The following is a 72,089-nucleotide window of genomic DNA, read 5'->3' on the forward strand; positions in this document are numbered from 1 at the left end:
CTGAAAACCCCTTAATTTTACAGAGATAGCCTGTCTGTTTTGCAGGGATATTTGGATATAGTAACAGTGCTATGAAAATTTTTTATCGCTGTGACAACTCTGCTTCATCAGATAGATCAACCCTTAATGTAACCTGTGGTCATCAAAATAATTTTTTTAATCAAGGCATTTTTAGTAATAAAGATATTTATCCCATTGCGATGCGAATAGCAGATATGTTAATAATTTTTCTAAAGAAGAGTAAAATTCATTTCTATTGCATCATATTCTTTTTATAAAATGCAACCTCTGGTGATATGACCTTAAAACAACAGTACCAGAGACAGAAAACTAGTAGGGCAGTGTATTCTTCAGAATTATTGTCATGATTTTATTTCTCCAGTTTTTTTCTTTTATTTTCCTTAATTTTTGCTCTACTCTTGACAAAAAATTCCATGAAGATTGTGTCACAATTATCCAACCATCAACAGAAGTCAGAAAGCACCTGTCAGCCCATGAGAGCTGTGCTTCAGAAAACAGTGCGACCACCATCACTTTATTTACATTTGCAGCCTACACTAGGAAGCCAAAGTTCTGCTGGTGACTGGTGTGAATTTCAAAGGAGACTTCAGGTTTTTCTAGTTGAAGTTCAATTGCATACGTAAACACGTTGAGAACAGTAAGATCGTGTTGGAATTCATTTTCTGTGAATGAGTTGAATGGTCTGATACTTAATCACTTCCAAAACGTCAGGAATTAAATAATTTATGCTTGTAGGAATATTTCTCCCTTGATTCAAAGTGCTGGTGGATTACTCGATGAAAACACATTAAACTATGTCACAGATACATCTGAAAGACACTCTAAGTAACCTGTGTAGTTGTTTTAATAGACTGGGTTTATCTCTCAGTTTATGCAATTTTTTTTACAGATAAGCAAAGAGATAATTATATGTATTTGCTAATATTGCACATAGCACGAGTCTTCCAATGTTCAATTAAAATTAATTAATTACTATACTGAGTCACTTTAATGAACTCTGCTTGTCCTATGCCTGAGTGCTGGAAGATAATGTAATAATTGCTCTCATTTTCTTTCAGAAATTCTCAAGTGCTTAGATTTCAAAAACAAAGTTTGTCACCTTTGAACTTATATGCATGCAACTAAAAACAGTGAATACCACATAGTCTTTCACTGTAACAATCTTTAATTTGTCATCCTTTGAAGCCAAGGGATATAGAAAATAATTGTTATATTTTAAAAGCAAAGAAGAAAAATGTTGAGCTCTTTTGAGATAAGTTGTTTGGGACATTTTAATTATTAATTTTTAAAATTTGACAAATGGCAACAAAATCAGATTAATGTCCATGTTCAAATGCAAAGCTGAACAGTATAATTTTTATTACAAACAGAAACCCACAAACAACTGGACTCTGTTGGAGAGAGAGAGGGTGTCAGAGTCAGATGTTGTCTTTGGTGATTTGAATGCCCCATACACACTATTAGATTCAAGGAAATTTATGTTTCAACTTATACTGTTGCTTTGGTTTGCTTAAGAACCATGTTATTTTGGTGCAATTTTATGCATTTTTTAATGTTATGTAGTAGGCCTGGTTTTTGCTGTCTGTGATCAGCCTTTTACACATTTCAGTGGCATTTCCTAGGTTTAGTTTGAAATGAGTAAGGGAATTACACAGTGAATAACTCACATATTGTATTTGAGAATATATTTATTCTAGGTGCTTACACCTATTGTTCATGCTGGAGTTCTTGAAGGCAGACACCCCATTTATAAGCATCAAGGAGAATTTAATGTAGTTTTGGGTTTTATTTCTATTATTGCTATTTTGCTCTGGTCCATAAATAGAACAGTTTACTGTTTATTTTCTGATTCTGCTTTTCAATTTGCAAAGTATTTCAGGTTTTGAGGAATCATTTGTAGATTTTTTACAGGAAGACATTATGAATAAGCTTACCTTTGTAACATCAGTGCTTAAATTAAAAAAAAAAAATTACAGGGAAGACTATGTCTAAAATTCTACCTAAAATAATTTTCTGATTATGAAAATTTTTGGATTCTTTTTGTCCTTGATAGACTTTTAAAAATTTATTAAAATTTTATTTTCCAGTGATGTGCTCTGTGTATGTGAGAAAGGGAGTGTTAGCGTTTTCCTATTACAAAATAATTGAAGTTATTTCTATGAGGCTTTATTTAAATGGTTAAAGCTCTTTTTTTTTTGTTTGCTCCCCCTGCTTGTGCCAAAGCATATTTAAATATTAATGAGAGAAACTCACAACTCAGTGGTAAGGTGAAAATTTGTGAGCAGGAATGATCAGAATTCCTTTTGGTCAGAAAAACATCTGTATCATGCAGCTAGGGAAAGCTGAGAACCAAAACCTTTCTCAAAATCTATGAGTTTAACAGAGTTTAACAGTCAACATTATATTTGCTGTAGATAGGTAATGGAAATGGCTATAGGACATATATTATACTATTATATATATATGTACATAACAGTTTTCAGAAAGCAAATAACCAGGCTATTAGATATAATTGCCAGGTAGAGCTTTCTCCCTTCTTGACCTCAGTTTACATCTCCCTGAACTCCCAGTTAAAGTTAGTATTATAATACCAATACTATATGAGTTTTACATGAGACAAATTAAAAAAAAAAAAAAAAATGTGCACAAGGGCAAAAAATGTTTATGAGCGATGTATGGGAGTTCTAAGAGTTATGGTTTAGCACAAAACTGCAACCACGCCAAAAGCAGTATTGTGACGGGTTGCATAATTTGATTTTTGTATATCTTCCACCTAATATGTTTACTGAAATCCTAGTTTGCCTCCCTGAATTTGAAGGCTGAAGCCAATGAAATCTGGCATGACAGCCGCTTGTGAAGGAATCTGGGCTATACTTGGCATCTGAAATATGAAAAGGTCCCCTTGGTTTCCCTTGTCACTCCAGGATGGCTGCGAAGAAACTGAAATCCTCCAGATCCCTGGATGTCTTCTTATAGGGACATTTATGGAACTGAAATTCACTTCTCTGTCATTCAGCATTTTCTGGGCCGTGAAGTTTTACAGTTGTGTCAAGGAGCTAATCCAACTCCCTGCATTGCTCCAGGACCCCCTGAGGCTAGATTAGCTGCTGGGGATGAAATGTTGGGTGTATATGTCTGGAGTCTCCTCAGCTATGAGTGCATCACTGTGGTAGTGATGTATGTCTTGCACCACAGACTTTCGTTCCTAGCACAGACAAAATGCAGCAGCTTTTAGACATCTGGTAGCTCTCCAATCTAAGAAATTATCAGCTGAGCAGGCTCATTTTCTCCTTGATATCTTTAAAGATTCTTGGTGTGTTTAGTGCAATAGCCTGTGGATGGAAGAGATTTTGCTCCTGGGAGGATTTTTTTTCCACCCGCTTCTTGCCGTTACTATTATTACCATTAGTATTACTACTATTATTATTATTTTGTTTATAAATTCCTGTATTTAGGTCAAATTCCTGTGCTTAGTTCTCTTTATCAAAATAAAGATGTAGTATTTTCTGTTAATACATTTATGCATGTACATGTCTCTCCATTTTTAATAACTATAACTAAGCAAAATAAAATTCTAAAGAGCTAAATAAATGAATTCCAAATAATATGTCTTGATTCTAAAAAACCACCAATTTTCAAATCTCCCTGGAAACAGTATTGGCAAGTATTTTCTGAGTTCCAATAGCGTGCATTTCCTTTTCATCCTTCAGTTTCAGACTGATAACAATTAAGGTTAGCTAGTCACCGCTATCAGCTTCGTATTGGTTTCTTTCCAGCAGGAATCCAACCTAGTCGCTGGGGAGTATGTGAAATTTCTTCTACTGTGTTTGTGAAAGCAGAAGATGGTGAGCATTTTAAAACCAGAAGTAATATTCTGCTTGCTACAAGATAGAAAACAGCAACATAAATTTGCATACTTTGGTATCTAACTTTTGGTCTCATGCTAAATGCACTGGAGAAAATATAACATGATTTTTATGCATAGGATTCAAAACAGTGGGAAAATAAGTGTTAGACAGAAAGGGTACCTGGACACAACTTTTTCCTCATATACATGTTATGTTAAACAGTTGACAATCTGACATTTTAGATGTACATGTTTAGTGGAAAGGAACAAAAAGAAATAGGGCAAACTTGTATGATTATTTCCATACTTACGTTACTGTTTCATTTTAATCAAAATAAGACAGAATTTACACTATTTTCTTGGTGGCAGTATGGAGTCTGTTGATATTTGGGTATATTCTGTTAGGATGAATTCCCACACTTTCAAGAATCCATAGATTCCATGGGGGAAAGTTCTCTCCCATGATCATTTTATCAAGGCAGTCGAGCTTCTGTTCATTCTACTGGCAAAACCATGAGGCAGTATCTACAGGAACAGGATGCTAACTAAGTAAGGATCCTGAGCCATCTTAATTTTTTTTTTTTTTTTTTTCTTTTTTGCACATTAAAATTACTATTGATTCTGAGTCACAGGGATGTGACTCATCCTGAAAGTTAGATATGTCCCCAAGATGTTGCTGCATCAGAGGCTCATATTGAAATTAGTATTAGGGTTGCTTGGTTTTCTGGGGGGGAGAGTCGGGTGGGCTAGGTAGATGGTAGGAGCAGTGTTGGTTTTGCTCTTGCTTTTTTACTTTTTTTGCTAACACACAGGGAGCGGACAAGTGAGAGACCAATATTTAGTAGAGAGTATTGTTTTTCTTCAGCTATTTGAATACTTAAACTGACACTTCGGTTAATAAACTAGATGTTCTCTGGTGTGATACTGTGGTTACTAATAATGACTTCCTGGCTCCACCTTGGAGAGCCTTGGGTAATTCCTGCTGGGAATAATTACAAATGTTTCTCTGAAAAATTATCTCAATATTCATCACTGGTAAAAAATCAAATAGAATACTAGTTATTATTAGCAGAAGAATCTAAAGCAAATTAGGAACTTAATTTGTCATGCTGGATAAATCTATTCATAAAGTTGTGTAATTTTGTAAATTTTGAATACATTGTGTGATTTTTCTTGATTAATTTTAGAAGAGAATCTAGTGAAACTAGAAAGTTCTTGACAGATCAAAAACGTGGAATATCTTTCATATGGATTGTGATGTGAATTGAATTATTTTTTTGAAGCTTGGAAAAGACAAAATAGAGGGATATGCCAACATACAAATTTACATACTGAAAAAAATGTTTAGCTTGTAAATAAATTTATAGGTAACGAAAGAAATTGATTTTTTGCACAATTTATACTTGTAGAACACATTACCACAGGGTGTTGTGGAGAACAAATATATGACGGGATTAAGCAAATTAATGGACTCTGTTTTCTGAATTACCTACTAAACCTGATGGTCCAGGCAAAACTTACAGATTCCTGTAAGCTTCTAGATTCTTAAAGCAAAATACAGAGTCAATTATTGTATACACACTGTGATCTTCAATTCCTTAGGAAAGTACATTGTAATAAGGCAAGCCTAGACTTAGTAAATTTGTTCATATATTCTGACCAGAAGATGATATAGTATTCCAAATATTTTGGATTTATAGTCTCTGGCAAAGTTAATATACATCACAGGCTTCTATGCATGGTTCAAAATGACTGGAAAAGGAGGCAGAAAAAAGATGCAGAAAAAAGATATTTTGGGATGTATCTATTTAAGTAAATATAGTGTTAGTATTGAGATGTAACTATTTTTTAAATAGCTAATGTTTCTTTACAATATTTTTTCCTTTCCTCTTTTTTTTTTTATTTTTTTATTTTTAACATGGTGTTATTTTGTATTTCTGAATGCTTGCAAGTATTTAGGAAGATGCTACATAAACACAGAGGGTATAAACAATGTCAACCTCTCTATTCCCATTCACACTCTTCATGTTAATTTTATTAGAGTCATCTACGATTTGTTGATACCACTTCAACATTTCATTTCTTAAGAGAAGCATAGTTTTAGAGCTAGAAGCCTCTAGAGCCTGTAAGCAGGCGGCGGAAGTGAGTGGGCTCATATTGAGAAAAGCACTGTTGATTGACATGATATATTGGTATAGAGTATATTAACTTATCTCACACTTTAAAGAGTCAAAATTAACTCAGGAACATGTTTAGAATCCTAACACCTCAACAGATGGAAAGCTCCCTTCCTTCCTCCTTCTCTGAAATCACCTGGCAAAGAGTGAGCCAAGGCTAAAAAGGTGGTTTAGAGAATTTTAGTTCATTCTGCAAATTATTTTTTTTACACTTCTCAGAATAGTGTGCAGCTTTCCACAAACCAGAATGAATCTTCATAGCTTTTCTTGTTTCCTCATAAGAAAAAAATAAAGATCAGGAGTAGAGTTTATTTTAATTGCAGTGCGTACAGTATGTCACGGTCTAGTGCGTCAAGCATTGCTATTTTGTGTCTGTGCTTAATTCCAACTTTAGACGGACATACATCATAACTGTAAACACCTGCCTCGCGTCATTAGATAGTAAAAATATCCCATTGTGGGAGGACCATAAGCTGTGTTTTAGGCAGTTTGTGTGTGATCTCTGACAAGAACATACCGTGCTACATCTTTCTCACTGTCTGTATTCTCCTTTGGATGGGAAATACGCAATTCTGTCTCTGTCCTTGGCCCCACTGTTCCCATGCGTACACGCGCGTGCACAGTCTTCCAGCAGTACTTGTAGTAATTTAAAATAATTTTACGACAGTCATACTTTTAATAGAAAAATGAAACTAAATTTAAAGCACAACATTAGCTTAAGGCCTTAATAGACACAGAGAGTTTAGAGGTCATTTACAAGAATTCCATTGCTTCCATATGTTTAAGGAAGATTAATTAAAGGAAATAAAACTAGAATAGTTTTGCTTTCATTAAAAAAAAAAAAAAAAAAAAAAAAGAGGTTAGTGCTTAAAAAAAAAAAAGATAGAAATTTTCACACAGGGATCCAAACATGAGTAAGTTGCAAGCAGTCCTATCATCTGTCAAACCAACTACCATATCAAATTCATAAATAGCAGCGTGTAAAAAGGGAACTAGGAAAGCCAAACTCCGCTTTAAAGGCACAGAGAAATAGGAGTTTTTTTATAAAAAAGCTGAGCAGTCCTAGTTGATATTATTAAAACTCTTCACATGCCATGGGTTTAATTCCTGTTTTGTAATAATTTCCAGAACAATTCCCTATGTATTGCAAACATTTGCAAACAGAAAAACTGAGGGAAAACTCCTGACTTCTCATGGTTTTAGGAATGCGAGCATGTGTCCCATACTGTGATGCAGGAACTTAAATACTAGTACCACTGCCTCTCACCCATGCTTTTCTCTCCTTAAAACTCAAAGAAATGTGTAATACTTGATTTTAGTATCATTACAGTTAGTCCACCAGGAAACAGCTGTCTAGAGGAGTAATCCAAACACTTCTTTAATTACCAAACTATTGAACTACTGAAGTTTTAATTTAAAAAATTAATAAGCAAATTGACCCAGTATGAAATCCATCGTTTAAATTTTTATATTTTTCTGTCACTTGCAGCACTGATGGGCATAAATCCAGCTTGTCCTTGAGCTCCTGTTTACAGCTGCTCATCCGCCTTTGTGTGATCTTAGTCATGTAGGTCTTTTTTTCTAGCTCACACCTTTTCCTACTCCAGTTTTCTACTCAGGACACCAGTTTTGCTGCTAGAAAAGTCATAGCCCCTACTGTTTTGCACAGAAAAACACCAAACCTTTGAGACAAAATGACGCTGATGCTGAAAGAAATGTATTGGCGTAGCAGATGTGATAATTGGGATATGCTGACTCTCAGCATCTCTATCTTCCACCTGGTCCTTTCTAGATGGGCATTTCTTGGGAAGTCTCATCTACAAAGTGGTTGCTTCCCCACAAAACAGGGAATGCAGTAGTGGGTAATTTCATTCCCCGGATTGTCTGTCTCATGTAATCTAAACCTTAAATGGCTTTGCAGTGTGGTCAGTGTCTTGCATTTACTGTGAATAGTATGGTAAATACTTTCAAAGATAGTAATCTCTCTTTTCTAATCTGCTGTATTGCTGTGTTATCATGCAGCCCTTGGAATTTTGCCTTTGATTATATTAACTCTAGCATTGGATATATATATTTTTTGGCAGAGGTTTCCTGGTATACACCCAAGAGAAAGATAGCTTTGAGTAGGGTGTAGGGGTTTTTGGGTTTATTTGGCTTATATGTCTTTCTGTGTATATGTGCATGCATGTCAAAAGTTTTATGTAAAAGTTTATATAGAGAGAGATATTAATATATAATGAAACCAAGTTAAAGAACTTTCACCTGAAATATAACACTGGCAGATGGAATATAAGAAAGCAGGACCGGTGAGATGACTTATTCCACCAGTGCACTGGTTGGGTCACCTCTCTTGATCCCAAGACTTACAATGTTTCCTGTCCAGAAAGCTGACGCCTGTCCTTCTGACCTGTATGTTCCTGATACATTCAAACCTTAGTGTAGGTGAGTTTCTTGCAGGTATTTCAGCTATTCTGGGATGTCTGAAGCAACTAATATGTTCCCATAAAACCAGCTTCTAAGGTATCCATTTTTCTCCAGAATTATCTCCTGAATATTAATGCTACCATCTCCAATTGCAATTACACCTACAACTAAACTGAAGATGCTGTTCAATCCTTGCTGTATTTATTTAGAGATGAATCAGCAGAATGTGGTACATGAGCAAAGACTGAGACATGTCATAAATGAACATGCACTTTCCCTAAAAAACTGCTTTCCCTTAAAAAAAAAAAAAGAGAAGGCTGAATTGAAATCTGTGACTGGATAATCATGACAGTTATATTTTGTTTTCATAAATGAAGTTCCATGAGAGAGGACGAAGGCATTAGCCTCATATATGAATAGGAAATGAACACAGACAATTGAGAAAATTCACTGGTGAAGAAATCTGCTAGTAATGGCTGCTCTAGCTGTCTATCATGAGGTAATGCATTTGTATCTTTAGAATTATGATACTAGGATAGTGGCTTCATAGGTCAAATGTGAGACTTGATTGTTCTTAAATGATAATTTCTCCAGAGGAAGGAAGAACTCTGTAAAACATGGTAGGCCCTCCAAGTCTCAAAAAATACAAAAAAAGATCAAGAAGATCAAGAAGATCTTCTCCAAAAGAAGATGGTCCAGTGGCCCATTTGACACAGACAGCAGTTATACTGGAGGATTTGACTTGGCTGATTTTTCAGTGAACGATATACAAGTATCAGTCAACAGGGAATTATGTCAAGTGAATTTACACCAAGAAAAATCCCTGTTCTTTGAAAAAGGTCCTGAAGATTTTCTGAGACCTTTCAAGTTTACTCATAAATACTCAAAGGCTTTTTTTTGGCCATTACGTGTAAAGATGCCCGGAGGCTGACGAATAGCAGCAATTTGCAGTATATTCTTAATCTTAAATTATTTTGATAGATCTATCCTGTGGTGTTTGTTTGGGTGGGCTTGTTGTTTTTTGTTTTTTTTAAACAAGACAGCTTTTGTGGAGAATTATTTTCTTGCTTTTCCTTACTCTGTTTTGACCTTTTTTAGGGTACTGCTTTGTTCTCTAGGTCCTAAAGACAGCTGAGATACTATTCTAGGGCCTAAACCCCCTCAGTTCTTGTTGACGCTAACAAGAAATGAGAGCAGTCACATTTTTATAGAACCTGGGTTTGCTTAATGTTCTTTGCTCAACCTCATTCACTTTATGTTGTGAGTTACACCATTTAGAGTATTCTTATAACAGCTTTAGTTCCTACCCCAACTCCCCTTTCCAGACTATCAGTTAAAACCTAGAAGATAAATAAATTTTGACTTCACCATCAAGACAGTAAATCCAAAAGTCAAAAAAATAGGAAGCAGTTCTAGGAAGATATTTTGTTTTCTAGATATGTAATCTTGTTTTTTCCTTGAGGACTAAAAGCATGAAAGTCCTATCAAAATGTGTGCATTTTCTTGCCTTTGTACACTGTTAAAAGTCTTCTTGGGGCCACAAAAACCTGAGAAATGGTGGTGTCTATCATGTTTGATTTAGTTTGAGATTAGTGTCTTAGAGGGCGTGACGAGTTACAGTAGCAGGGAACATGTTTCTCAAGACCTAGTTTTATTTATTTATTTTAAAATATAGATATCTCTCTTAAAAAAATAAGATGAAATTATAATAATATGTTTAATAACCTTCTAATCAACTTTTTTTGTACAAACACATAGTCTAGAGAGTGAATAGGGCCTGCGAAGAAAGCTAGTGGAAGTAGGAATGCTAACAAACTTATATTTGGTCTTATTGAAATGCACACTTTATAAGTTATGCTTAGGAAAGAATAAATCTATCAAGTGCAGAATAATAAAAAAGTAATTATAGAAGAGAACCTAAAGAACCAGTTAACTTTTCAGCTCAGAGGCAGAATTTACAAAAGAGTAGAATTCAACTAAATGAGTTACCGCTAAAGTTAGAAAAATAGGAGGAAAGCTGTGTGCCGTATTTGCATTAATTGAGATTTATATTAGAGATAAGATGATGAAAGAGGCTCCTCCCAAAGACAGCACGCACGTGCTCTTAATCCTGTGCTCATGTGAGGTTCATGCTCACTTACTGCAAGATTTTTGTTTCTTTCTAATTTAGTATCTAGATTTTGTATTTATCCCATGTAATCTGGCTACCTGTAAATCCGGAGATGTTAAGCAGAACTAATAAAATGTCAGTATTAAGATTCCTTTCTTAAGGCTATTAAAGTTGTACGCAAGTTCATTGTTTTTCTAGTGGATTATTTAATTCTTGTACTACACAACTTAGTATTTTAACACTTGTCCTTCGAGACAATTGATCTAAAGCAAATTGATTTAATTTTTATTTTCCAGTTCATAAAATGAAGGCAGCTATATAGAAATCCACCGTAAGAATGTAATCTTGCTTCTGTTTTCTCTTTTTACATAATGGTAATTTGTTTCATCAAATAGTCACTTTTTTTTTTTTTTTTTAAGTCCTCTCTCTGTGTTTAGAGCCTGAAAACAAGCATTTAAGGTACAAGGGCAACCTTGAGAAAAGAGGTGAGAACAAGCCTATTCATATTTCATAATACTTATTATTACTAATATTGTTCTGCATTTAAAAATTTGAATACTATATGTATATGAAAAAATCTCACCAAAAAAGAACATTATAATCATAAGTGCATTTTTCAATGCCAACGGGGAAGCTAAAGTAGAGTGGGAAATTTCACTAGATTGAGGCTGAAGAAAAGTGGTCTCAAGCCATTATTTCACTTAAAGTGAGCAGACAATTCTACTGTTCTGTCCAGTCTCAGGTGACTTTTTTCCTTTATCAAAGAATTTACTCTTCACCAATGCTAATGCTACTGAGAAGTGTCCCTTGCTTTGGGAAGTGTTTATATTAGTCATAAGAGTTAGAAATGTTTTGTCAGTCATTTGGTGAAAGTGGTTTACCTTTGTTTTTGGTTGCAGTAAAACACATTTGACCCACGAGGATTAAACCGCATCTTTTTAGAGAAAATAATAAATTAATTAAGATTGACCCTGAATTATGTTTTGTGGCCCACCCCTTTCCAGGTGCAAACACCTGTGCTGCTCCCCAGGCAATGGATACCCAGCTCTCACCTTTGTTGGGATTGGGAACCTTCAGTATGCACATCTGTACCCCGTAGAAGCAGCAAGACAGGGAAAAAGTCAATAAAATGTGGGGTTTTTTTAACAAGAAGCTCCATCAACACAGCAAAGAAAAAGTCTACATGCTAAGCACAAATAATTTTTTCTTGGCTCTGTCTTTCTAGTAGGGTAAGATGAGACTTAGGGAATGTTCTGAGTTGTAAAATGAAGTTAATCTACTCTATACTGATTACTCTGGAAGAATCAAAATCTACTGTGTGATAGTAACCCTCTCCTAAGTTAGTCACACGAAGCTTAATTTTATAGAAACTTTAAAAATCTATTATTAGTAGTAATTTTTTAAACCCTGTCTATGTTTATAGCAGATTATGTGGTCAAAAGCAATTGTTTACATAAAAGGGAGAAGGCAGAACTGTTTGCAGGGATATCATTACATTAATTAATTGGTGAGATTGTGAGGATAGGAGAAATGAAAATTCATAAGTTCAGTTCAGCTTTTAAAGCCGCGTATTGTGGAATTGTCTTTCACATGAAAGTCATCAAATAAAGCCCGTTTCAACTGCCCATCTCTGCCTGTTTACTACTGTCAAACTGGTATATCAGAATCAAGGTTGGGGGCTTTTTTATTATTGTTATTTTCATGTATCAATTCCATATTACCAGGGAACTGAATTTTGGTATAATTCCTTTTAAAGTTAGTTTTAAATCTTAATTTCCTGGGGGTGGTTTTTCGTACTAAGCAGAGGGCATTATAGCAGCATTTTTCCGGCTCTCTTACATATAATTTGATTACTATGTACAACAGATGAGAACTTTGTTTTTTAATGAAGTGAATGACATTTATTAACTACCACATGACCAGTTCAAAATAAATCAGCAAACATAAACAAAATAAAAATAACTAATCTACAGAGATGGTTGTCTTCTGTGAATCATCTAATGCCATCTATCTCAGATTGGTGTTTCAGCAACAATTAGTGATTTTTCACTTTGTGACATGGCACAGTGAGGGCAGATAAATCCAATTAGTCCTTTTCCCAGTAGACAAGGTATTTTAATTAGTTTTTAAGAAACAGAAAGGGGGTGTCTGGTACAGTATCATGGGAAAGAACTCTTGACTTTCTCCCTCTCCTATACATGCAATACTGCACATACAAATATATAGTGATCTTTCAGAAAACAATGGAGGAAAACATATAGGAGCCTGACTAAATTTTATTCTGAATCATTAAAAAGGTCTCTATTTACAAAGAGAGAAAAAAAAAATCTATATTTAAAGAAAAACATTAACTTTGTCTTTAAAAACTCTTTCCTTTTTAGTGAAAAAAGGTATAATTTGGAGATTTTTGGGGTGTTTTTTATGGATACTTTTTTATGATGCTTGACTTAATTTTGTATGAAAATTAATGTTTATTGGATATAAATATTAATTGGGTGTAGCAGTGTTTACTGTGTAAATATTAAAAAACCCCTTTATTAATAATTGTTTGTTTACTGCAATTGCTTTTCTCTGAAGACAAGATAGTCTCTAAGAAGTTTGTGTTCTGAATGTAGTGTCACAGTGCAAGGGGTATGACTGAAATTCAGTTTTCAAGAGGCTCCATCTATTAGCTGCTTGTACTTGCTTTCACCTAATAATCTTCTACTTTCCTTCAGTTTGAGACAGTGGTTTAGAAAACCATCCAGGTAACAAGATCAATGATTAAATGATTTGGTTCAAAGAGATCTCTGAAGTGATTGTTTTGACAAAGTAATTTTTAACCAAAATACATTTAGTCCATTGACTTGCAACCACACTCCTTTAACAGTTGCGTCAGCTGAATAGAAGGGATAAAAGAAGCAGCTCACTATGGTGTCAAGGAGTCCTTAAGTTGGCTTTGGTGCCAAGGTCCAAGTATATGTAACTTTGGACATAAAAATGTATGCAAAATTCTGTTTGGGCTGTGACATTCCTGCTAAAGTTCACATGCAGCTATATGTAAACGTAAATCTAGAATCAGCTTGTAGGTCATGAACTTGCACTTACTGTTCCAATACAGGCCATTTAAGGGGTTGCTTCCTGTGCTTTGGTGGAATTGTCTCATTAAGAAGGAGCCTGAATGGTTTCATTTTCCAAAGTGTGTGTTACATAGAACCTGTGTGGTCCTGCTACCTCTCTTCCCCATCTCCTCCTAGCATATGAGCTTTCACTCTCTCCCATTCCTTCCTATTTTGGGATTGTTTTGCTTTCAGTTGTTCTGCTGTTGATCAGCAGTGGATGAAACAACTATTTTCCCTAACATTTCCATGGTTTGCAGATGCTCATATCCTTTGCTAGACTTAACTAAGCTTTATTGGTCTTCAACACAAGACGATATTGTAGACCATTGTCTTATTATTTTTTTCTGTCCTGTTTATATATTTGAATGTTAATCTGTGGATTGCCTTGGCTTTCGGGGTGAATAGGCCAACTCAGCACCCCAGCACTGCCACAGGAGTGGGGAACCGTGCTCCCGCGGCAAAGTCTTAGGACACATGGAACCTGTAGGAGCAGAGGCACACTCCTTGAGACTTTGGAGTCCATGAGGACCAGGGTAAAGGATTTGAGGAGACCTTCTTCTCTTGGGTAATTCCACGTGTTTATTGTGAATGGGTCCACGAGGGAAGAAAAGGCCCAGAGCACTTCTGTGCACGGGGTTTTATGCAGGGGGTGTAACAGGGGTTGATATAAACAATTAACCAATGGGATACAACTGTGAAGGAGGAGAGGGGAGGATAGTGTAATTTGGGAAACCAATAGGGTTATTCTGTGGGAGGGATTGTGTTACAGAATCCAGTGGGGTTTCAAAGGATACATAACAGACATAGAAGTTTCTGGGTAAAAGGGATAGGTTTTACAGTAACTGACAGGGAGTTTAGGCAGGGTTTAGGTGATGGACAAGGAAAGTGCTGGAACAAAGGGTGTGGAATAACTGTATAGGGAGGGGAGTATACAAAATCTGAGGTAAACCATTAACACATGAAATATAGGGAAAGCAAGAATAAACCATTCCAACAGAATACAACATTAATCCATCGTGGCTAGCTGAGGGCTGTCAATATACTGTCAGACTGAATTAATGCTTTGAGTTGTGCTTGAGTTCTTATCTCCTGCAATGAGGGTCTGAGCCCCAAAAAAGCGGCTATAGCCAACAGTCAGAAAATCTGAGATGGGAGGAAGAAAAAGAAAGAGCCAAGAAAATATAAAATTCAGATGGGTATGATGAAACCAAGGTATAGAGACTTCTCACGATGGATTTCTAAGCGTCAATTCAGAAAGAGATTTTGAAAGGACACTGCCTCACTTTTAGGAACAAAACTCTAATTTTATATTTTTTTTCTGTTAAAAAGGAGCCCAGTGCAGCCCTGTAACTATTGCTAAGTATCCATTTCTCCTAGAAGCAATACATAAAGCACCAGTTTCATTGAGGTCTGGATATGACTAAATTTTGAGACCCTTGTTGAAGCAAGAAGTTCTCCTGACATTTAGAAATTTGGTTACTTAGAAACAAAAAAGAGGAAAACAACCAAATATGGTTGTTTGTAGATGGTTGTTTCCTCATATTAAAGAGTAAAAAGGATTTACCACCAAATTATGCCAACACGAATGTATGGAGTAAAAGTCACCCAAAGAACACAGACATCCAGTGTTTAGTACTGTTCCAAGGAAATTGTTTGATTCTTCCTTCAGTTTTAGGTGAGTGGTGTCCTGTTACATCCTTACTCTCTTTCAGCCTGTGTTGCTGTGTGTTATTTGGTTTCATATTGTATTTTATTTTTACACTGGGTTTTATAATAGTTTATTCTGTACTCCCCTATTCTCCTGGAAAATATAAGTTTGTCTCTGCCCTTCCCCCAGCCCATTCTTCCCCATCCCTCTCAGTCCTCTTCCTTGAATGTAATCCAACCCTGTTCCACTCCCACCTTATCCCTGATTGGGTATTGGCTTTTCCCCTCCCAGAGATCCTTCCCTGGATATAAGCCGAAGCCACAAGTGGTCAGGCCTCTAGATCCGGGGCTCTTGATTTGGGGCTTTTGGTTCAGGGCTCTTGACTCGGGGGTCCTGACCTGGGCTAGGTCTGAGGCAGGACAACAGAAGAAAGACTGACTAAAGCCCTGGTTTCACTTCCCGGATCAAGCGCAAAACCTCCTTCCTTTGCTGCCAACAGGGTCTCGCTCTCTTGTGCTAAGGGAAAGGTTCTTGGCCACCTCCTGGGTTTTGGGACCCTGAGGAAACTCCTTTTAACTGTGGCTCAGGCTAGCTGGAGTGAAAACGGAGCCAGGAAGCTCCGTGGGAGAGACAAGCCAGAAACTTGGATGCTCAATGCATGCCAATCAATTATTCAAGTGTTTTAGACATTATATCTTGTGCTTTGATATAGTGCAGTCTCTGGTTACTTGAAAGAGTTGTCTCTTTTGCCTTTTTTTTCCCTCTTTCTTCTTCTTTTTTCTTTTTTCTTTTTTTTTTTTTTTCCTTTTTCTTTCCATTTTCCTTTCCCTCTTCCTATCCTATAGTACTTTTGCATTAACCAAAAATAATTAGGAAATAAAATTAGAAAAACAGTCTTAAAATCAATGGATGTTATGTCAGCTTCTACTGATACAGTACCAATGTTCTGCAACGTTAGACTAGTGATGTTTTATCTGTGTTTCCTAGTTTGTTCACAAAATACAAAGCCATGAAATGTCTAGACTTTTCTTTGCAAATATATTTTTTACAGGCAATTTATACTGCTGTCCAAAGGTCTGCTGCTAGAACAGGCAGGTTGCTTTTGAGTGGGAAAGTGAAGTATGTAGACAACATTTGCCACACTGTGAATGCTAATGAATGATACTGGGAAATTAAGGTTAAAATGAGAAACGCATGGAGACGTCATAGCAACCTTCCAGTATCTGAAGGGATTCTACAGGAAATACAGAGAGGGATTCTTTGTCAGAAACTGTAGTGATAGGAGAAGGAGTGATGGGTAAAAGCTAAAAGGGGATATTTAGGTTAGATATTGGGAAGAATTTCTTTACTGTGAGAGTGGTGAGCCATGGCAACAGCTTGCCCAGGGGGTTGTGAATGCCCCATCCCTGGAAGAGTTCAAGGCCATGCTGGATTAGCCAGGTCTATCGGGAGGTGTCTCTGCCCATGGCAGCAGGGGTTGGAAGTAGGTGATAGTTAAGGTCCCTTCCAACTCCTCAAGATTCTGACTCCCTGATTCTATGATTTAGGCCAGGAAGGATTTTACTGGAACTTGTAAAGTCCTGGTTGTGCTGAGGGAAAAAAAAAAAAAAAACAAAAAAACCCCAACAACCCACAAAAACAAACAAACAAACAAAAAAACCACGCCTTTGAGATGATTTGAATGAAATTTTTGAATGAAATTTTACCTGCAAGTGAAATACTTCTGAACACATAATATGGTTCTCACATGAACCCTACTAAAGATCTGTACTGAGTCAGAGTTGATAACCCAGAGTGAACACCATGAACCCCCTCACCAAGGCCTGGTGCACAAGCCTGGCCTTACCATTGTGGGGCCATGAGTGGCTGCTGAGATTGTACCCCTCTGTTCTTCAAGGATTGGTTGCAATGGTGCACAAGCCTGGCCTTACCATCCTGCATGGCTGCTGGAATTGTTACCTCTCTGTTCATAGAGGAGTGGTTGCAATGGGAAGTCCTCAGATGAGCAGTAGTTGTACTAGATATGCAATGTACAATGTACAATATACTAGATATGTATAGATATTTGTAGTTTGTTATTGCACCAAAAATACAGGAAAACACTACCAGAATTTAAGAAATCACCCTTAGTTGTTGTGGTGACTTAAGCATAGTACTGGGTTCAGCTTGGGTGTAGTTAATTTTCTTTCTAGGAGTCTGTATGGTGCAGTGGTTTAGATTTGCAACCAAAGCAGTGTTGGTAGCACACCAGGGTTTATTTATTGCTGAGCAGTAGAGCACAGCTCCAAGGCCTTCTCTGTTTCTCGCTCTTCCCCTGCAGTGGGCAGGCTGGGAGTGGGCAGTGGGAAGGGACACAGGAGGGCAGCTGCTCTCAAGTGACCAGACCAATATTTCATGCCATGGTGCTCAGCAATAAAACCTGGGAGTAATATTTCCAAGGCAGCCATTAGTCAGGGACTAGCTGATTATCAGCATCATGGTGAGCGATTTCCTTTGCATCACTCTGGACGGGTTGAGTTTTTTGTTCTGTTTTCACTTCTTAAAGAGTCAATTGACCCACAAGTTTTTCTTTGTTTTGCTCTTCCAATTTCTTTCCCTCTTCTAGTTGAGGGAATTGAGCAGATGTGGGTCTAACTGCTATCTGGAACTAATCTCCTATAGTCATGAAGCTTGCAATTTTACTCTAATTTCAATCTTTCCAACAGGGGAAGTAAAAGTAGACCATTTAGAGTAAGTTTTCTTGAAACTATTGAAAGCTAGGACAGAAAGAATTCTTCTATACTTGTACTTTGTATCAAAATCTGGTTTATTTCAAGGTAAAAGTGAATAATTAATTCTTAAGAGACATTTACATTCTTTATAGAACTTTACTGAAGCTTTATGGCTTTGGTCTATTTAACAGAAATCAAATCTTTAGAAGAGTGAATGCTGGCAGTTCTAACCAGAAAAAAAACATGATGCAGTCACTATGTCATTCTACCATCATATTTTGGCTTCAAGACACTTTCTATCGTTTGTTCATTTTCAGATCTTGAAATTCCTCCCACACCTCAGAAACATTTTTAGGTGATGCTGCATGCTCAGGATTCATTTCCAGCTTAAGAGAAATGTGCAAGCAAATGCTGAAGTTTTGGCAACACATATGGAGAGACTTACTATGGTAGAAACTTGTCTGAAATCAATTTCTTGGAAATGGGGTAAATTCAGTATGCTTCAATCGCATACTTTTTCCAGTAAGAGGGAAAGAGATGCTATAATTGTTACTGAAAAGCTTAGTAGTATGATTCAGAGCTAGAAAATGAAGCTCCAGCTCTGTGTGATCTTATCACCAGCTCAATCAGCTCTGTCAGAAGGAATGAGAAAGAACTCTAGGAGTCTCACTTTGTACTTGGTTCTGTAAGAAGGCTAAGAAAGGGGGAAGAGGAAACCTGGTTCAAAGAAAAACAAGCTACATTTGAGATTTCTGCAATAGTTTTATAGAACTAAGTGAGCCTGGAAAAAGATACCAGCCCACAAGACACCTATTAGCTTTAAAGTACCCTTTAAAAATATTTTTTTTATTATTATTAAATTTCTGATCTTATGAGCAATGAAATCAGCAGAGGAATATTTGAAGCAATATAAGATTTGGAGAACTGCTTTCTTCTTTTGGTTCATTCACTGCTGTGGGTTGTATACTGATTCACACAGTCTCAGGATCTGACTCTGTCACTTACATTAAGATCACTTATTCCCCTGCTACTCTGCACAGAAACAAAAGTAAAGGGAAAAAACAGTCTTCTCGTGTTCCTAGGACAACATAAAACACCACGTGCATCACAGAGTACCTGCGATAGTGTTTTCACTCCTATACCTGCTTTGTTGCCCAGCCCTATTACATCCATACTGAGAACTGGAGGCAGGGAGTACGCTAGAAAATAGCCATGGAAGAGAGAAGATGGAGCAATGTTGTATTTCACTAATTGGTTTGTTCTGTTTCCCCCATGCTTCCTATGTTGATGGTTTACCCCTGAAGTCTGTATCCTACCGTTTGTTCCCTTATAAGTCCATACTCCTTATAAGTCCCCCTCCCTTTCCAGCACCTTCCCTGCATATCTCCTAAACCCTGCCCATCACTCCCAAATCCTCCCTGTCCATCACTGTAATCCCTATCCCTCCATCCAGAATGTCCCCTGTTTATCAACCCTCCTTCGAGGCTCTATTGGACTCAAGAATACAGTCCCTCCTACCCTGTGAATTTGTTGGCTCCCGAGCTGTATTCTCCTCCCTTTACTCCTCCCATGGTTGTACCCCATTGGTTATCAGTTTGTATCCACCCCTGCTGCCCACCCTTGGTTTATAATCCCCTGCGCTCCTGTGTTTGGGGCGCTTTGCTCTTGGATTCCCTTTGGCAAAAAACGTTGCGGATTTATCCCGGGAGAAAAGCCTCCTCTCATCCTTTGCCTCTGTCCCAGTCAGCACCAAGGAAGCAGGAGCTTGCAAGCCTCAGCTCCTAAGGTTGGGTGTCTCCTAAGGCTTTGCCAAGGGAATGCCGTTCCCCACTCCTGCTGTCGCACAGGGTCTGGAGCTAGCCAGAGTGACCCCAGCAAGGTGTGACGACAGCAATTGTTTTGAGATTCTTTTCAGTCTAGCAGAATCTTTCTTACATGGCAGTAAATTAAACCTTAGACCCCTACAGTAAGGTCAGGAGAAAAGATCAGAGAGTTGTGAACTATTTTCCCACCTTCTCTTTTTGCTGCCCAGCTGCATAGCAGCAGAATGTTTAGTCTTTAATGTAAGTCTGCATCTGAAAGTTGAAAATGTCTGAGCGCTGGAGTGCGCAACTTCATTGGATTTGATAAATTTCACTTTCCCCTCTCTTATATATGAAGACAAGATTATAATGAAGATTCCATAAAGTTAGAGGTCATTGTAGGCATTTCCCAAGAGGAACAAGAAAAGGAAATATGTTTTTGTACTGTACGTAAGTTGCTATTCATTTCATTTATTCAGAAGGTTCAACAGACAGCAGATGTCTATTACCCAAGCAGAGGATTTTAACAATAAGAAAGTTCTGTGTTTAGTCACTGGTTTAGGCTCAATGCACACAACAGCAACTGCCCCTATATTATATTCACTCATTTTAAAAACACTTCTTAAACAAAAAGGAATATGAAACTTATAGAAATCTATTTCAAGACAGTACAAATTTGAAGCAATTAAGAATTTAACAACAAAACCTGGAGCACTGTTCTCCAGTAAACAGTGAGTGAATAATTTACAGTCAAATTGCAATGAAATTTAGTAATGTATTGGCCTAGTTTATATTGTGAATCCATGTAAGTGTATAATTTTTTAAATGCAAAATTTAGAACTTTAACAAAGTATAAGGAAAAATAAGGAAATGGTCAAGTACAATGTAAGCTATTCAGAAAAGTTTAATAGAATATGAACATTTCTGTTTTGATTTTATTTAGCAGAAGGGAGAACCCTGCACTTTCACATGCTCTTGACATTCAGGTTTGTTCATAAATTTACTCAATAGATTCTTCCAAAGGAACTACATATCAGGATTTTTGTTTATGTCTGGAAGTGTAGGATTGTATGTTCTATCACAAAAGGGCAATTTTGGTACAATCCATTTTGGGGATATTGTAGTGATGATCAAGTGGCATGAACCCCTTGGGTTTCACCAACCCACCACAAATCTGGTATTTCTTCCTCCTCCACTATTCAATATTCCTGCTGCCACTTCTCTTGATCATCATGTACGTTTCCTAGATCTCAGTAAAACATTATTTTTCACAAAGGTAAAAAATGGTCCTGTTCACTTCCTAAAATTGTGCAGAAAACAACCATGTTTAAATTGTTGTCCTAGGTGGCTAAATTGATGAATTTGGAGACCTAGTGTGTAATGAAAGTATGAGGAATTTGTTACCAAAATACAAACTAGTCACTATTTACTGCCTGGCCAGAGAGGCTAAAGCGTGCTTTAACTTTCTACCACAAATATCAAATGAGTTGCCTAAAGCTCACATGACAGAAAGGTATTATATTTCAACTGAACCAATCATCACAGAATTACAGAAAATATTGAGTCAGAATGGACCCTCAAGGATCATGAAAATCTTGTTCCAGGTCAGGACACCCCAAGAATACCATCATGTGCCAGAGAGTGTTGTGCAAATACTTCCTGAACTCTGTCAGGCTGGTTCTGTGACCACTGAACCTGGGGAGCCTGTTCCAGTGCCCAGCCTCCCTCTGGGTGAAGAATATTATCCTGATATCCATCCTAATTCTCTCCTGACAGAACTTCAGGCCATTCCCTTGTGTCCTGTCACTGGTCACCACACAGAAGATATCAGTGCCTGCCCCTCCCCTTCCCCTCACAAGGAATCCATAGACTGTTGAGGTCTGACCTCAGTCACCTCTTCTCCAGGCTGAAAAGATCTCACCTGCTCCTCATACGCCTGCCCTTCTAGGTCCTTCATTATCCTCATGGCCCTCCTTTGGACACTCTCTTATAGTTTTATAACTTTCTAATATTGTGGCACCCAAAACTGCCTCAGGACCCGAGGTGAAGCCACCCCAGCCCAGGGCAGAGCAGGACAATCCCTCCCTTGCCCAGCTGGTGATGCTGTGCCTGATGTCCTCCAGGACACAGTTGGCCCTCCGGCTGCCAGGGCACTGCTGACTCGTATCCAGCTTGCCATGGACCAGGGCCTCCAGGTCACTTTCCACAGTGCTGCTCTCCAGCCTCCTGTTCCCCGGTCTGTACACAAAATCAGGGCTGCCCCATCCCAGATGCAGAATCTGGCCCTTTCCCTTGTTGAACTTCATATGGCTGGTGATTGCTCATTGCTTTAATGTGATGGGGCCTTACTGCAGGGCTTCTCTCCCTTCAAGGGAATTAACCGCTCCTCACAATTTTGTATCATCTGCAAACTTAATATCCCTTCTAATGCTGCATCCAAGGTGCCTGTGAAGATGTTGAAGAGCACGGGGCCTATGATGGAGAGCTCCACCAGTGACAGGTTACCAGTCTGATGTCACCCCAGCCACTATCAGCCTTTGTGCCCGACCTGTGAGCCAGTTGCTCAGCCGTTGCATGATGTGTTTATTCAGCTGATTCCCAGACATTATATCCAGAAACAGATTAAGTATTGAATATCCTAATGAAATCCAGAAAGATTATGTTGACATTGTGCAGGCCTGTTTCCTGTTGAAGACTTGTGGTTTCATTTTCACGGAATCACATTTTTTAAGTCTGCAGAGTTTTCTGAAAATATTTGATATGCATCAGAAAACTGAGTTCAGTGTTCAGGTTTGGCTATCTTTTCTCAGAAATTCAGACAAGAGGACTAATACTATCACTGCTATGAAGGACTACTTAGAAAGCCTAAATTCGGTATCCTTGTTGCTCTGGGATAATACATGCGTGATATTTATGGGGTTTTTTTTTACTTTCCTGCAGAGGGGCTTTGCTAGCAGGCAGCTGATTTACCCCAGTTATATGATTCTTCATCATTGTGTAGAACATGTGCCATTTGCTGAACTCAGTATGGGAGTTATGGGACAAAGGTGAACATAACTAGAAGAAATCTTAAGGTTGGAGACCACGCACTCTTTTTGCTTTTTCTGCAGTATGGTTTCCCCAGTGTTAGTGTCTATATTGTGAACTGTGCTATACAGCCCAGCCAAAGGTGACAGAAGGATTGTGTGGTGACAAAAGGGCTGGGAGGGACCTTTGCTGGGACCTCCCTAGCATGACCCAAGGAGACTTCTGAACTTTTCCCTGGTGTTCAGGTTGTACCTGAAGAAAAACTAAGTTGTATAGTTAAGTAAACCAATCTGTGCTTGCCTAGATCAGAATCCATAAGCCAATAAAAGCACATTAAGATAATTCAAGAGTGCTGGAAACGGGGAGGTTTGCCACCACCATAGAGTAATGGTGAAGAACAGAAGCAAAAGTTGGGTTTTCTAGTAAAAAAAAAAAAGAACACTGAATTAAAAATGCAGTGGCAACATAATGAGAAAATTATGTACATAAATTCTAGATATTTAAATTCACAAAATTCAGTGCTAGAGGGCATATAATTAATTGATACTTTAAAATTACCTTCACAGTTTGTATATTACATTAGATTTTATTTTGATATTTGGACATCATTATATACAAGATCACGAAAGTATTATATCAACTTTCACAGTAAAAGGTTCTCTGGAAACTTTGTGTTTGCAGACTAAAGATACTAAAAGTTAAAACAATGTTGATTTTTATTACAAATTAATCTTAAATTTGCTGCAACTTATAATTTCACAACAACATTTTCTGGTTGATTTAAATTTTATCACTGTAATCTTAGGGAGAAATCTACATATATTTTGTCCAAAAGTCACAATCTAAATTATACTTGGCTGTTTTGCTTTTCTTCAGTAGGGTTTTGCTTCTCATCTTAGCTGGACTACAAATTAGTTGTCTTTGTATACAAAACAACATCAGTGCCACTTTCTCGTAGAAATTGAACAGCATGCATATTTTTTGAAGGGCCTCACTCTAATCTCACATGAAATCTTGGTAAGTAATTTGTGATTTGTTGAGCTTCTCCACTATCATGCATAGAAAAAGAAAGTCCATGGAGTACCAAGATAGCCACCTGTCATGCTGAATAGCTTTGTTCCACTCTTGACCCCACCCTTTTCTTTTGTTTAATGCCTTTGTTTTTTTTTTTATTTTTTTTTTATTTTTTTAAGAGCAGAAACTCTCCTTCTTGCTGTGTGCAATGCCTAGCAAAGTGTTATCTTCTTTTTTCTGGCCTATAAATAATTAGTTAATAGGATTTTAAAAAATCCGTAAAAAATCCAAGTAATTGAATTTTTTTGTAGGTTTGGTCAATGAAATCCAGGTCAAAGCAATCCCTAGTCCTACCTTAGTGTGTTAAAGAACAACTTTTTTTTTTTTTTCTCCCCCCTTCATTAGACACTTGAACATGCGTAGAAGCAGCTGTGTGGAAAGCATATTCTTTATAATGATCGAATGTGAGCTCTGCAGAAGAAGAAAATAAAAACAAAAAATCACTTTTACTGCTGCTAAGGTCTTTAGAAATATTGTGCACAGAGATTATTAAACTGATGTGAATAGCAGGTAGAGCTTTAGGGTCATTCTAATTGACCAAGGACAGCTTTCACATTAGAGGTTTTGAAACATGAAGTTCATTAATGTTTGCCTTTGACACCATGGATGCTAATGTGGAAGATGAATATTCTTTCCTTTGGTTACAGTCTGATTTTTTTTTCTTTCAATGCACCAACATGACAACATGCAGTCATAGTGTGGCGACTGGAGCAGAATCCACATGTGACTGCTCGTCTTAGAATAAGAATTATGATCCAATTATTTTAAATCCTAGGGGTTTTTTTTAAAGATTTCATTTAGATTTAGTCATTAGATTAGTCTTCTGGGTTGTAATAATCCTCTGCCTCTATCCTGTTTTGGGTTGATACTCCTAATGCTGTGGAGATTCTTTAAGATAAGTTGAAGTTGCAGGAGAATTCAGCATCAAACATCATTTTGCTGCAGGATCAGGGTGCTCCGTCCCTTTTGAATTGTTTGGAACACAGTAAGAAATTTGTGCATATTATGCTGTCAGTCCTGCTCAAAATGCTTTGGAGAAGGTAACACAGTTCTGTGCTGCTATTGGGCTGGTGGTTCATTGGTTTATTTCTTTCATCATAGTAAGAAACGCTATTTATTCTGTTACATAGAACACATGTAAGAAAACATATGTCGTCTAGATGTGGATAGATGCTGAGGATTTCAGGCAGATCACAGTCCTATGCATCTGGAAAGGGAAAGAACCCTGTCTTTCCAGACAGTTCGGCAGAGCTGACCCAAAGAGATTTCAATCTCAGCACCTGCTTAATTTTGTCAAAATAAAAGGGGTGCAGAGGTGCGTGAGGACAGATCTTCAGACTTTCTTTTGCCTTGTCACTAAGTTTATGTGATAATGAAAAGCTCTGTGAAGTTGTTTTGATTTTGACAGGCTGTGAGCTATATAAATTATTTGTTCTCACGTTCTGCTTAGCACAAGAGGTTCTATTGCTCCTGTGTGTGAGGAGGAGAGGTCGTGTTCACTCCTTGAAATCTTCAGTGAAGAACAACAGAATAGACTGGAGAATCTAGAAAGAGTGGAAAAAGAATGGGGCTTACTAGAACTATATTTTTTCTGTTTTTTAATGAGAAGTAACTGAATCTGCCAGTGTGCAGTGATGATATATATTTCTAGTGGAAAAAAAAATGCATGAAACCAGGCTTTTCTTTCCCATGGAAGAACATAAGACTATGAAAAGTGAAGACCAGAAGCTATTCAAAGAAGTTAATGTAGTCAAAATATCTCTAAATTTTATCTTTGGCTTCTGTTTTCCACTAGGGACAATGCTGCATTTCTTTTCACAGTTTCTTTTCAGTCCAGCTGACTTAAAGAATTATCCTCTCCAAAGGAATGGTTGCTGTGGGCATGGCTGCCTCCCATTCACATGTTGAGAGGAGAGATTCCCCATCATATGATTAGGGCTGAAATCCATTGACAGTAAAAAGATCAGCTTCAGCAATTCAGCTGAGGATGCACTTGAGGTAATTTAGGTAGAACAGTCTCTTATGTTAAAACATAATATCCAAAGTTTGGTTCCTGGTCCTATCATGAAATCTCAGCTAAACTGGTGCCGACAGCTTTCCTGACATATGAAATAGTTAACATATTCAGTTGAATTTACTTGGGAAATTGTAGAAACTTGTCAAATTTTGGTTTTTCTTCACAAGTTAAATTCTAAATAAATACTTGCTGAATAAGTTAAGATGCAGCACTGAAGTTATGATATTTTAATAGTAGTTTTTTTAATAGTAGTTTTTTTAGTCAAAACTTATGAAGTCTTAAGAAACTAAGCTCATAACTGAATGACATTATCGTTAAAATATAATTGTATTTACTAATCCTTCAATTTTTTAAAACTCTTATAGAAACTGCAGAAAAGGGAAAGAACAAAATAGACTAAACAAGAGAAAAGAGAATATATTTAACATTGTGGTTAAAATAACAGGAAAAATAATAAATACAAATGTTCTGAATTGGAAACCAGCTCTGAGTCTCATTAAAACCTTAACTGCTTTAGGCTTTCCCTTCTCTCACCTGCCACCCACTGATGACCTATGAGTCACCAACTATTCCAGCTTCATCAGAAACCTTTATTAAATTATTTTAAACCTTAAAGCCCTGTGTGATAAGAAAAACAAAACACACCATCTTTTACACTTTTGAATTATAAGATTATCTGTAGATAACAGAAATCTCATTTTCCATTTATGCATCTATATGTATATATGTATTAACTACTGCAATATGCATAATTGTGTAGTTTTAAAGCTCATTAATACAGTAAATTATGAAAACTGATAATGCTTTAGCTCATTACAATTCACTGTTCATGAATCAACCCTTTCATAAAATAACTAGAGGACTTTCAGATTTAGTCAGGGTATCAGCCTCTGGGCAGCAAACCACATTCATGAGGAAATAACGATTCTTTTATTTTATGCTGGTTAGTACAACTCAAAAGGGCTATTTTTTTTTTTTTAATTCAATAACAATGAATAATAGTAAAGGCACTGTTTCATCATTGTTTTTCCCTGTTAACAAGAGTTTGGCTGTAGTCATTGCCCAGACGCTTCTCAACAATCATATGTGCAAATAACTACCTGCTGTTTGTCTCATCAAGACACAGAAAACATCTCTGTGAATAATTGCAAAGTCACTGAAACTTAAAGTCTCTTATTGACTTGATGCAACTGCTCAGGAGGGCAGCTGGAGCTGGTTGTATTAAATAGTGGGCATGGTTCCTAAAGGCTATACTATCCAAAACCTGAGATGTGTTGTAATGCTGCTTGGTTCCTGCTGTGCGCCCTGCAGAGCAGTGTTTGGGAATTCCTGCTTTCAGGAGAGGATTTGCAGATCTAGATTCTGTAGTGGAAAGGAATCACTGTTAGTTACAACTCAGCTGAGGGGTAAGTCCACATCCTCTTCACATGCAATTTTCACATGTACTCTTCAAAACAGGATTTTTCTAATGGGTGACTCTGATGCTTCCTCATTTGTCATTTCAGATGTAATTTATTTTGCCTCCAGAGTACTCTTCAGTCAGGGTTTTTGGCCAACCCTTCTTTGCTACCTTCCCCTAGAGTATGGGCTAGTATAAGTGCAAATCAAAATTATTTCCCTAAATTCACAAGGACAAAGGAACACAGCCAACAAAGGACCTGATGGGTCGCATCAAATATTCAAAATATCATTAGCAAAGTGGTTGATGCTTTGCAGTGTGCACAGGGTGAGGTGAGGATGAGAAATACCTAGGGGTTTAGGCTGCTCTATGGTGAAGTACATGTTTAAGTTCAAGCATATGAATAAGCTTTCAGAAGTTAATACACATGTTTTAAGTTGCATTTAAGCATGTGACTAATAACTCTCAGGTCAGGAAATTAATCCTGTCTGAATGTCTTCATCAACAGGTAAAAGGATTGCTTAGATATGACTCATATGATGGAAAGAGCTATTGAGAAATATAACCTTTTTGCTGTGTGAACTGGAAACACTGATATGCTGGTATAATTTCTTCTTCTTGCTTAGTCTGGATTATGCCATGGTATGCATTTTAAAATTTTTCTTTTTATTTTTCTTTCATATATATATATAATTAGGTGTAAAAAAAGTGATTCAGTTTTGCCTTTAAGATAAGCTTTACTTATGACAAATCTCCCCTCTGGTCAGCTGTAAGGCTGATTTCTGTATGTTGATTAAGAGGGAATCAAGTCTACCCGCTGTGACGTTTTTTCACTTTTGTTCTTCTTTTCCAACGTATTTTCCTCTCTTCACACAATTATGTACTTCCTCCTTATTTCTTAGTTCTTTTTATTATAGCTTCCATTTATACTTTATTCTGGGTTTATTTCCTATTAATGTATAATGGCATTTTGAAACATTTTGAAATTTCTCTCTTTTGTTCCTCCCCATTTGACTGGTCTTTTCAATGCTTTTTGGAAAAGTTAAAATGTATCTCATCTGTATCTAGAAATCCTCAAAGATTTCATGTTAATTTCTGGGTTTATTACAGTCTCTGCTCCAAGCCTATTTTGCATCATGTCTGATTGTTATGCTAAAAGCTAAAAAATCTCAAAATCCATCTATCACCATAACATTCCCCAATCTTAGAACAAGCTGGTTTAAAAAAACTTGATTAAATAAATAAATAAATTCATAGAATTGCCTGAACTTTAAAGCTACAGACATTTCCACAAAAAAGACACAGCTTGCTGGTAGATGAGAGGCTGGACCTGACCTGGCCATGGGCACTTGCAGCCCAGAGAGTCAAATGTGCCCTGGGCTGCATCCAGAGCACCGTGGGCAGCAGGGCAACAGAGGGGATCCTGCCCCTCTGCTCTGCTCTGGTGAGATCCCACCTGGAGCCCCGCATCCAGCTCTGGGGCCCCAGCACAGGAAGGACAGGGACCTGCGGGAATGAGTCTAGAGGAGACCAGCAAGATGGTTACACAGATGGAACACCTTTCCTACAAGGAAAGGCTGGGAGAACTGGGATTGTTCAGTCTGGAGCACAGAAGGCTTTGGAATGACCTAACTGTGGCCTTGCAATACCTACAAGAAAGGTGGAGAGGGACTTCTTTTATGGGCGAGTAGTGACAGGACATGGGAGAATGGCTTCAAACAGGAGAAGTTTTGATTAGACATTAGGAAGAAATTCTGTACTGTAAGAGTGGTTAGGGACTGGAACAGGCTGCCCAGAGAAGCCATGGAGGGCCCATTCCTGGAAGTGTTCAAGACCAGGCTGGATGGAGTTCTGAGCACCCTGATCCAGTGAAAGGCATTGCTGCCCGTGGCAGGGGGGTTGGAACTACAAGGTATTTAAGGTCCTTTTCAACTCATACTATTCTGTGAGTCTGTAATTTTTACATATCTATATCGGAAAACTATAAGAAAATTAAGTATCTGCTTGAACAACCTATATGAAAACAAGAGATTTCACTGTCTATCCAGAACTATAAATATTAGAACACAGGAAATAATAGCTGCATCCTTCTGCTGAATCGTGGACCTCCCTTTCCTCGAGGCAGATCACCAAAACACATTGCATTTTAAAATTAATTATTTGCAAATGTAAACAAAATAATTTATGGGACATTTTATGCTGATCAAAGAACTTTTGATCCATTTCTAAACTTGTAATAATGTAGATCATTTCAACTGCTGAACTTCAAAAGACCATATCTGACGTCACTGAGTTCTACTGAAATGACTGCCAGCTCATTATATTTGTAGCGCACTGATTTTTTTAATCCTCACACCTAAGCAGATTACATTGTTGTCTAGAAGATACTGTCCTTTTGTTTTTATAAGCAACTTATAAAACACTGAGTGTTATTAGGGTAGAAACATCTTTTACAGGTTTTCTGGAAGCCTAGTATAATTTTCTTCTTATGAAATAATACAGGATATCAAAAAAGAAAAATTCCACGGGCTTTCTGGAGTAAAAAGTACAGAGGAAGGAAGGGGTGCTGTTCTTCCCACAAAACTATGGTCATGCATGAATTACTGCCCTGGTTTCAGCTGGACTAGTTACTTTTCTTCCCAGTAGCTGGTACAGAGCTGTAATTTGGATTCAGTATGAGAATAACTGATACCACATTGATACCATGCTGATGTTTTGGTTGTTGCTAAGTGGGGCGTACCCTAAATCCAGGACTTTTCAGTGTCCCATGGCCTGCCAGTGAGCAGGTGCACAAGGGGCTGGGAGGGAGCATGGCTGGGACAGGTGACCCAAGGCGGCCAAAGGGATGTTCCATCCCGAAAAGATCATCCCCAGTACATAAACTGGGGGAGAGTTGGTGACTGCTTGGGAATGGGCTGGCATGGCTGGCGAGCAGCGGTATTACTGTGCATCGTTTGTTTCTCTTGGGTTTTTTCCTTTCTCTCTCATGTTGTTGTCTCCTTTTCCATTACAATTATTGTTATTATTAAATTTTATTTTGTTTCAGTTATTAAACTGTCCTTACCCAACAGGTTTTAGTTTCTTTTCCTAATTTTCCTCCCCATCCCACTGTGGGACTGGTGGCAGGGTCAGGGGTGAGTGTGGTGATCAAGAAGCTGCATGGTACTTAATTGCCACCTGGACTTAAACTATGACAATGATCACAAATGAAGAGCTGTATTTTCCTGCCTTTCTCTGCTCATGGAAGAAAGTGACCTGTCACTGCTCTCTTTTCGCTGTGCCCTTGTTTTTGTTTGTTTGTTTGCTTATTTTTAACAGTCTCTTTTTTGTCTCTGTGTTTGAAAAAGTTAATGATCTTTAATTTTCTGTCTCCTATTCTTGTGGTATAGTGCTCCACAGTATCAGAGAAACTCCTATGTTTCTTAGTTCAAAATCTAGCTCAGTTGCCTAAGAATGACCCCTTAGATTTTACTGTACTCTCTAACAAATGTAAATCTTATACTGCAAAGCTCTTTCATGTGGGCTGAGCTTATTCCAATTAAAGTAACTCAAGTCTTAATAAACAAAACTGAAGGTGGGAGGAAGTTCTGGATTAATTTTGGCTTACTATAACATGCTTTGTAAATAGCACGTTATCCATGTTGGAATTACCTCTACCACTGTTTAGGTATAAAAATAACAAAACAAATGGGTCTATAGTGGTAAATCTGTCTTGTGCTAACAAAGTAGCTGTACTTTTCTGTCTTCCAAGCAAAAAAAAAAAAACAAAACAAAAAAAAAAACAAAACAAAAAAAACCAAAAAACAAAAAACCCACAACGAAAAAAAAACCTTGAAAAGCAACACGTCTTTTAAAATAACAAGGAGAAAACAGTACCATAGTTAAATTCATGCCATCTATCTGAACGACAAGTGATACAGTATTTCCTTAACTATAGTAAAAGTAAACTAGAGACAACCCACAGACATGGGCATTTGGTGAGTAGGTAGCAGTACAGTCATGCCTGAGGAGCAATGGCATTGTAATTGGTATTTTTTGCATTTGCTTTCACTCTATGCAGCTTCCAGCAAGTGGGTACTCTTCTGCCCCCACAACTCCTCTTATCTGCATGGACTGGGGGAGTGCAGACAACTGAGAGAATTTCTAAAACACTCCAAAGAAAATCAAACTTTTCTCTCATTATGTTTAACTATGAGACATATCTGTTTTGTTGTTGTAAAGCTGAGCTGTCTCAGTGTGAGGCCCTCAGGAACTCTCCATAAACATACAGGGCTACACCAAGTTCTCTATAGTCTTCTTCTTCAGATTACTTTATTCCCACAGTAATTGCCTTCTTACCTCTCAGCGACTTTGTGCCAAAGGACGGTGAAAATAGATGGCCTTGCACTGTGAGTTAGCAAACAATCTCACGTCCTTCTCATATGTATATTGAGGGATATTGGTTCCAAAACAGATTACATTTTTTTCTGGAACATCCTACTCACAAACCTCTAGGGTCATGTTCACAATCTTATTTACTGTTACACAGTTGGTAAGAAGAATCCTGTGGAGCACATTTGACCTTTATGTGGAAAATTTGTCACAGTGGCTAGGGAACACTGTAAAACGTATAGGTTTGACTCTCTTTTGAAGTCATCAACTCCCCAGAAAAGTAATTTTTTCACCCACAGATTTCTCTGTTCTACTCTCACATCAGTGAATCTGACTGGCAGATATTTTGCAAGAGAAGATTCTGGGGGAAATTATGTGTTCTTTTGGCTTTATTATTAAACTGTGTATTCTTCTGGCTGCTCTTCAAGACTGTGAGAACAGAACTTAAATAAAATGTTAGTTATCCTAAAGTTGTGGAAATTGCTATTCTAAACTTGGATTGTATTTAGTTTTGCTCACCTCTCCAAATTTAAGATGGAATCTTTATGTGCAGGACTGGTTAACTTTGATGGTAAGTCTGATTTGACTCTTTCTGTTTGTGGCACAGCCAACTGTGTTTACTTTAAGGTACAGACCTTAAGTTTGCCAACATTTAATTATTCACCTGTGCTTTCTGTTCGAGAGGTACTTTCCCATACACCTTTGCAGAAAATGGGACTGGCAGTCATGGCTCTCTCTTAGGCACTGCCATTTCATGTGCCTCTGTCAATATTTTATGGGATCAGAGTTTGCAATGCACACATTAATTAAACCACTACAAAAAAGTCAATGCTATAGACTGACACTAATCAGGGGAAATGTCAGCTTCTTATTGAATGAAACAATCCAGTTAGGCTTGCAATTGCAGAGATTGTCTGACTAGAGAAAAATACAGAGCCGGATACAGAAAAGTATAGCCAGCCTTACTTTAGTGCAGTAGTAAGCATTAGAGGTGTTAAGAGTAGTGTTATCCCCAAGGCACATACATGTGGGTACTGTGTCTTTTAGTGAAAGCTGGCTACAGTGTGAAGTGCATTACAGAAGGAAAACAGAACTGGTATTCTTGTCTTTGTCTGTGCAAATTGGAATCCTGGTGAAATATACTTAAGGACACCTAGAAATTGAGGGGAAAAAAAACCCCAAAACCATGGATTTTATGTATATATTTTGTGTATGTATATATATGTGTATATATGTGTGTGTGTGTGTGTGTATATGTATACATATCGCCAATTAAGCTGGCCACGCAAACCTAAGTTTTGCAGCAAAAGTGATATAAAATTGCATCTTGAATCTTTTGCAAACCAGTATGGCAATGGTTGAAGAACTGGAAAGGAAGACAAATCCATGGGAAAAAATGTGAATAGACTGAAGGCCTTACCAGATATGTAGTATTTTATACATGTAATTTAATTTTTCTAGGAAAGACCTTGGTAACAAAAATATCCACAATCATTGTGATAAGACACATGAGCACAACTTTTCCTAGTGACTGAGATATTCCCACTTTAGACAGTGGGAAAATAAAAATTGAGTGTGTACATATTATTGAAGAAAATAAAAGCCCACATGTATTCCCGTCCAACTCTTCAAAAGATAAATACAGAGCTGCTGAAAAACTTAAGACAAAATAGATCAGTCTTTTAAAGTGGTTTTATTTTACGTCAGATAATGTTTGCTGCTTGGAATACTCTTTGACAAGGGTTGACTATAGAAGAAACTAAAGATATATCTTGAAAATGGATATATTTAAATATGGATATTTTTATATATGTTTATATTTATGTTTAAAGCTGAGATATTTAAAAGTCATCCTTTCTTTAATTAAGAAATGGAGGTAGAAAAATATTTCAGTTGCCATGAAGTAGAGAAGTAAAAATACTCATTGTGTGAACAAAAAAATAATATGCTACAGTCTGCGCATCACTAGGTAATTAGATTTCTCTTTGATGATTTCAATTATATTTCTCTGAAGTTTTCATTGCTGCCAAACCCTGATCTTCTTTCAGGAATACAGAGGGGCCAGTAGTATTTTCTTTAGAAATATACATCTACAAATTTTATCCATGCAAGTTTGTCACATTGTTAGGAAATCTCAATGATAGTGGAGAATTCATAGCTATATCCAGTTTGTAAATATTTTTCATGAAAGTTGCTTCTGCTACCAACAAAAAGCCTGCATGTGTGCTATTGTGATTTGCTTTCTTTGTTTCTATCCAAATCTTGATTGAAAGTTATCAAGAATCCTACTTGGTTACATAAACTGAATTTTAATAGTTTTGTTGAAGTTTTGTGTTTATTTTTCTTAACTTCAAATTAAAGCAATTATTTGCAAAATTTTAAATACGTTGCTTATGGTTTCAAAGTACCAGTCATACCATTATACTCTCTGGTATACAGCCAAAATGTTAAATGGCAAAGCTTTAAATGCTAATTTTTAAAAATAATTACTATCTCCTGTTACCCTGTGTGGCAACAAATAAGTTTGTGTATGCTAAGTATGCCAGTGCATCCTTACACACAAAAATACTGAAGTTCTATTGTGCTGCAATGTGCTTTCAAAGTTGTAGCAGACACAGCAGTAGCAAGCTCTACTCTATGGAAAACATGGCATAAATATATTTTTACACTTTTAGTTTGGCAACCATTTTCAGTCTTCAAGAAACAGTAACAGAAAAAGCATTAAAAACCTTGATATTTAAGTGTAAGTATTTATACCAGTTGAAAGTAAAATTATTTCAGGCATGCATCTATTGCTAGGAGCTAACTAATGAGTTGAAGACTTGTTGAAATGTTAACTTCTAAGTTACAGTTAATTTTAATTAATGGCATTAAACTTGGTAGGATCATATAACACAAGGTACAGAAAACCACCATGGAATCCAATGAAGAAAGTAAGAGAAATTAAAAAATATATACAAAAGGTTTTAGTTATAAAGTTGATTAATGAACTACCTATCAAGACATCAGTTCTCTACATTTTATGAGACTAAGTTAGGTGATTTTCTGTGTATATGTTGTGTGTCAGTCTGTCTGACTGGCCATAAGTGAAAATATCATAATGCTTTTTAGTCTGGTAATGATGATGTATTAAGAATCTGATGGCAACGTCTGTATTACTTGTTGAAGTGGGCATGTGTATTATTGTGTGTTTGCACATCTGGAGTAAATTCTTACATTCCATGCAGATCTCTATTGGGCAGCAGAAGCTTCAGGAGAGGGAACATTACATCTGCTGTATTTTTGGAATTACAGGCTGCAAGACCCTTTTTCAGCTTTCTGTGGCTTTTAAATAGCAAGAGATTCCTGTGAAAGCATATTAACTGTAGCAATTGAATGTCTTCAAGAATTGTAGGGTAGCTTCTTTTAGTTGAGAAGTCATGGAGGTCCACTGATGTTCCCAGTGACTGGAAAAGTAGAAACATAATCCCTGTTTTTAGAAAGAGAAAAAAGGAAGACCTGGAGCACTAGTCTAGTCCATCTCATCTCTGTGCCTGGCAGGATCATGGAGTAGGTCATTCTGGAAACCATGCTATGGATAATGAAAAATAAGAAGGCGATTGGTGACAGCTAACATGGTTTCACAAAGGTTAAATCATGCATGAAACGTTTGGTGCCCTGCTACACTGGGATTGCCACATTGGTGGATGAGGGAAGGGCAACTGACTTGTGCAAAGCATTTGACACTGTCTTGCGTGACTTTCTTGTCTCTGCACTGGAGAGATATGGATTTGATGGATGGATCACGAGGTGGATAAGGAATTGTCTGGATGGTCACAGTCAGAGCTGTGGTTACAGCTGGAGGACCAAGTGGAGACAAGCGGCAGTGCTCAGGGGTCAGTATTGGGATCAGCACTATTTAACATCTTGAGTGGCAGCCTGGACACTTTGACCAATGACATCAAGCTCTGTGGTGCAGACAACATTCTGCAGGGAAGCAATGCCATCCAGAAGGACCTCTTGGAGTGAGGTCACAGTAAGCTATGAAGGTGATCAGAGGGCTGGAGCACCTCTCCTCTGAAGACAGGCTGAGAGAACTGGGGTTGTTCACCCTGGAGAAGAGAAGGATCTGGGGGAACTTCCAGTGCCTAAGAGACCTGGAGAGGGACTTTTCACAAGGGCCTGTAGTGACAGAACAAGAGGAAATGGTTTGAAACTGAAAGAGGACAGGGTTAAATTAGATATTAGGAAGAAATTCTTTACTGTGAGAGAGGTGATGCATTGGCACAGGTTCCCCAGATAAGCTGTGCCTCCTTGGAAATATTCAAGGGACGGCAGGATAGGGCCTTGAGCAAGTTTGTCTAGTTGCCCATAGGAGGGTGTGGGAACTAGATGATCCTCAAGGTCCCTTTCAACCCAAACAATTCTATGATTCTGGGAATAGTTGTAGTACTGAGTGAGATATTTGGTTAGGCTTAAATTATAATAGAGTACAAGATCAGCATTCTGAAATTATTCTGAATATTTCCTCTAATATAAGCAAACCCACAGATTATTATGAAAAGCTATAGAAGAGGCCATATAACAAAAGCTGTGACAATGAGATAGAGTAGGCTGCTTTTCATCTTAGCTACAGCTTATCAATATGCTTTATTCTGTACAACATGTAAAATAAGCTCTCTATTCTGAGTGTTTGAACTCTACATTAGTAGGAAATACATGTCAAACTCTTGCCTAAAACTGCGCTCTTCTATTAAATCTTCAGAGACCTGAATTTTAAGGTGCTGAGCTTTCAATTGCAACCAGTGATACCTCAATGTGATCCAAAATAAGAGAAAAGTTTTAATAATGACCTGTTTTAATCCTGGCCTGTATAAAAACCAATGTGATCAGGGCAGGGATTTTCCCCATGTACTCAGCACTGGTGAGGCTCAGGAGAGACCGTAGTGTTCTCTACAGCTTCCTGAAAGGAGGCTGTAGCCAAATAACTGTTTCTCCCAAGCACTAGCAACATGATGAGAGGAAATGGCCTTCATCTGTGTCAGGGAAGGTTCAGGTTGGATATCAGGAGGAATTTCTTCCCTGAAAAAATGGTTAAGCATTGGAACGGGCTGCCCAGGGAGATGGTGGAGTCACCATCCATGGAAGCAGTCAAGAAATGACTGGGTGTGGCACTCAGTGCTGTGGTTGTCATGGTTGCGTTGGTCCAAGATTGGAGTGGATGATCTGAGAGGTCTTCCAATATTAATGGTTCTATGATTCTGATTTTCTTTCTTTTTTTTTCCTCTAGAAAGAAAGAGGGAAAGAAAGAGAGAAAGAAAGAAAGAAAGAGAGGAACCATGATACTGCCTTTAAATAACTTTAAGCACCTATTGGACTTGGAAAGTACAGCACAATAAAAACCGAATAGAGCTCTAAGTGCCTGAACCCACATATTGGTCACAAATGACAATGCTTACAAAGCAAAAATGCTTCTTTGACAAAGAAGTGCAGTCATGTGTGGGATAACATGAAAAGATATCTCCCTGAAGACAATAATACTTCTTACAAGATGAATTTTGAAAACTTTAGACTATAAACTCAACATTTAATTTCCATAATAGGCATAGCAGATGAAAGATTCTCCTCTGTCCCCCAGCAGCATTCCCAAAGGTTCTTCTCTTGATGGCAATCCAGACAGGACTATCTTCACATAATTAGATGCTCCTGAGTTGTGTCCATCTTAGGATCTTAGTTTTTTCCAGCTTGCCTGCGAACAGACAGCTTCAGTGGATGCTGTAACTTTTTGACTCATGAGTGTCAGTCAGCCTGATGATCAGGTTAGTCCCTCTGGCTACTTGCACAATGTTTTAGGACCACATAAATCAAACTGGCAGTTTCTGGCCATCTGCTTACATGAATTAAGGTGTGTGTGTCCAACCACACTGTGATTAATAATGAGGATTATCTTGGACATGGTCTCAGCAGCTGCTGCATTTACCACCAGTGAAGAACTGTACATTAAGTGAACATGTACCCTCCAATGAAGGAGCAAGTACCTCTTCAGAGAGTATTATCTTCCCCCAGAGAGTGTTTATCTCTTTTTTTTTATCTCTCTTAGTCCAGAAACTACATACCCTAGTGTGTCTCATGAAAAACAGAGGAAATTTTTTAATAAAAGTCTTGGAAAAGATGGGTTGTTTCTGTACTGGTAACTTGCATTTCTGTGAAGTGGCCAAACTGGTAATTGAGAGAGGCCCCAGAGAATTCTGAAGAACTTAGAGGAAGGTAGATATTGCTGACAGCTGGATGTGGCACAAAGGTATTTTTGTGCAGACCATAGAATGAGATATGGTGAAAATATCTGTTTCAGATCCATATCCAACTTCTATCCAAGTTGCAGCAGTCTCCCATACATGTCATTCCCATTTCATGTACCATTTCCCAAGGCCATGCTCTGATACTTGGCCATGGAAAAAGACTTTTAAGCAGGTCTCCCTACTGAGGTGTTCAATGATTTGCTCAAGTGCTTCTGCTGCAAGGCAGCATACACAGACCATGAATTTGGCATGTAGGCTGTCATTGCAGGTACTCTGGGAAGGTTGTGTAGACACAATAGTTGAGTTGAAAAGACTCTTCAGGGGCATCAAAGGAGAAGTCTCAAGGAGTTACAGTGCCTTTACCTAGAGCTTGAGGTAAATGTCACACATCTTTCAGGCTGGGAATTGAAGTATAAGGAAAAATTTTGACTCATCACACGAGTGGATTGAGTTATATCACAATAGAAAGATGAACCTGATTCTTCTGACAGTTTAACAAACGAGTGACGCCTTTTGTTTTAAATAGCAGTTCAGATATCCCCAAGCTTTCTGTGGATTAACTTCAGCAAAATATTTCCTAAGCAATTATGAATTATTCTATATGCTCATATGTCAACTAATTCTTTAGTGAATTTGTTAATTGTCTGTTCTTTAAACAATTACCGCTGTCATAGTCACTAGTTGTCTCAAGACAAGAATAGTATTAGACAGCAATCTGAAGGAATATTCACAGAGGTACAGATTTTCTGTTTTGGGGAAAGAAATTAAAGGTATCATAATTTTCTAAGCACTACTGATAAGAGAAGCAGCAGGCTGGTATGAAGAAAATACATTGTGTGAAACTACTCTGATTTTCATTTTAGTATAATAATTTCCTGTTCTACTTAGTCACTGAGAATCTAACATTTGTAAGGCTACAGGTACATACTGATAGCGTGCTCTGAAATATGGATTTCTCATTTTTGTTTTTAGATTGTTGCTCAAAAAGCTAGGAAATGAGCAATTACAGTAAATAGTTCAAACAGACTGAATCCACATAGATTACTAGCACTGTAAAGGATGTCATGTACTAATCACTAAAATGGACTACTGAGAGACTAAGAAGAAAGGGAAGCTGGGATTTTTTTTTTTTTTTTTTGAAAATTATTTAGGTTACAGGTAACAGTTACATAGAAAAGGGAGAAGAAAACACAGAATTCTATTTTAATAAATAAGAAAATGGTTCAGGGTGGTAAGTTACGGTGGCTAAGACTCAGATTTAAGTAAGATTTCTTGAAAAAAATCCAGTAACTTTGCATGTCAAAGCTCTTAAAAATAGTTATCATTAAGATCACTAAATAAACAACTGATCTGATAGTTCTCAAATCAGCAAAACATTATCAATTAAAAAAAAAAAAAAATTCCTGATAAATTTTCAGGTATTTCTAGCAAACATGGCAACAATAAAGAAGCAGTAAAGATGAAAAAGGACAACTACAAATATACGAAGGCATTCAGAGACAAAAATCTAACCTAAAATCAAAGTCTGGACTTTCATTGAGCGAGCCCTAAGACCATCAAGTGTTTACAGCGATGGTCCTATACAATGTTCAATATTTCAAATAAAAGATGGTCTCATTGTAGCGATTACCTGCTACACTGAGCATATTAGTTTTTCTGTAGAATGCATTCCTTTCCTTCACTGTGGGCAGTATTGTCAAGAGAAAATAAGTTTTATAAGAAGCTGCACTGGGGGAGGAGATGACGGCCTATAACCTGTGCTGCCCATCACATGGATGAGCTGGAAATGGGCAGCTGCTGCCTTTTAGTGTGGTGTTCCACAGCCAGATGATTCTGTTCTATGGGAAATCCTTTTAGAACCCGACCTTGATGAAGCAATGAAGCATTAGTTTCCATGCTGCTCTCTTTTCTGCCATCCCTTCCCTAGGGCTGGGAAGCATTTCTGGGCAGAAGGGAGATGGGAAACAAAGAGCATTTCACAGTTCAGGTCAGGTAATGATTTCAAGGATTGGTTGCAGAGGAGAGAGCACAGGCAGCTAGGGAGTTAAAATACACTGCATCAGCTACCCTACATTTCATCCACAGCCACATGCTTTTGAGAAAGAGAGAGATACGTAAGGGAGCTTTGACTGCTTTCAAAAGTGGTTCTGCTACTTAGAGGTCATTGGCATGTCCCTCCCCTAGCATAAATGGAAGCTCCTCATCTCATCTAACCTTCTGTATATCCAAGCACTATAAAGGGCCTTACTGAGTGGATGCCCAAAATTCCATGGCAGGTTGCCCCACTTTCCTCACTTTGGGCATCTTCATGCCCAGACTAGGGAAATGAAGTACCCAGTAGATATGCAGTGAGTAATAAGTATTCTGGTAATAGGTGTATGGGAAGATATTGCTTCAGCTGTCTGCATTAATTATTTACTAGTGGTCTCATCAGGAGGAGCATCAGCTCTGAGGCTGGATATTGTAGGATAATCTCATGGTTTGTCTTTGGGCAGGAAATGCAACAGTACAGTAATTTACAGAGAAATAACATAACCTCCAGCTCCCCAGAACTGACACCACCCTGTCAAATCTCATCATTATTCAAGTGTGAAACAGCTGCCCATCTCCATCCACCTCAGGTTTTCAGCCAGAAGAATTGCTGAAATAGATTTTCTTTTAAGCTTACAAGACTTTTTAAAACATGCATAAGGCTTGAACATGGAATGTTACTCAATGATTTTTATAGGCACCTTCACAGCCAATTTCTGCTCTGATGAGACCTATCAAACATCTTTTAGAAAGCGGCTCAGGTCTTTGTACAGTCTTAAAAGTGGAGTTTATTGCATGTTTTACCATACAACCATAATTGATCTAATTTCTCTTAAAAACAAAGCTTAACAAACAAATATTTTACATTTACATGTATTAAAAAAAACCAGTTTAGCTGGAAGGTAAATTGTTAGTCTTAGTTGTTTGAAAGCAGTGAAAAGGAGAAAAAATTAATTTGGTCCAAAATAGATGGTAAAAATTGAGGCTAGAGTTTCTCAGTGGAGTTAGTAAGACTTACTACTTAATAAAGTGAGTTTCTTGAGTAAAAATAGTCAGTGCTCATGATCCAGAGTTCATAGTATATGCTTTTGAAGGTGTTTAGTATGCTTCAGATGAGCTCTCTACTGGTTTTGCAGACAGAACACCACTAGAAGCTGGTGTGCATCTTCTGTTTAGATCTACCCTGCACACCCTAATGTTGCTCTCATATGTGAACCACATTGGTTACATGGGCACAGTAGAAGTTATTCAATTCCCATATAAAAGCTCCCAGGTTGCACCTATATCAGTGTTTTAGTTTGATATGTGGTCCTGGATGTGATGGAGGCCCACTAACCGGCCAATGATCCAGTGTATTCTATCCATTGGATGAGTGCGAAGATGTTGCTAACATATTCCACTGGCTGTACTGCCATGCATCCCAGGCTGCCACCACCACCACCACCAAAAAAAAACCCAAAAAACCAAAAACAAACAAACAAACAAAAAAACCTGATCTGAACAAGTCAGTTGATTTCCTTCAGGTACACTGGAGCAATTGTTCTGGGACAATGTTCTTGAAATCCCCTGGGTGTAATCCTTCATGTTGATATTCACAAGGTAGAGGAGAAGTCTCAGCTTTGAAAGTGTTGCCGTCAGGAGACAGAGCATCTTTTGTTTTACTTTGTAGGTACTGTTTCTATGGAACAGAAATATTCCCCATCAACTGTATATTTGTTTGGTTTTGTTTCCTTGTTTGTTGCATCAATAAAATCTGCACCTGTTTGTTTTGGCACCAGAAACTTTAGTTATCTGGTCTGTATAAACATTTCCCACCTGCCTTGCTTATCTCTCCTCCAGTGATAAATACCCACTGTTCTTGTTGTGGGTAATTCGCAGACCGGTTAATCCAGGATAGGCAAATTATTTAGGACATCTGCAAACACTTCTTTTTTAACATGTGCTTTTGTGTTAGAAACTATGAGAGAGGATATTTTTATTTAAGATACATGGGGAGAAGGAAAATGCATTTCTAGATTATGTGCTGTTATGATGATCAGGCATTAATAATTGACATTCGTGGTGAGACAGAAGGCAGTATGCACTCTGAGGGATTGTGATGATATCATGGTAACCATGAGAGCAAAGCCCGGGTGGTCTGTGATGACGGCAGATATGTGCATTGCTTTATACAAGCTGTTCCTCTGTTGGGTAGTTTATATTTGATGGAAATCCGTTTATTAAACTCATACGTAAAACATCTACATGTACTCCTGAAAGTTTGCTGGGGACAGGATTGGGTCAGTTCAGGTGCACAAACATGGGGAGAACAAACAGCTACTCACAAGCCTCACCCCAGCGAAACGAAGCAGGATTTCTGTCCTTGTATTACGAGGGGGATAACTGTGCTGCAAGGGAGGAACCTGCAGATGGATGAGCCTGTTTTCCAGAATCAGTAGGTGAGATTTTCATCCTGTGTGCCCAGGATGCAGCCTGCTTTATGAGAGATTATAGATAGCTCCTATGAATTGTCACAGTTGCAATTGCATTTGGTAATCTCAGTCTTGTCCCAAATATAGTGCAAAGATGTATCTCCTCTGTGGTTACTGGCATGCGTCTCCTTATATTTGTGTAACTTAAAAGGAGTATGATCATACAGAGAGCTGCCTGTATTCCTCACACACTCACAAACCAGCGTACAGTTACTCTGGAGTAAAAGATTGTTTTCTGAGATTTTTTTCTTGATAAATAATACACATCAAAATACAAATAGCTATTCTTTTCACCCTAATCGTTTAGCAACTCAGTTAACATGGTGATAACCCCCTCAAAATGCAGCAGTTTGACTCAGGTCCCACCTTTTCAGAATGGTGAAAATGGTCAGATTTGGAGCTGAGTCTGGTACAGGACAGTGAACCTCCAATCCACTTTTTGCTGAGGTGTTAATATCTCAGTTTTCTGCTGCCTTTCCTTTACCTTGAGGGAAGGATGCATGCTAGCAATGATACAGGGCGTCATACAGAGCTGCTGCTCATTTCAGCATGTTTAACTAAGGCCTTTTTGAACATTCTTAGTTTTCACCAATGTTCATGTGTTCTGTTTAGCTGCATGAGCTGATAAAGAAACTGACTTTTGACATTGGAGAGTCAGTCTGGTGTGGGAATTTCTTCATTGGGAGAGAGGTCTCTGCCTTCACAACAGCAGTGTGACAAAGGGCCAGCCATCATTGGGTACTACTACACTGTAGTTATAAATGTATGTGCCTGGGAAAATAGATATGTAGCATGATGCTGCAGAGCACTTGACATAAAATGTGTTCTGGGTCTCTGCTCTGATATGCAACCATGCTGTATAAACCTCTGTTTTGGGTCATACCTGTTTGGCAGTAGTATTGCTTCAGGCTAAGTATGAGCAGGGTTGTCATATCCATATGTCTTATCCTTTGCATAAAGGATGACAAAATCCTGAAAAATTTTAGACGTAAGATTTATGCTCATATCCCCACCCTTCTAAGTCATGGACTGGGTTCTTAAGTGCTGCCATTAATTGAATATTTTTGTTTGTTTATTTCTTCTTCTGCCCAAATACACTACTTAGGAAGTTTTAAAATTATTTTTCTTAGCTGATAGCTTAGTTTTATGGAAATACATTCACATAACTTTAGAATGTATAAATCTGTAAACTCAAATAAGTATGTACTTACATGTTTAGAGAAAAGAGAATGTTGGTTGGAAAAAAGAAAATCTCTTCAGCATTGGAGCTTTAGTTACAACTGCAATATAAGGTACTGAATAATGGTAAATCTAGGTAGTTCTTTGAGTTAAGACATGATAAGCTTAGTATGTAAGAAAATCTTTGATAGAATGGAAGTGGAATTCCTCACTGTCCAGAGGGATGAGTAAGGATTGCTGCCTGACTTCCTCAGTTTTCCCCATACAATATCTGTAGCCTAGTTATCTGGATTCCCTCTTAGGCTTTTCCCGTTATCAACTGTTTTTGTATTATTTCCACATAAGTTAAAGTATTTAACAAACATTTACTTAAAAATGGATAAGAAAACATAAATATAACAAAAATGTACTTAATTTTTTTTTCTCCCCCTTCCCCTGATACGCAAACATTCTGTGTGAAGACAAAATATTTGGCCTGGGGGAGAGAAGAAGAATGGTTCAGTGACACGAAATTTTGCACTCCATCTTTATGAATGACAGACCCATTTCAGGCATATACAAACTTTTCTGGGGTCTCTCCATAGAAACTGTGGAGCTTATTGATCTTTTTCACTTGCACTTACTCCTCAGACATTCATTGCCACAAGGTAGGTTAAAAAGCAAGTTTCTACAGAGTCTGAGAATTAGCCTTCAAAGTTGAATAATTTACTTTGTATTTTCACCCTGGTTTTCCCCCAGGGTTGAAGAGCTATTATGTGTGAGATTTACCTAACAAAATTAACATGTTTTGTTTCTATTAGCATTCAGATTTAGCTCAGAAGAAAGTATTCATCCATTTCAACTTTCTGGTTTGTGCCAACCCAGCTTATTACAGGCTTGAAAGGCTAAAGCCAAATAAAAAAAAATGGCATTTAAAAAGCAGGAAACATACAATATTGGCATAAACCCTGTATTTCCTCTTTTAGAACACAAGGTGTAAGTAAACACCACATTTTTAGTCCAATAAATGAGATGTCTTCCAAGAAAAGTAAATAAAATGATTCTTTCTGTTTGCTTTGTATAGAAACCATTTTTTGAGAACTGAGCTCTTGTATCTGAAAACACAATCAACAATTATTTGCTCATTTATGACAACATTATTACATCTGTTTCTCTCAGAAGCAGTGTCAGATGAGGGTGTTTTTGACATGATGTAAACAGTTCATTCCTGTCCTGTGGAGTTATTTTCCACAGACTTATTTTCAGACCAAATTGAGTTCCCAGATGAAGTTTACATGATTACATAAGCAGTAGCTTGAGAGCAGTGTGGTGGGTAAGAAGTGGAGAGGAAAAAGGGTCTCTTTGAAAAGATGCTGAACTTGGAAGAATGTCTGTGGAAGCAGGATTTCAAAATTGTCCTTGCTAGGATGGGCTTGCTTCTTCCTACCCAAAATCTTAAAATGGGTCTGGTTAAAAAGGTTTATCTTGAAATTCAGCTCAGATGTTTTGCTACACATATGCTCTATGTTCTCTGTTTGACAGTCAGTGTTCAAACGCTGGTTTCTCATCTCACCTGGTTTTCCAAGAGTTCTTAAGATTTCCTTTTCAGATTTAGATAGTTGCTCTGGTTTGTTTTGCCTTATATGAAACATTTTAGACTCTGCTTTAATCCATTTCTGTGTATTGATTTTTATGTCTGATGTTTCAAGTACAACAAGAAAGTTATTTAAGTTTCCCAATAAAGTTATTTTGGTTTCAAGAATACCACCTAAATATTTTTCCAGGTTGTGTAAAATATTAATGATATAATTTTATATATGGATACTGTGGATATTTGAACAGATTTTACCCTCCAAAACCAGATATGAACACTTTTTTTTTTCTCTGTTTTACTTTGAAGGTTAAATTAAAGTAATAGAAGCACAGAACCTCCTAAGCTGGAAGGGGCCCCTAAGGATCACTGATGTCCAGCTCCTGGACCTGCACTGGACTGCTCCAGGAATCACACCATGTACATGAAAGCAGTGTGCAAAATTATTCTACTAACATTTTAGAATTATTTATGGGTAGCAGATTTATATATTTAATATTAAAAATTGAATTTTAAATGGGAATTGTGAACTGAGGCTATGAATCTCTTTTTTCTACTAAGCAGGCAATATAACAGAATTCTTAATGTGAGATATTTTCACAAATTGCACTTTACTAGCTGAAGATGGAGTAGAAATTTGACTGATGTTGATAGACATCTCTGCATTGGTACTGAGCGGGAATACACACCAGCTAATTATAGCATAGGATAAATCTCCCTAACTTCTCAGAGCAGTCAGTGGAGAGAGAGCAACTTTTCCAAGGGACAGTTTAGAACAGGAGCCTAACATAGCTGTTTTCACTTCTGCCCTGAAGGATCATGTGGTAGAGTCCTGTCAGCCTCTGATTATCTGTATAGCCTAAGGTTTGTATAAGAGCTGATGTTAGAGCAGCTAGTCCCTCCTCATGTTAGTTAGTTAGTTAGTTAGATAAACTGATATAAAATGACAATATTAATTTTAATTTCACACAGAGTAAAAAGTTGCAGTGTTGGTAGGTTTTATGAAAATGTCTGTTACAAAATTATACAAAAGCACATTATTTTTTTCAATAAACAGACATAAAGACAATAAGATTAGCAGCTGAATATTTAAGCGTCGTTTTAGGTAGAATTCTTGAAGACAAATACGGGATCAGTGAAGGAAGAATGTGTCCCATTATGCAGTAGTTAGTAGGTACCATTACTTGCTCTCCCTGATTAGTAAAGCTATACTTCTTGGTTCAGGCACGCACACTACACACATCTCATTTTTTTCAAAAGTAGTCTGAAAGATTTATTGCATCTTGCCTTTGAGTTTTAAGGGAAAAGGTTAAAAACATGCAGTAACAGAGTCAAGGCATTTCATGTTGTAAAATACATGAAGTCTCATGAAAGTATCACAAATCCTAGCACTATCAGGGAAAATAGTTCTTATGGTATCTTCTAGAATCTCTGCAAATGTCATCTTCCTTTGGTCAAATCATAACACTATGTAGTCTTGTTAAGACAATTTTTTTACAAAGGATTATATATTTCACTTTCTTGGCTCGTCTTACTGCATCCTGAGGCATTCCCATCTTTGTTCTCAGTCCAGTTATCAGTTCCACATGCCATCAAAGGAATACACAGGCTTTGGGTGCCTGTTTAATGTGGTCCTTTTAGTTTCGCTTTCTCAATTTACTGAACAGCTGCATAGAAAAAAAACAAACTGAAGGCAGCCCAGATGTGTTTAAAACATGCAGTCCTATAAATAATATGCCTGTTAAAACATTAGTATCTAAACTATTAATTTAATTAAGGCAAATATAATCCTATGGCACACACCTTAACATTGTAAAAATTACAAGGCTCATCACTGTCCACAACCTAAAATTTGTGTTGAAAGATGTGTACCGGAATGAGGCAATCTGCTAAAAAATAAGCAAAGTGAGCTTGTGCTGTGGTATTGTCTAACATTTAATCAACATTCAGGAAGCCTGAGGCTGCTCTGGGATGTACATAACTTTATAAAGCAGTACTGGTTTAATTAGGCTGCATTAGGCTCCACCTCCAGCTGCTAATTTCTGCCATTCTCTTTCAGTGTGCTGGGGCAGGTAGTTGTGCAGCTGAGAAGTTCAACCAACTAAAACCTATTATTTTCTCTGCTGGACACCTGTCAGTGAGATCAGTTCTCCACTTTGGTTCAGTGTGGATGAGTAAACACTTATCCCAGGAGAAATAAAGAGATAATAAAATGTCAGGAATGAGAGGTCAAAGTGCTTTAACTGGTCAAAAGCTGTTGAAACCTTTCACACCTTTCCATGTCAGTAAAGTTCAAGTAATTAATAATTTTCATTATATGTACATCAAGAACTCTTTAATGTATACATATATATCAAAGATTATGAAGGAGTGGACTAAAAAAAAAAACCTGTGTGTCATAGCTTAGGAATAGTATTCTCCATGCCTCTCTGGAACTGGATGGCATTTTTCTTTCAAATATTTTTCTGCTTTATCAGGGTCCTGTAGTTGTTAAGGGGTAGACTTTCAAACCACTGGAGCAGAATAATCCTTCAAAAGATGACCCATTTTCTCCCACAATCCATGCCACCCATGGGGCAGATCTACCTAAAAATCTCTTCCATGACTCTAAATGTGGATCCCATGAGGAGATATGGCAGACTTAGGAACAAGAATATGCTTTCCTTAACATCCAAGGGGAATTCAAGTCTCAAAAGCTGTTGTAACAGGCCTGAAGGAGGAAAAGGGGGTAAAAGGCTGGGGAAAATCATCCTCCCCTGTTCCCTCCACAGGCTGGATATGATTATTAATGGATTCCCAAAGGTAGTGCCTGAGGTAAGGGGTAGGAGAACAGCACTGCATCCACATCCCAAAATACCTTCATTGCCCTTGATGTCATGTCATAAACTGATATTCCATAGTACAGCAAAAGCAATCCTGATCCCTCTCCCTGCTTTGAAAAAGGCCACCATGGTGGGCACATAGTGCACATATGGAAAGATATCAGGGTTAGGTGCCACAGCCACATGAACAGACCAAGCACCATTGTGACCAGTGGCACCAGACCTAATGCAGAAAATACTTGGATTAAATTTGTTTCCTACCTGCTCTGGGCAGATCTGTCGTCATCTCAACCCTTCATGACCCACACTGGGCACCAAATAAGGCTGTTGTGGCTTAGAAACGGTACTCCCAAATTGAGTGTTCCCACTGAAACCTCTCGAACACATGCACTGCTTGCTCCCTCTTCCCTGTCTCACTCTATTCCCTGTATGGCAGTGAGAGGAAAATTGGAAGCACAAAAGGCAAAAATCATGGGTTGAGATAAGAAAAATTTACTGGAAATGGCAATGAGATAAGGAAATAAAAAGTAACCAACAATACTAACAGCAAAATTGTACAAGGGAGGCGAGTGATTCCCATGTGAATTCTCACCATTGCACAGGACAATACCTGACTGCCACTGCACTACCTTGGCCTGGAAAGGATCCTTTCCCCATACCCATAAAATGGCATGAGGTGGTTTAAAATAACCTCTGGGCTCTGACCATGACCTCTCCTGATTACTGCTAAAATTAACCCTGTTGTTGCCGGAGCCACGACACAGACAGCAAGTAACAAATCATCCTTTCTGAAGAGCTGAGTTGACTTTTCCCGTGAAACTTCAATCCACAAATTATTTTATCTACCCTGCACATATATCTAGAAGTTTTCTTCATTACACAATGCATCATTTTTTTTCTATAAATATATATATTGCAGATGTCCTTTCTCAGAAAAAAAAAAAAAAAAAAAAGGGGACAAGATGAAAAAGTCTATTATCTTTGTTCTCCTAGTGATATTCAAGACAAATAAAGGGTAAGAATCAAAGGTCATTCTTTCTTTATCCAATTCTATGCATAAGAATGGGATTTTAAGAGCCATACTAGATGTTCACTGTTAACATTATAACGGAAGTGGGGTTTTTTTGTTTTTTTTTCTTTTATTCATGAGTATTTCTGTGACATGTCAGAGATTCTTTTTTTATACCAGTTGAGTGAGTTATGTTGGCCCACTTACAGATTGTATGAGAGTATGAGTATCATAGTGCTTTTTCTATGTCTCTGTTTAATCCAGCCTTCCTACCTGCTGATACGCTGATAAGATGCTTTCTTCTTTTAAGGCAGAAAGCCTTAAAAGCTTTTGTTATTTAACATGAAAATTTTAACTGCATCTACAGCATATTTCCATAAGTGCTTTTAATTGCCACAACTCAGGTGGCAATAAACTTCATCACAAGGGCATGAAACATTGGTAAGGGTGAAGAGTGATGTAGGAAAAGCAGGAGGGTGTTTTCTGAGATAGTTCATGATTGATAGGATATTTTTAATAAAGTTAAAGTATATTTGAAGATATTAACATTTAAAACCATATTACAAAAGTCAGGAAAATAATTTTAGTCATGGCTCCTCCTTTACAGCACCACATCTTTTGGACATGTTCTTAATAATTTTATTCCTGGTATTTCTGTCATGTGCAGAAGTGGAACACCTGTTCAGGTTCACTTCTTCCCTCTATCCATTTTTAAAAATCTTTTAATAATGTTTGTTGTCTGGGAAAGTTAGCTTTTCTGCTCTTAATGGCCTGGGTCATAATTTCCATTGCAATGTTTGATCTTTCTACAGATCATGAATTTGGTAGCAGTAATACTAGTAATAACAAAACCCCAGCAGATAAAAAATATAAAACAGAGAATTTAATAGTCCCATCACCAAAAAACTTTTTTCATATGAATAACATGTGCCTGAAACAGCTCTCTTAAATGAAATGAAATTAAATTAACTAATATTCAAATTCTCCAAGACTTTCATACTTTGGAATTTGGTCCTTTGGTCTTGCTCATTTTGGGGCTGGGGGGTTATGAGACACATTTTTTCTTCTGGTGGGTATGTTGCTTATTCAATTGTCTGGGCTGTAGAGCTTCACAGCTTAGGGCTGTCAGATAACTAGATTTTCCACTTCCCTTTCTGCTACTCAGGGTGAGAGAGGGGGATGGACCTTCTAGTATCAGTCATTTTCTCTACACCAATCCCTCCTCTTCTGCAGAAAAGGTCTGCATTTACTTTTTGATTAATTTGGCTATGTATGGGATTGCTAGTTGTATAACCTTGAAAGCAACAGCTCTTTACACTTTGAAATCAGGACAAGTTGTTTTTAATCTTTATTGTTGAAGCCAAAAAAGTGCTTGCTTTAATATTTTCAGTAATATTTCCCCAAAATTTATTTTCACGTCAGTACACTCTCTTCATACCCTCAATAATTCCACTGCCTATTCTCTGATACTTAAAATAAGTAGTTATTTCTTTACCTTCCAGCTCTGCCTTTAGGAAGTGTAGCAGATTTTCCTCTCATTAATTCACTTTCTATTATTCAATCGCAGCCATATATATTTTCAGTTATATATCTTATTAATATACTCATGTAATAGCTTTCCTAGTCTTCACTGATCATTTTTATTTCAGAGTTTGACATTTTCTCTTTAATGTCTCTTAATTTAACATAGACTAATTTTTTTTTAAATCATCAGTTTCCCAGTAACCTATTTTGCCGTCTTTCATATTTTTCTACATAATGAAATTCAACTAATTGTATGGTTTAGCTGTTCATTCCTCAATTATGAACTGCAGAGACTGTGAGGGGATGGACAGGTTTTATGTGATACATATTATTGAAGCAGGTCTTTGGCTGTGAAAATAAGCAGGAATTAAAAAATTTATCTGAATTAAATGAAGTGGAAACCTAAATCCATATGCTAGGCAAAGAACCTAATTTGTTTTGCCATACATAACACAGGTTTTTCTTTAAATAGCCCTTCACCAAGAAAAATAGATTTGCTGACTTTTTACCCTTAGTTCTCTCAGAGGACGTGCAGAAATGTTCACACTCAAGACCATACACACTTAAAGCCATATAATGGCCTCCCTTATACAGTCTCTCACTCTTAGTGTAGAAACTTAACAATAGCCACTCGCAGGACTGCTTCGAGGCATAGCTGGCTGATGTTTGGAGAAATCACCACCAACTTACAGATCATAACAAGAAGGGCTCAGTTCTTACTAATAACTATGTTCCCTCATTGTCACTGAAATTTGCCAAACTTAGAATGGGAGCATTCAAATGTCAGTTATTCTGTTTTAATCCTTTGTTCTGCAGAGGATTCTACTGCTTGGTATGATGAGCAGATTGTATGAATGGCGATGACGGCACAGGTGCTTTGTCAAATTGCACTGATGCTACACTGCAAGGCTTGAGGCTTATGCACAGCAAGTGTGGCTCCCTTGAACTGACCAAAGGATCTCAAAACAGTCCCCATCCACAACAACCGCCACTTTCTAGTGTTTTGTTACTCTCTTTCCCTTACTTCTTTCTATATTCCATTGTCTATGTATATACACTGGCTGTTCAGATTTTTGATAGCAGGAACACGAAATGAATGCAATAAAAATTATTTTTTCTCAATTTGAGTAACTGTTTCTTCCCTACTTGATTATATGGCATCAGTTACTACCTTCTGTAGTTTATATCTTTCTGCACAAATGAGCAGACAAGATGTTTTGAATCAAATATGAGAAATTTTTTTAGAAACTGGTCTTTTATTCCAACACTTATTAATTTATAAACAGATAATTTTCAATATAAGGTTTTAATTATGGTCTCATTTATGGCAGTTAAATTATTGTACAAATAATTGACAAATCTCTTAGATATCCAATATTCTTATGGGAAGCATGACTTCACACCTGTTCAATACTGCACATTTAATTTTACTGATAAATTCTGAAATTCATGCCATCTCACAACCTTACATATCCTTTCAATTGAAAGATATTCTCCTTCTATATCTGCCCCTTTCCATTCTGCTAGAAATGGCAAAATCAGGCTTCTGAGATTACCTTTTTTTTTTCTTCTTTTTCAAGTGAAATTCAAAGCTTTAAAAATCACTGGAGAAAACATGAAGCCCTATATTATTTACATGAGTAAGAATTCTACAGATGGAGCCTGACATAAGGGTGATTCAGTGTTGTGGGTTAAGGAGAAATTTCTCCAAACCTTTTCACACAGCTAGGAATATCTCATTTAGTGTTTTTCTGGGACTTGGAAAGAAAAATATCCTTTTTCCCCTTCTATATTGTATTTTGAGTAATTATTCATTCCAGGTATTTTCTTCTGGTCACCTCACTGTCTTCACTGGGCATTGCATCAGACTTCACTGGCAAAAATCTTTATGCTCTAAGTATAGATACACCTAGATTTGCTAACTCGAGTGGAATTTTGCAGCTGAAGTTGTTTGATTGTGTTTTGATGAGACTGTAAGCCTCTGTAAAAGACTGAACATAAATAAATGGATTGAAATTAATGCTTACAAAGTACTCATAGAGTAAATTCTTGTCAAGCACTATAGTAGTCTGTATAACAAAGGACTGTTTCTCATGAACCAGAAATACATATATTTTTTAACATTTCAAAACTGTTGTAGCATTTTCCTTATTTTTAATAAAACCTAAATCCAGGATTCAGTACACAAATGAATACTGAGATCAGTGAGTGTTTTGTGGTTTAATGAAAGAATGAGATAGACCTGGAGTTCTGTGACTGAGTGTTTATTTTTTAGAGTCCAGTTTCAAATCACGCAATGTATCTTCAGTTTACTCTAATGAGATATAAGGGTACATACTCAGCTTCTCTTGTTGATCTGAAAAAGGCACAAAATAAATGCAGAAACCTGGTGCTTTCATTGAAACCATGGGAAATCAAAGGTCTTCAGCATTTTCATAAGATGTGTGTTAAGTGCCTCAGGCTGATGAGAAAAATTGGGGTCCCCCAAATGGAACATGACTGCCTTTCACATAACCTCCAAAACCTCCATTAAAATTACTCTGGTTTATGGTACTAGAATCAACACAAATTAAAAATTGAACTGAACCAAAAAAATTGGTACCAAAATGGATAACCCAAATCTTCTGACTCATTACCTCTTTCAGCCCAAACTGGATGTATCTTCCAGCTGATACTAAAATTTTCAGCATTAATCTATTGTTATGAATGCCACTGTACTCTACAATTTGCTTAAGATTAGATTTTTTTGAGTATTATAATTGGCAACTTGGCAGAGCATAAAGTATGAGATAATGAATTGAAAGAACAGTCTGTGCTTGCAAATTCAAAGCATTTGAACATATGAACTATCTGCAATTTCTTCAGAAAATTTGTACTCTGAGTACCAGGTATTGACCTCGCTTGCAACTCCATTACCCCATATTCATGATGAGTAACATTTTCTGACAGTTTCCCCAGTGTAAAGAATTATCTGATATTTTTAGCATGTAACTCAAACACAGCCTTAAAGTAACTTTTACTCTGCAATATTTTAACGCTGATGAAGGTGAGAAAATACAGACAAACATGCTCCTTTACTGCCTTATCTGACTTGTGTCAAAACTAGTGAAAATATTTTTCTTAAAAGTTCAAGGCTGTTGTTTTGGCTCACTTCTCTGTGGTTGACTGCTGGAGTACACCCCACCTAGTTTGCACTTCATTCATTCATTCATTGGACACTTGCTATTTGGATTTTGTGAGGGTAGAGAGCAATATAAAAGCGTAAAAGACATCAAGTCAAATGAGCAAAGGAGCTGGGTCTGGAGCATGAGTCTGATGAAGAGCAGCTGAGGGAACTCGAGGTGTTCAGCCTGGAGAAAAGAAGACTCGGGAGGGACCTCTCTGCTCTCTACAACTCCCTGAAAGGACAGTGTAGCCAGGTGGGACTTCACCTTGTTTCCTGAGGAAAGGGCCTCAAATTGTGCCAGGATATGAGGGAGACTTTCTACGCTGGAAGACTGGTCAAGCACTGGAACAGTCTGTCCAGGGAAGTGGTTGAGTCATCATCCACAGGGGTATTTAAAAGCTGTGTAGATGTGGTACTCAGGGACATGATTTAGTGCTGAGTTTGTGGTTGGATGATGATCTTAAAGGTCTTTTTCAGCCTAATGAGTCTGTGATTCTATAAGCATGTTCCTTATACTAAAACGGAGAACTCTTCCTTTTCTTGATTGTTAAGGGGTATTTTGGCTGTACCTTGTCTAGCTTCTAGCTTCTCCTTCTTTTGAAATGGTATTACGTACTATCTATATATACTTCATACCATGGAAGTCAAATCTATAAGAAACATAAGTAGACTTTATATTTTAATTAATCAAATACCTCTGAATTGTTCCCCATTCACTTTTTAAGTGAAGAAGCAATCCTTGTTTCAAGTTCGTCTCCATAGCAGCCAATGAAGGCATTTCTGTGAGATCTCTGTGCCCAGTCCTCAGTACAGCCAGCAGCTCTGCCATACAGTCTTTTATGTACCCTAGTCAAGCAGAAGCAGGCATTTTCAGGCCCCAGGACTTCTATTAAAATTCAGATGTTTATAAATGTCTTCCAAATTTCCAGACCAGGTATCAAAACTCTGCTTTAATAATTGTGGCATCTCTTCAGTTTACAAAATCTCTATTAAAATGCTTTTACTTTTCTACTCCAAATTTATCAAAGAGGAGGAAAAATCAGCCCTTACAGAGTGACTTTGCTCATACACCTAAAGCGGTGGTCAGTGTTAATAATAAGATTTAATTGCACTTGGAAATTAATTTCATTTTTTCTAGGCCAGCTTTATAACCAAGGGAAAAAGGAGTTCTAACTTGCCACGTCTTTATAGGCTGACAGGCTAAATTTGGTAGGAAGCTGGGACATATATTACCTGCTCTAAAAATCCACAGAAAAGATCCAAAAGAATATTAGAGTCCAACCCACTTCATATGAGTGACATGTAAAAATTATCTAAAAATTAAAATCCATTTCTGAAACAAAAATTTAAATTTCCTTTACAAAACCTGAATTTCATAAAACTTCAATGCCTTTGAAAATCAGGGATCAAATTTTAAAGGTAACAGACACAACAGTGCCTAAATATATCTTAGAATTTGGATTAAGGTGCTTCAAATACTTTGCCTGGTAATGCCATGATGGATGATAGCACTGCAGGATTTGTGTCGTGTTGTTTAATGTTCCTCCCTCATATAGACATGCGGCATCATCTAAGAATTTATATATATCAAAACATTTGATTTTAAACATGAACCAATGCTGTCTATAATTTAGAAATTTAGTAATTTAGATTATTTGGAATGCCCTTAAAAATTATTATATAAATGAACATAAAACTCTCCTTAGTAGTTTATAAAATTTTATCACCATGAAAAAAACCACTTTTGTTTGTTTTGGAATATATTTAGCAGTGACAATTACTGTTGTAATACCGCACTCTTCTGATAAGAAGTTTTCATAACTGCTATAACTACAAACAATTAAACTAGTTTGTTTTCTTGCCTTTTCTTTGTAGAAAAACCTTACATGCATTAATTTAATTTTTAAACCACATTTTCTGAATCCTGTTTGGATTCGTGAGGTATAAAGCTGGGTTGATTAAATTGCTAAATGCATATAAGCTTAACTATAGAAAAATTTAATGACAGGAAAATTTATGATACAGTGGATACTTAATTGCAGAGGTGTATTCAAATCAGATTCAATAATGGCACTGAGGTAAAAGAAGTGCAGTTCATACATTAACAGTAAAGGCAAGGACAAACATCAGATAGTCAACATGCAGAAAAACAGAAAATGTTGAGTGTCTTTGATAGATGATGACTAAGAATGGACGGGTAATGGTATACAAAACAATGAAGGACACAAAGATTCACAACTTCTATTCAACCCATTTTTCAACTCAATCTGAAGGACTCTTCTCATATGATTAGAATTTTAAGGTAAGAAAAATATCTTATATCTTAGCTAAAAAGCCTTCTGAAGGCTTGTATAGAGGTTAAACAGGCTCTGTACTGGGGGTTAACACAGGTCATGAACTTCATGGCAACCAAAAATTGCCAGCTCCTTAGTGGATAATAAGACAACCTATTTTTTATATTCAACAGTAAGATAGATTTGGGATTACTCTACAAAAACAAACTGATTCACAGAAGGCTAAGATCTAGCAACAATTGACTAACGCACTGGATAAAGTAAGATATTGGCAAATCTTTTTGTATCATGGTATTATCTAAGAGCGATACATTAATAAACAGCCTGCTTAACCATTCTTCTGTAGCTTGCTCCCCGTTAATTTCCCTGTGTAAACAAGTCTTGGAATTCATAGGGAGAAAAAAACTACAAAGACAATATAAATATCATATAGTGTGGGATTTACATGTATCATCTGTTGGTGATTTTATCAATTATGAATATGTACTTGGCAGATGATAAGCTGGCTACGGTTTGGTGGTATTTGTGTTCCTCAAGCTGGCCTTGTCTGAGAGGCATAAACATTGATAGGCCACTGCTGTTTTGATGATGTCACTGTCACCTACACAACTGCTCTGTCTCCTCCACTTCTTCTCAAGGCATGGCATTACTCTGTATTTGTTCATCTCAGATTTCTGGAATTCTGAATGTGTAGCTCTGCTTCTATTCTACTAGTGCTAAATCCCATTTTTTCAAGGATTTACTGTGAGTTCCTGTAAAACAGTATGAACCTGATATGCACAAATATACTTTCATTCTAATTGCAAGATGGGCTTACATTTCTGATGAGGCAAAAAAGAATGGAATAGAGGCAATTTCCTAGTATTGCTTGCAAGCGTAAAGAACAACAATGCATTTAGCAATTTCTGTTCATTAAAAGTTTGCGGGTGGTCCCTTTAAATGTATGTTAACTTTGTTTTCCAATTTACTAGAAAGAGGAAAATTATGCTGACAGGGAGGTAATGTTATGGGGGTGGAAAACAGGCACTCCCCAGTCAGTGAAGCTGGAGGTGGGGAGGAACAGCTACTTCTTAAGCAATGACACGTAAGTAATATTAGTCCCATTGGTTTACTTACACTGTAAACTTAAATAACAAACATCTGTTTTCCATGTTTTCTTCCTAAAGGCCCTGGCATTTACGGCATAACCAAGCCTTCTTATACTTTTTCATGATAAAATAGTTTGAAGAAGTCAATAGCAGGTATGTTATTAGTATTAAAAGAACACTCAAGCCCCAAAACTACCACCCCATTACAAAAACCAAAGATCACACAGAAACTGCAACCAAAGATCCACAAGAAAAACATAGTTTTCTTTCAGTTGTCAACATAATTTTCTATATTATATGCTACAAAATGCAGTGGCAAAATAAAGGGGAAAGGTAGATTAAGATTTTGGGGTTTTTTCCTCCTTTTCTGCTGTCTTCTGTTTCCAAAGAACACATACCTGTGATATATGAGACATGCTTAACTTATAGATAAATTCTGTTTCCCATACAAAAATAACTGATTAATCACTGTTCAGATATCAAGCATAATTTTAAATCCAGTTGTGTTTTCCTTTCTCTCTACTGTGCATCAACAAAATCAATCAGTTTTTAGGTCATGTATGCTTGGTGTATGAAGTACTGCTGTGCTAAAGGGTGATGGAATCTACTTAAGTCCATATGATATATGGTAGGTCAGAGTGAATAGAAGAAAAAGGGGAAAAATCCTACAGGGCAAAGACTTGTTTTATAGTGAAATTCAGTGTCCTGAAAAAGTGTGTTTGATTCTACATATAAAGTGACAAGTCCCTAGAAATTCCTAATATGATCCGCGTGGGAAGGGAAGTGGGAAAGGCAAGCAGGTGGAAAAGTCTTGCAGCTACAGATCTGTGTTTGTCTTTCAAAACAATGTACCTAAAATCACGGATTCATTTATGTTTAATGGAATTTATCCATGGTGTAGGAAATAATTTTTGAAGGATGACTGCAAATGCAGAAATGTAGACAGAGCTAACTATTTCAGGATGCTGTAAATGGGATTATATTCATTTTTTGTCAAGGTATGGTATGTCTTAAAGATGGAATTCAGATGTAAAATGCATTTTAATAATTAACAAAAAATTTTAAACTTACATTTATACATCATATGCATGGTACATATGTGATTAGCTGTATCTGTGAAATTTTATAAATCTCTAGGATATAGAGATTCACAATTAACTATATGACCCTAACTCTGATAATGGATTAACAGCACACTTAGAAGACATTTCATTATTTTAAGTGTCAAATTAACATCTAATAATTGTCAAAATTGTATTAAAATATTTGGAAAATAACTGATTTCATATTGTCAAAAATTATTTGCAAGTGTATTATATTCCAAAAATGCTCTAATCGGAAAAATACAAACCCACATTTAAAATATTTTTTGCATATATTCAAAAAGAATAACTTCATGTTTTGTTAAAAAATGTGCCTCAATTTAGCTTAAAAGGAGTGAAAAATATTTGACCTCTAGAAAAAAAAAATTCAGAAGGAAGTTTTTGCATGACATAATATTTGTTTTCTAAGAGGGCTGTGCTGTCTTGCATGCAAAAATGTGCAATTCCGGCTCCTTTCAGTTTGCCTAGAAATTGTTTTCATGAACCTACAATACATTTTGCTTATAAACTCCTCTTTCGACAGTATACTATAAAATTGTTTTACTTGTTTGCTGCTTCCATGACACAAATCAAATATACCAGAGAAGCTGGCAAATCTTGCCTCAGTCCTCCAAGCTGTTCCCAGTGCCACTTATTCACCCTGATCCATTTTTTTTTTCTGGGGGAAGGCTTTGCTCCCAACTATAGTCAGTTAATGGAATGTGCATCCCACCTTATCCAGTGCAGTCCAAACTGACATTTTATCTTGACTGACTCATAAAGGCAGATATCAAGATAAGGTTCTGAATTATAAATTGCAGCTGCAGAGAAAATAGCAGACATTGTGTTCGTCAGGTTACACTGCAGGGAAATAATCTGAAAAAGAACAGAAGTGTGACAAAATTCCCATAACAGAATTTGTGAGCTCTTTTCCCAGTTTCTTGTCTGTCAGATTTGAAGTCTCAAGCATAGGGATACTTGTGAACTTGGATGAAGTTGTCCAGTCTTTCTTCTCAGTGATGAAATCTGTAATGGAAGGCTATATTTGAAATTGTAGCATCATTCTTGTGGTTTTATTTTAGTTTGTATTTCATTTGAAAAGTGTTCATCAAAATTAAATGCATTTTAGTAATCTGTTAAACCCTGAAGATTCCCCATCATTGATCCAAATCAGTTGTCTTCATAGTATGAATGCCAAAATGAAATTAAATACCTTAGCAAAGCATCACTTTGTGGGGAATGATAACCCCAGAAGTGTTATATAAAGATTCCCATGCCTTGAAGAGACATCTATCTGTATGCACTCTGTGAATAAGGTGTATAGTTTTGGTTCCTGCAGTCATCCTCTTGCATCTAGCTGAGTTAAAATGTAAATTTGTTAAACAGCCATGGAAACTTTGGATTTTAAAATGGACCAATGTTGAAATGAAGTCACCTGACTGCACTGGAAAAGCTCCAGTTAACACAGTGGCTTGCAATCTGCCAGCATCCTCTGTTCTATGTTGATTTTTCCCATACGTATTCTTCAATGCTAAATGCTTAAAATTGTGAAAATTTATGTTAACAATGAACTAATCTACTCAAAACTTATATATAGTTGGGTTGATGACATTTAATTCAATAAAATTGGAAATTATTTGCAAAGTGCCTATTTTTTGTATTTCAGTCTGCTTTATTTTTTCCTCTGTCCCATAGTATTTGTTTCTATGCCTTCTTTGGGCCTGATTCAAAGATGTTGTTTATAATGCTGCAATATTTTCCTGGAGCTAGACATTTTGTCAGAGCATATGCTAAAGATATAAATGGGAAATAAAAAATTCTGAATTGAGATATGTCCTATTTGTGTTTTGGGTCCTGCTACACGTGGATTATCTAAACTGCTAATGATGGCCCAGAAGCAGCATGAAGAACTGGACCCCTGATCACTCACTCAGGTCCTTGGTTTTCTGTGGATCATTCAAGAGGTGGAATTGGAGTGCTCCCAAAAAGCAGGAAGAATTGAATCAGCGCATGAAATTTAGCTTCCTCTACCTACACAGTATTAAAAAAAACCCAAAAAACAATCTCAGAGTGTTTAGTACCCTCAAATGCCCCCTCCCCCTTAGTCCTTTCTGTCACCTCAGTTTTGTGCTATACAATCAATCTCTCTGGAAGGCTGCCATGGAGCCATTGCATTATCACAGACACTTTGAAATTGTAGAACTGTGTAATAAATAATAATAATAATAATAATAATAATAATAATAATAATAATAACAATAGTAGTAGTAATAATAATAATAATAATAATAACACAATAATAGTGCTTTAGGGAAACAGAACACCACTTGGGGACCAGAGGATGGTGAGATCCAAAGCCAATCTACCTGAATGTGGGCAGTCTACCCCAGAAACAAATACAGGGTGTAGATACTTCCACATCCACTCAACTTGCTGTTGGAGTTGTTGAGGTATTATTTGAAACTGGTACTGTTGAGAATGTGAGAAAAAAACCATTCAAGGTTGGTCTTCTGCTCTACCTAAATGATTTTTCATGGGAGTAAGGAGTTTAATTCAGAAATTTTGTTTTGCTCTCATTCCTAGTTAAGAAATTTTTTTTAGGAAACAAATTTTTAGGGAAAAACAAAATTCTGTCCTAAGGTTTTAGAAAGAAAAAGAAGTGTTTGTTTTCTGTAATAAAAGGTGTGGTAGGAAGCACTTGTGTCATTTTTGTGCCAGTCAAATGGCACGTAGTGTTGCATTAAGATGAGTTGCATGAAGGTTTTTCTTTTCAGGACTTTAGAGTTGGATGTGATGCATAATTTCTGGTGACGTTAACTTAAGAAAAATGTGTAATTGCAGATTTTAGGGAGAAAGAGAATTTGGTGGTTTGTCTAGATTTTCTTTCTTCACTTCAACATGAGAATCAAATGGGTAAAGAACAGAGGATTGGCTGTAAAATATAAAATCTCTTGGCATAGAATGGAGAAGTTTTCTTTCAAGTAACTTGAATGCATGGACAAGAGTAATTTTATTTCTTGGATCACTGAGGCTGTATGTTGGACATGTTGGAACCTCACTCTCTTAATTTCTGTGCCCAACTTGAACTATCACTTCCATCAATTCTAACTCTTGTGAATGGTGAATCTTTCCATCAAACTCAAAATGCGTGGAAGGGACTTCATCATTTCACATAACTGCCCTGCTGTGGTTCTTAAAATACAAAAGTTATTAATAGAGACACGTGCCAGTCAATATATAAAGACTGTGAGAAGATAATGAAAATCTGAAAATAAACAGGAAGGCAATATCATCATTCCATGATTTGGAATACTATGTGTGATTAATATTTGAAGAGCAAGGCTGAGAAAGAGTAAAATTTGGGGAACAGTGGTATATCTGTACAACTCAGTTTCCTTGGATGTTAGCATTGGTCTTCAGGTTTTAAGAACTTTTCAATTTACAAGTTCGACAACAGAAAGCACAAACAAGCAAACCATAAATAATTAAATATATGAGCTCTCCAGAAGACTACATATAACATTTTAGTGTGGCGACTATTGCAATCCTACCTAAGCTTTTCCTATTAAAACTCAAATAAACTCTATTTCCTTACAAAATAAATTCACACACGGTAAAATGCAATCCTTACTCTAAAGCAAAAAACTACAGAAAAACAATTGCAGAAGGGGCACTGACAGGTAATGTCCTTCACCCCTTTGTGCTGAGGCATGACTTGTCCTGTTGCTCTTCAAGCTATATTTGTACAGTTGCTATTTAAATGTGCTTAAAATCTTGCTTTCTTTCTTACTGAGGATTTTCTGCAGGGCCTCATGAACCACAGAATTTTTTCATTGTTTTATCCTAGGTTAATGCATGCATTTCCAAGCGGACAACTCAACCACCTTCATTATATAATGCCAAACAATCAGACAATGGAAGCTAAGGCTGTTGTCAAATCGCATTTACAATTGACATTCTCTGAGACATTGGAAGTCACTACATATATCTTCAGTGCATGTGGGAGTCATGGCATTAAAAATGACATAAAACTTATTATGCAGACAGAAAATAAACATTTTTCTTCCCTTAAAGAATTTGAGATTAATGGATAATTACTTTGCTTGCCAAGGAGAGACTTCCATAATCAGTATAAATCATAAGGTCGTTAAATTGGTAGGGCAATGAGAAATAAATCAATGCCCTGAAGATGACTTGTAATTGCTTGTTGCAGGATACATGGCTGAGTGATATTTTGTAAAGACCATACTGTGCATCTGTTTAATTGTGTTGGATGTGTTTGCGAGTCTATAACAGAGCTAGCTGAATAAGTCAAAGACCACCCACATATGAACCAAATTACTTACGTGTCTGTGGGACACTCAGGAAAATCTCTGCTTATTGCTCCAACTCACCTTTAGCAGGAAATTCCTGGGCTGCCTTATAAAAGGATAGAAAAAGAAACAAAAGTTTGATGCAATTAATTTTGGGTAATACTAAATCCAACGATATGGAGACAAAAATGAAATGCAGTCATAGGAACAGTGATACTATTTTGGAATGTTCTGCATGTACAGACTTCATAATTGGATTCAAATGACCAGATAGTGATACTTCTCCCACAAGCAGCCATGTCTTTTTTGTACCGTTTCTAATAAATAGTTTGGAATCAAAATTGCAAGAAATTTGTAGTTCATGACCTTTTAGTACTGTGGGTATATAAATAATATACAAACCAAAATCAACTTGGTTCACATGTGCATCTGCAGAAAGGCAGTAAATAACTATTCTAAAATTGAAATAAATTGTGGTACAGGATTATCAGAGGGCTTCACATTCCAGAGAATTACCTTGAGTTCTGCAACCTGAGCAAAATAAATATGCATATCTAAAATACATTTATGCTACTCTTTTCCCTGTGGATTCTGGACTTTGTTGTTTTCAGTTAATATTTATATCAGTTAGGACTAACTCCACTCAAAATAATAGGATCATTCCAGATTTATATCAGTGTCATTTTGTTTAACATGCCAGTTATCAGTGAAGTAAAATGTTCTATTAAATGTTATTGCTCAATCAACATGCTTTGTTTCAAGCAAATGTATTTGTTTAGTATGGAAGACAATGATAGAGTACTTATATGACATTAGGGCTTAATCAGTGTCTAATTCCTATTGTTTTCTGAGCAGTACAAATATGGAAGTCATGTACCTTACCTCCAGACGTCTTAAGATTACAAATGAAGGTAAAACGCTTGGCATAATGCAAACAGATGAGAGAAAAAAAAAATTAAAAGATTTTTTCTTTCATTATATACTGTAGCCAAGGTATTGGATTTTGTCTGTTGGTTTGTTCTTTTTTTTTTTAATTCCTGAGAGGTGAAATACAAGAAAGTGGAGACAATGGGGATGGCCAGATTAGCTGCTGTGAAAATCTTGGAAAGGCATAAGGAGGGAGGACTACATATTTAACCAGTAAGTTACTGTGAAGCATAAAGCAAGTCTGAAAAGATTATTTAATCTGAATCCTACCATCTCATTGTTTGTTAACTGCAAATAAGCAGACGCAAAAGTTGGATTCTTTTCAGAGCACATATTGAAGCAGATCACTATCTGCAGATTTCCATGGGTGCTATCCAAGCATGCGTTTCAAAGAGCAGTGAATATGATAGCATTGAAAATTTTAAACACTGTTCATTAAAAATTTGTATATTACCTCAGTCTTTACAAGGAGCCAATGCAAAAACTGCACCAGAACTCCAAAGCATACAGGCCATTCAAACACGAGATTCATCATTCTGAAGGAAGCTGCTCTTTCTAAAAACAAATTAGATGAGTAAAGTAGAAATTTTATATGACACATTTGTCTAATGGTTTGATCCATTTTTAAATTTAATTTATGATTATATTTAATGTTAGGGCTTTTATGTCAAACAAGTAAGAAGATAGTAAAATCATTCCCAGTCTGTTAAACGGCAGATAACTCTATTTATCTGCTTTCAAATGGAGTACTTAAATATCTTGAGGACTTCACAACTAACTCTATTTGCCTGAATTATGTTCAGTTAGCCTTTGGAAAAAAAAATCGAAATGTTTTGAATTATGTGATAACATAAGCAATTAGAAAATACACTGCAGTTTCAAACATGACCAGTTTTAGTATGGGTACTTAACTCCAGAAGTCACAGACTTCAAGGAAAATTAATTTGCCGAACATAATAGAATGATATTATTTTTATTTCTTTATTGTATTCTACTTTCAACTTGATCCTGTCTCAGACCTTTCCTGTATCTTGAATATTTCTTTTTCTTCCTGGTATATTTAAGCAATTGTCCTTTTCTGTTATCCATGAGCAAGAATGAGAGGAGTCCATGATTTTCCAAAAAGGTGAAGTTGCTATGTTTCTGCAGTGGTTTCGTAGAGAAGATGTTGGGCCAGATTTTCAGGTGCAACAGTTCAGTCCCGTTTCATCAAATCTGGTTCTTTTAACGTAAGCAAACAAAATGCGCAGCCAGGAAGACAGTACACAGGCAGGTTGAACAGGATAGGTCTACTGACTCATATGAACTTTGAACTTCCTTGAATGCCTAAAAATAAATATATGGAAAAAAAGAGATTTAAAGATAGCAAGGCTTCAGCTGGCTAAACAGGAGCCATAGTATCTCCTGTGCTGTTCTGCTGCCACATCTCAATATGGAGAAGGGATGAAGACTTTTCCAAATAATGTTCTTGAGTAGCTTTCTTGGATTTGAGCCCTTTCAAATAAGTTTATATCATGCCTGTACTGAGGAGCATATTCTTTTTTCAGCCCCAGCAGGGGACATTTTAATTTCCACCTGCACTGTCTGAATGCATAAGAGAAGACCAGAGGGCACTGAGGTGCCGCAGATTGGCAGTTGTACCCAGTCTTCATGGCTGCATGGTCTATGCTGCACGTGCTAGATAAAGAGGACTTGCGCCTCCTGTTAGTCATCTCAAACTGGATGCTTATGTGTTAAGGGTACAGAAGATTAGGTAACACTTTTGAGTCCCTATGACTAAATGTCTTCGATAACAAATCAGATATTTAGACAGGAAAGTAGACTAAAATTTCTGTTTTCGACGATTTCATTATAGCCCTATGTCATTCTTTTTTCACTTTCCACTACAACAATGACCTAGTAAAGGAATTGCAAATATGGCAGATTAAATTTCAATATTACCTGGAGAAAAAGATTGAAAGAGGAGAGCCAATGCCATTTCTTATTTTATTTTGGGAATTAAAGTTGAGGATATGAGGTGTTTTCCCTTGGCCAGGGAGGCGGAGGGAAAGGAGGGGTAATGCCAGCTGCTCTGTTACTCATGAAAGCAAGATCTCACTAATTTGATGTTCTTCTCCACCTACATACAGAGAATAATCATCTCCTAAAAATATTTATATACCCATACTGATTTCAAATAGAACACATGCTTCCAAAAATGTAATACAGAGATGTATGTTCCAATAATGAAGGTTATAAAATATTTAAATACTTCCTCCGCTTCTTTCAAGAGGAAATGCCAAACAGCTAAGAGGAAGGAGATTCCAACTTCTCTTGTTTTTAGTGTGAGGTTCTCATTCCCCTTTGATTTATCACTCTCTTCTCCCAGAATAAAAACCTATTACTATTTTGTGATGCATATCCTGATCCAAACTTCATACATATGCATTGCCATATGTTTCACACTTCATATGCTTTCCTTAGTTTCATTTCAGGTTCAACATCAACACTCTTTACCCATCATGCTTATATACACATACTTTGTTCATTTCACACATCTTCCTGTGTTTGCAGAGTGGAATAGAGGAAGAAGTTGAATTGACTATGTATCTTCTGGGGAAGAAGAGACTCCAGCTCATATATATAGGCTCTTCTATGTCATTCTTACTCACCACTTACTTGAAAAGTATAGCGTAAGGTATTTACTGGCTGTATAAATCCAATCTAAACTCTAGTGCTTGCGCAGGAGTAGAATTTCAGTGAAATTAAGATTTTTATTTTTATATATATATATATATATATATATTTTTTTTTTTTTTTTTTTTTTTTGTAAAGCCTCAAGATAAGAAATTGCAAGCAGCTTTGGATATTTCTAGGCAGCATCACATAATTGAATTTTAGACTCCCTGTCACCTAGTGGAATACCTTCTGTGCTTTAATGCTTGTGTTATCTTGGGGACAAGTAAGGATCCCTGAGTAGGGATTCTCAGCACCAGCTTCCTGGCACAACCTAGAGTGAGGATGCAACTTGCTGCATGCAGGCTGCAAGGAGAGCCCTGCTTTAGCTCTGGATGCTTAAGAGCATGGACTAGGACATGTGTTGTAGACACCAAATAGTGCATCACGACCTCCCAGATAATGTAGCCCCAGCAATATAAAAGGAATCCTGTTTCCTGATGAGTGAGTGGCAAAGAAGATAGTACAGAAAGGAAACGCTTAAGGTGGGGGTGTGTGGGAAAGGCATGCTGTGATTTACATGCCAGGTAGGTAAGGAGGCAATTTTTGTTGGTATGTTTTTTTTTTTTTTTTTCTTTTTCCCTCCAGTGGGAAATAATATAATATAATATATTATAATATAATATAATATAATATAATATAATATAATATAATATAATATAACAACCTTTTTCCTGAAGTCTGCTTTCTTTGAATGCCTTAACTGTATAATTACAGCAGGTTAATGTACTTGAAACAGGTGTTGCAAATAGCAATTCTTATAATCTTTGAATTTTAGGGTCTGCACTTAGAATGCATAAGAGAATCAGCAAATGGAGTTGTAAATCTCAACAAATCCAGATTTATAATAGCATTAGGAATTCCACCAATATCTTCAGGATCTTACCTTGCAATTCTATATGCATTTATGGACAATGGTCCTTTTGATTTGTTTCCTTCTTAGCAATTTAGTTATGGCTATAGATGCATTAAGGTTGTGGATAGAATGTGTGGCCAGCAGGACTACAAAAGTGATTGTCCCCCTGTACTTGGCACTCATCTCCAGTCTTCAAGAGAGCTGGAGCAAGTCCAGAGAAGAGCAGCAGAGCTGGGAAAGGGGTAGAGGGTAAGACCTATGAAGAGCAGCTGAGGGAGCTGGGCTTGTTTAACTTGGAGAAGAGGAGGCTCAGCTTTGACTTTGACATTCTCTACTACTGCCAGAGAGGAAGCTGCAGCATGATGGGGTTTGATGTCTCCTGCCAGACAATCAGTGACAGGACAAGAGGACATAGTCTCAAGAGGCACCAGGGGAGGTTCAGACTGGACATTACAAGGAATTTCTTCACAGAAAGAGTTGTTAAATATTGGAATAGGCTGCCCCCGAAAGTAGTGGAGCCACCATCCCTGGAGGTGTTCAGGAAAAGACTGGATGTGGCATTTAATGCCGTAGTCTAGTTGACATGGCAGTAGTTAGTCAAAATTTGGACTTGATCTCAGAGGTCTTTTCCACCCTAACTGATTCTATGATTTGGTGATTCTGTTATACATGGGAAAACTGACTTTTGGGTATCGATACCTGACTTTTAGGTATCGAAAAACAAATTTGCATTTTTTAAAATCCATTTATTATTAATATAATAATTTTAGATGACTCATAATGAAGTCAATGTCCTTCAATATGGGGTGGCTAAACAAAAATTTATTTGGGTGCAAATTCTGTTCTGCTGGTACCTGAGAAAAAGCAGATCTGTTAGTTTGAGGGGCATAGAAAATTTAGATATATTCATTTGTATCTTTACTGGCCCTATTCAAATATGCTTCATTTGTGACTCTGTTTTTCAGTACTATTTCAGCAGGTGTGAAAATAAGATAAACTATAAAACATAAAATAATTCAGTGATTTGAGTGCTCATCTGGAAAGTGCCATACCTGAGTCCATCTCCCTTCTCCAAGTCACGTCATGTACAAGCAGAAGTTGGGGAAGGAAATAAGAATAAAGTGCTATGTTGGCTATGGCTACAGCTGCCTCAGAAGGATTCTGTTCCTACGTCACTATCTTGAGCACTCGGGGAAACAAATCTCAGGATACAGGTGTGAGGTATTGCTTTAGAATGTTGAAATACCAACCTTTTTCAGGGAACGCACCTCACTTGATCTTTACCCTTTCAGAACCCCAAATATCAGAGGAAACAACCATTCATTTGATATTTATACAGATAAGAATACAGCTTTATTCTCATTTGACATTTAAATACAGTTACATTATGGTTTTTCAGATAAATGTCAAATGAAAAGTTTCCAAATTTGACTTTTTTTAATAGTATGCCTAAAAATGCTGCAATCAAATGAAGGACTCTGATTCATGTGGCACTTAGCATGTTCTGCCTGTCTTCTACACACAATTTGAAGGCGAATTCCAGCTAAACAGAGGTCAGTATGGTAGCTTTTAGCCAAAAAGGAGAACAAGAGAATTCTCTGTGGAATTAAACATTCTGAATCAAAAATCCCCCTAATTTTCAGATAATAAGAAGTCTAAGTCTTTCTATCAAAGAGGTAAAAAGCTATTCTAACTCTGTCAGTCTCCAAGAATCTCTGACTGGGTTCTTCTAGTCATGGCGCACATGAATGCTTGAATGTTTAATTAAGGATTTTCTTGTTTATAGAAGCTTGACATTATACAGGATTTTGATTTAGCAGAGTGATACCACAACATATCAAAATCATAATACATGAGAAAATTATTCTTCATAGAGCACAGGAATTTGCACCACAGTTGAACCACAATACAAATGGTTTGAGACGTATATACTTTCCCATGTGAGTGTGCTAACTCGCACTCTTGATTAACTCAGACAGAAACATTCACACAGCGTATTCCACTCAACAGAAATAAGGCCACCCTCTGGTTCCCTTAGTGTTGAGCTAAGTCTCCTGACTGCCATGGTCAGTCACTCCTTCCATTTTTCCCTGAGCTCCATGAGCATACCACCTTCCTCCACATCCCCTGAGACTTCTCCATTGTAGAGGTTTATTGATCAATCACAAAATAACCACAGACCAGCCCAGTACTTTCATAGAACTGAAAGAATGGGCATATATAAGAAAAAAAGGATAACAGCAAACCGAAACCATAGTGACTCTTAATATAAGCAAATAAACTACTATCTTTCATAATTCTGTAACTATATACCTAATGGATTAAATTAAATTTTCTCTTCCAAAAAAGTTCACTTGAGATCAAATAGAGTTGTTCTTGAGTGGGACAAGCAAAGCAAGAGGATATATCATTGAGATTACTTCAGAAGAAGAGATTGTCAAAGACATATTTGGTTTCTGGCAGCATTTCTTCAATGTTGTTGAAATACACCGTTTATAGTACATTTTCTGTATAAGACCTTGAAAGGATGTGAATAAATACTGACAAGTTTATGGATTTATCAGTAAGTTACTTTGCAACATATTTAACAGTGATACAAACCCTTTAAAAAAAGATTCAGTGAGATTTTCACATTTCTTCAGATACATTCTTTTTTTTTTTTTTTTTCTAAATGCAAATTTACTGCCTAATTGTTAATAGAACTAAAAATTTGCTATTTTGTAGACAAAGTTACTAAAATTTACTGGCCAGCAAGATGTTACCACTGACTTTTGACTTATATAGATCTCTAATAAGGGATCATTAATAAAAAGATGCATTAATCTTATATGTACATTTTTTATTTTATGTATAGTCTGCAGTGAGTTATGCTCAAGAAAATCACAGGGCTCCACGATTATTTCCGCTTTATGTAGAAGAGTTTAAGAAGCAGCTTTACACTCTTAGGTAAACTACAAAATTTGAGTTCATGCCAGGACCATGGCATGAACTGCAAGCTACCCAGGGAAAATGGTCCAGAAGCAAACTACCCTTTGTTCTCCTGCACTGGCTCTGTTCTTTTGCCAGTCTTAGGGAGGAACTGGAACAATTTGTTTCTAGTTTAGAGGCTTATCAGTAAATTTCATTAACATGACAGCCCCTTGGAGAAAAGAGTTATGAAAGAGAACAAAACAACGAACCATCAGGAATGCTTCTGGTACAGACTGTGAATGTATAGCCTGAATAGGAGAGGCGGAAAGGGACTTGTAAATATGCAGACGCAGATATATTTCTTTTTTGCCAATTATCTTCAGCTCAAACAGCTATGAAAATGTATAGAATACCCTCAAGTAAAATTTGTCATGGACATTAGTTTGACATGTACAATTACTATAGGGAGTAATTCAACTCTGTCGCTTTGTTCCTCCTCTTTTCATACTAGTAACAATGTTGTTTGTAATAATAGAAAGACATTTCACTTATTTTTGACAAAGGAACTTCTTTTGTGGAATTTTATTTAAAATTTTAGTCATAAGATTAAATTAATAATGTGAGCTCTAGATGTGTCTTTTCAGTAGCATTGTGTATTCCTTGTGAGGTATTGTACTGAGTCACTACTGATCATTGAAATCAAGTATAAAGAGTTATCACAGTTTGTCATGAGGCATTTGTTCTGGGAGCAGAGAAAAAGGGGGTGGAGTTTCTAGCACTGTTTAATTCCATACAATCCATGTCATCACTGGGAGCTTGGTTTTGGCAGGAAAAGGCCGGCACCAGGAATGGGATAGTGGCCATCCTGCCTGGCTGCCGAACCCAGCCGGGCATGCCCAGATGGAGTAAGCCAACCCCAAAGGGAGTCTTTTTTCCCAATTCTTTGCTGTTTTCTAGATTTGGGGGCAGGAGCATCAGTCCACGAGGGCTCTCCGCATCCTATAGCCTTTAATTTGGAGATCACTGCTATTTTTGGTAATAATAAATAAATATTTATTATTGGGATGCCCATGGTGAATGCCCTCTCTCTTTTGTATGCTTTTTGCTATGGGTAGTGCTGTGGTTTTGGTGATTGTAGTAAATTGTTATTCCAATTTATAATCTCTCCTCATTATATTCTCTCCTCTCCAATTATAATCTCTCCTCTCTCGTTATTATCAGAAGGGGAGGGGTTGAAGGGAAGAGCTTGAGCGGGCTGTAATTTTCCAGCTGTGTTTTAAACCAGCAGAGCATTTTATTCAACACACATACAACCCTTACCCTGGGAGCACACCCAGAGGTATTTCACACAGCTATCATTAAATGCCATTAATTACCTCCATGAAACAGAGCAGGGAAGAAAGTCCAGAATGAGCTAGTTTCTGTTTTCACCTAGTTCCAAATGATTTTGTCTCCTGGAATTGTCCACTGACAGAAAATGGGCTGCTCACCACTGCACCCTGTAACACACCATAGTTATCATACATATTCATCATAAACCAAAGTTTCAATCCTTCAAGCCTTGTACACAGAAAATTGTACACAGTTGAAGCTAGTTTGGTCCCCTTTTTTGTTTGAAGCAAGTGTTGGTCTTTAAGGTTATATGCAGACCCTCATGCCCCAAAGAGAAAACTGAAATCAGAATTAGACTGTTTGTGAAATAGGAATATATACTTTGAAAGAAAACCTACATGAATTATAAAAAGGTGCTTCTTTTGCTTTAAATCACGAGTTTGAGGATGACTCACATAGCATCTTGAGACAGGCAAAATTCCTATACTGTCATTTGCATTTTGTTCAGGGAAAGGAGCTTCACCCATCAAGAATTTTTAATCCTTTTGGGTGATCTTTGCAGCATTGGAGATGTGAGCAAGCATAACGTTTAAAGGCAGAAAGAAAACCCCTATGGTGAGGACCCTTCAGCATTTTGATGTGTGTGCAGATGAATAATGGCAAGATAGACAGAACAAGAAAAATGGTAGAAGGTGGAATTATGAAGCTGAGTAACTCCATATTTTCCAGCTGGTTCCTCTTGGATTTTTTTCTTGAAGCTGGGGATGATAAGGGAGGCAAACTAACCTCCAAC

At 37.0% G+C, this 72,089-nt stretch overlaps 1 long non-coding RNA gene across 1 annotated transcript; it reads left to right on the forward strand.

The window, feature by feature from the left end:
- Positions 1-27,228: 27,228 nt before the first annotated feature.
- LOC120754594 (uncharacterized) lies at positions 27,229-37,729 on the forward strand. The gene is made up of 3 exons (XR_005701483.2): positions 27,229-27,365; positions 27,867-28,000; positions 36,999-37,729. It is a non-coding gene; the product is annotated as an uncharacterized LOC120754594 (long non-coding RNA).
- The last annotated feature ends 34,360 nt before the right edge of the window (positions 37,730-72,089 follow it).

The sequence above is a fragment of the Hirundo rustica genome, chromosome 6 (assembly GCF_015227805.2).
Source record: "Hirundo rustica isolate bHirRus1 chromosome 6, bHirRus1.pri.v3, whole genome shotgun sequence".
NCBI lineage: Eukaryota > Metazoa > Chordata > Aves > Passeriformes > Hirundinidae > Hirundo > Hirundo rustica.